Source organism: Hordeum vulgare, chromosome 2H (genome assembly GCF_904849725.1).
Source record: "Hordeum vulgare subsp. vulgare chromosome 2H, MorexV3_pseudomolecules_assembly, whole genome shotgun sequence".
NCBI lineage: Eukaryota > Viridiplantae > Streptophyta > Magnoliopsida > Poales > Poaceae > Hordeum > Hordeum vulgare.
This window is the reverse complement of record NC_058519.1, coordinates 115,478,342-115,550,430: the sequence shown is the minus strand read 5'-3', so window position 1 is coordinate 115,550,430 and position 72,089 is coordinate 115,478,342. Positions and strand designations below refer to the sequence as shown.

At 44.0% G+C, this 72,089-nt stretch overlaps 2 protein-coding genes across 2 annotated transcripts; one reads left to right on the top strand and one right to left on the bottom strand.

The window, feature by feature from the left end:
• The first annotated feature begins 45,267 nt into the window (after positions 1–45,267).
• LOC123429743 (zinc finger protein ZAT9-like) lies at positions 45,268–47,884 on the top strand. The gene has a single exon (XM_045113746.1). The coding sequence runs from the start codon at positions 45,931–45,933 to the stop codon at positions 47,311–47,313; it is 1,383 nt and encodes a 460-aa protein (XP_044969681.1). The 5' UTR covers positions 45,268–45,930; the 3' UTR covers positions 47,314–47,884.
• A 3,522-nt stretch (positions 47,885–51,406) lies between these two features.
• Positions 51,407–54,442, bottom strand: LOC123425776. The gene is made up of 3 exons (XM_045109498.1): positions 53,300–54,442; positions 52,221–52,358; positions 51,407–51,906 (listed from the first exon to the last, which is right to left on the bottom strand). Exon 1 carries the CDS (start codon positions 54,440–54,442, stop codon positions 53,450–53,452), a length of 993 nt encoding a protein of 330 aa, XP_044965433.1. The 3' UTR covers positions 51,407–51,906; positions 52,221–52,358; positions 53,300–53,449.
• Between the last annotated feature and the right edge of the window lie 17,647 nt (positions 54,443–72,089).

Genomic DNA, 72,089 nt, shown 5'->3' with positions numbered 1-72,089 from the left:
ATCATAAGTGTGTGCGATAGCAACAATTTCATGTTTAACATAAGGAACTATAGCAAGTTCATATTCATAAGCATCATTCATATTGGCATCATGGCCACAAGCATAGCAAGCATCAAGTTCATCAAAAAGGGATATTTCAAACGAATCCAAGGGATCATAGCAATCAACATAGCATTCATCCTTTGGTAACGAAGGGAAACTAAACAATGTATGAGTTGAAGAGTTACTCTCATTAGAAGGTGGGCACGGGTAGATAGTCCGCTCTTCCTGCGTTTGTTCTTCGCTCTCCTCGTCATCTTTTTCATCTAATGAGCTCACAGTTTCAACATTTTCTTATTCCATAGTTTCCTGCAAAATATTAATCTCTTCTTGGGCAGCGTGGAATTTCTCCATAAATCGATAAATATGGGCATTATATTCATAATTAGTATAACAATAACGAAGCATAACCAAATTTTCAGACCGGTAAGCAGCATCATCATTATCATCACACCTTTTAAACACAACTTCAATTTCATAAGCACCCATAAAAGCAACAAACTCTTCTATTTGTTCCACATCATAGTAATCATATATACCATTAGCATAAGAAGCCAAGGTTTCATTAGCATTAAATTTACAAGAAAAGGGAAGGTATTGAGCCTTCATCCTAGAGCAACAAGTAATATCATATCTCGAGCATAGCTCCCAAGCATACCATTTCAACAAATGAATTTGATCCCATAATAGTTTCCCTTTTTGAGTCAAGCGATAATCCCTAAAGTATTCACGTTGATCCAATGTGTATCCCATTATATAATTGAATGGGGTTTTCTCAGGATTATTAAATAAGTGCATAATATTTTCCACATAACGAGCATCGAGGGTTTTAGGAGGTTCCCCATCTCCATGAGTAGCAAGTACACCTAATTTTTTTGGTATTTCGTGTTCCATATCCATAACTAATGATAGAGAACAACTTACAACAGCCAATAAATCTACTTAGTGATAAAGCAAACAAGCACACACGAGAATATTAACCCCACGCTATTGCTCCCCCGCAACGGCACCAGAAAAAGGTCTCGATAACCCACAAGTATAGGGGATCAATTGTAGCCTTTCTCGATAAGTAAGAGTGTCGAACCCAACGAGGAGCTAAAGGTAGGACAAATATTCCCTCAAGTTCTATCGACCACCGATACAACTCTCCGCACACTTTAAGTTCGCTTTACCTAGAACAAGTATGAAACTAGAAGTACTTTGTAGGAGTGATAGGATAGGTTTTCAAAAACACGTAAATAAAAACTAGGGGCTGGTTAGATAAAGAAGCAGTTAGTTTAACGAGTGTGGAAAAGTGGTGGTAGGAGTTGCAAAATTGTCCCTAAGCAATTGACTACGTTACTAGACTGATAGCAAGTTTTATATGAGAGAGACCGCTGCTAGCATGTCATCCCTTACTTGGAATTCAATGCACTTATGATTGGAACTATTAGCAAGCATGCGCAACTACTAACGTTCATTAAGGTAAAACCCAACCATAGCAATAAGATATATTGGTCCCCCTTCAATCCCATATGCATCAATTTCTATGCTAGGCTGAAGCTTCTGTCACCCTTGCCCTCCAACACATAGTCCTATCAACATACTACTAACCCTATGGTGTGATCCACGCGCGCGCTCATATGATGGGCACCAAAGGACAGCAACATAACCACAAGCAAATTAAACCAATCATAGCAATTCATTAATCACCGATAGGACAATGAAAATCTACTCAGACATCATAGGATGGCAACACATCATTGGATAATAATATGAAGCATAAAGCACCATGTTCAAGTAGAGGGTACAGCTGGTTGCGGGAGAGTGGACCACTGAATATAGATGGGGGAAGGTGATGGAGGTGTTGGTGAAGATGACGGAGGTGTTGGTGTAGATCGTCGTCACACGATGATGTCCCGGGCGGCGTTCCGGCGCCGCCGGGAGAGAGCCCCCCTTCTTCTTCTTCTTCCTTGACCTCGTCCCTAGATGGGAGAAGGGTTTCGCCTCTGGTCCATGGTCTCCATGGCGGCGGAGGGGCGAGAGCCCCTCCGAGATTGGATCTCTCTCTCTCTCTGTCCTTCTGTTTCTGCGCTCCCAGATTCTGCCTTTCACCGTTTCTTAAATTCCCAGAGATCCGTAACTCCGATTGGGCTGAAATTTTAACACGATTTTCTTCCGGATATGATATTTCTTGCGGCAAAAGAAGGGTCCGAACCGCCTTAGGGATTGATCAGAAGCCTGAGAGGCGCGACCCCACCCCCAGGTCGCGGCTAGGGGTTTGTGACCCCTCGGGCATCGTTTCGCGATGATTCTTCTTCCCAAAAATCATAAATATTACAAAAAAATCCGTGTAGGTTTTATATTGCGTTTGGAATTCATTTGGTATGGATAGTCCGCTAAACAAAAAACATGTAACAAACAGGAACTGGCACTGGGCAGTGGATCAATATGTTAGTCCCAAAAATAGTATAAAAAGTTGTCAAAAGTATATGAAAGTTGTAGAATATTGGCATGAAACAATCAAAAATTATAGATACGACGGAGACGTATCAGAGGCACATAGATATAGCAATGAACCGACCATTGTTCGATAAACCTTTTGATAAACCGGTTTGTCCTCCTTAGTGAGGTCAACACGTCCACTAGTAGGCATGGGGGTTCTCATACCTTTTCACTCTTGCATGTTGAACTTTCTGATTAAGTCCTTGGTGTACTTGCTTTGAGAGATAGACATACCTTCTCTCGATTGTTTGATTTGCAAACCAAGGAAGAATGTCAACTCACACATCATAGACATCTCATACTTCTATGACATCAACCTTCCAATTTCTCACTAAAATGTGGGTTAGTAGAACCAAAGATAATGTCATCCACATATATTTGGCACACAAATAGTTCACCATTAACTCTTTTAGTGAAGAAGGTTGCGTAAATTTTACCAATCTCAAAACCCTTTTCAATGAGAAAATTTGTTAGGCATTTGTACCAAGCTCTAGGGGCTTGTTTAAGACCATATAAAGAATTACGAAGTTGTAAACATGATTAGGTTTCTTAGGGTTCACAAAGCCGGGAGGTTGTTTGACATAAACTTCCTCCTCAATTTCACCATTTAGAAAAGCACTTTTTATATCCATTTGGTAAATAGTGATATCATGGTGATTGGCATAAGCGAAAAGAATGTGAATGGCTTCAAGTCTAGCAACGGGGAATAAGTCTCATCATAGTCCATACCTTCTACTTGTGTGTATCCTTGGGCTACAAGATGTGCCTTGTTGCATATAACTTGACCATCTTCATCTTTCTTGTTCCAAAACACCCATTTTGTACCAATGATGGTGTGCTCATCCTTGGGCTTTTCAACAAGTGTCCACACTTGATTCCTCTCGAAGTTGCGTAGCTCTTCGTGCATGGCATTCACCCAATCATGGTCTTGAAGGACTTCTTCAACCTTCATAGACTCAATGCTAGATATAAATGAATAATTCTCACAAAAGTTAGCTAAACGAGATTTAGAGTGAGTCATTATCCCGGTTTGAATGTCACCAAAGATTTGATTCAGTGGATGATCCTTGTCCACTCTTGCTCGAACTTGTGACAACTTCTTATTGTTGGATGGTGGATCTTCCTCATCATCATCTTCAAGTTTGTTGTCATTGCTCATGTCATCTCCTTGAGGTGGTGGTGAGGAAGGTTCAGGTGGATCTTCACGATGTACTTCTTCCTCTTCTTCATCATGTCGTGTACCGCTTGTGGATGCCTCCATGTCATTTTGTGGTTCGCCTTGACGCGAAGTAGGAGCTTCCACTTGGGTTGATGAAGTACTTTCCTTTACCTCCATGGTACAAATCTTGTCGATAGATTCATTTGGCAATTGTTCAACTTGCGAACCGTTAGATTCATCAAACTTCACATATACCGTCTCTTCAGCTTTTTGAGTGAAGTTGTTGTAGACACGGTAAGTGTGAGAATTTGAGCTATAACCAAGTAGGAAACCTTCATAAAATTCAGGAGCAAATTTAGAGCGACGATGCTTGTCAAGAATGTAGAACTTAGAGCCGAATACTCAAAAGTATTCAACTTGAGGTTTGTTACCGGTGAGTAGTTCGTATGTCGTTTTACCAAGAAGCTTGTGCAAGTAGAGTCGGTTAATGGCGTGACAAGCTATTTCCACGGATTCTGCCCAAAAGTGTCTTGGCGTATTGTATTTGTCAAGCATCGTTCTAGCCATCTCTTTGAGAGTTCAGTTCTTCCTCTCAACGACTCCATTTTTTGAGGTGTCTACGTTGCTGAGAATTCATATGATATATATTCTTCGTGAAGAAAAATATCCAGATTTGTGTTCTTGAACTCCGTCCCATTGTCGCTCTGAACTTACTTGATCTTCACTTCAAATTGATTTTGGGCTTTCCAAGCAAAGTTCACGAAGATCTTTTGTACCTGCGACTTATAATCAAGAAAGAATACCCACGAAAATCTAGAAAAATCATCAGCAATGACTAAACCATAAGAATTTCCATCAAGGCTCTTGTAGGCATTGGGACCAAAGAGATCCATGTAAAGCAGCTCGAGTGGCCATCTTGTAGTCATGATGTTCTTCATGGGATGACTTCCACCGACTTGCTTTCCTCCTTGACAAGCACTACAAAGTCTATCTTTGTCAAATATAACATATTTAACACCACGAATATGATCACCTATGATAAGCCTGCCAAGGTTATGCATACCAACATGTCGTAGCCTTCTATGCCAAACCAACCTTTAGAAGATTTTGCAATAAGACATGTACGGGGTTTGGATTTTTTAGTGAAATTGACAATGTATAGGTCACCTCTATGAAAACAAATAAAGACCATGTTGTGATTGTCGCTATGGAACACTTGGCAGCCTTTCATAAATAGAACATTGAAACCAAAGTCTGCTAGTCTAGATACAGAAAGAAGATTGTAGCCAAGGGATTCAACAAGCATGACATTTTTAATGGAATTGTCATGAGATATGGCCACCTTACCAAGACCAAGTACTTTACCCTTGGAGTTGTCTCCAAAAGTCACATACTTTCGAGGTCCACACTTTAGCATGATCTCACAGAACATGTCCTTATCTCCGGTCATGTGATCGGTACATCCACTGTCAAGTATCCATTCTTTTCCTTCGGCCATTTAGTCTCTAAGGTTCGCCATAAGACTAAGGTTCCTCATGGTCTTCTCGCACTCGATGTCAAACTCCTCACCTTCATTATAGTAGCCATGCTCCACATATTCATCGTCAGACGAAATATCCTCGTCGTAAGAATCAAGAATTTCATCATAATTTTGACTATGACAATGTTCATATTTATGCATGTGAATGGCTTCAACAATGATATTGCTAATGGTAATGACATCTCCTTTAGCATGCATGAGGTCACGAAGCTCAAATGGACATTTATCAAAATTAGTATCACTTGGCTTCATTTTGTGAAAGTCAATGAATTTATGGAAAATGATATCAAGATTTTTCACGGAATAGTTTGGATATCTTTCCTCTAAGTTTTCCCACAAAGTATGAGCACACTCAAGAATTTTCATTTGATTAAGCCCATTTCTTGGCAGTCCTCTATGATTAGATCTAAAGCTTTAAGATTGCCAAGCATATCAAGTTCTTCATCATGAGAAGGGTGTAAGAGATCAATGGGAGGCGCATAGGGATATTCAACATACTTGAGCAAATGGAATTCATCAAATATATCAAGGATTTCATCTGTCCATTGTCTATGATACTCTCCATTGAGAATAGGCACTCTACAACTAATATTCCCCAAAATAGGCACATCCATGTTCCTCCAATGGTGTATAAACCAAGGCTATGGAAACCTAGCCCTGATACCAATTGTTGGATTGATAGAAGGGGTGTTTAGAGGGGCGTGAATAGACTACTTGCATAAATTAAAATCCTAGCCTTTTCCCAATGTTAATGGTTGGCAAATTTTAGCAATTCTAACAAGTCTAGTGCACCCTACACATGCTAGTCAATAAATATGGCAGTGGAAAGTAAAGACATTGCATATGTAAGTAAGGAGTTGAGTTTAGGAAGATCAAACGCAAAGATGAACACAACGCATTTTGGCGTGGTTCCGATAGGTGGTGCTATCGTACGTCCACGTTAGTGGAGACTTCAACCCACGGAGGGTAACGACTGCGAGAGTCCACGGAGGGCTCCACCCACAAGGGGTCCACGAAGAAGCGGCCTTATCTATTGGCGACATCCCCGGATTATGCTACATTAATCATTGTAATCAAGCTACAGTAACATGAGCATTAAGCTAATCCAAGTATGATCACTCTTGGAATCAAACCCTAATTCAATTTCTTTCTTTGATCCAGTTCTTCGCATTCTGTTTGAAGCTAGACTACTGCCATTTTGCATGGACATGTGCGACTGGAATGAGGAAATCATTCTTCAATTCTATGCTACCTTGCATATCTCAGGTGAAGCATTAGATGTCCACACTTGGGGTCTGAACTGGATGAATAAAGACACTCATTACAAAGCTCCTGCCACAGAATTACTTCTTGTAGTCCCAGTTCCAATTCCCTCACAAGGAGCGAGATGCATCTATGATTAAACTGAACTACCCAATCACATGATGCATGTGCTGATGAAGCCTTTGGCTCCTGGCAAACCACCAAGGACCACATTCCTCATCAAGGAACTGCTCTATGTGCGCAGGATAGTTTATTGCATTTTGACCAAAACCCTCAGTCCAATCAAGGGTCATAACTCCGAAGAAGAAGATGTTGTGGGAATCATGAAGAATTTGCTATTCAACATCATTCATGGGATTCTAATAAATCTTCACGATTTCTTTCATGAGGACTTTGGCCAACAATGCTCTTTCATCTTTTAATCTCAAGCCTTATGCACCGTGGATTATGAAATTCATCAGGGAGAGATCTTTAATTCCTTACAAGGCAGATTTTCAAAACCACCTATCAAGAAATCCTTCGAGCTAATTGAAACCAAAGGCAAGTCTGTGATTTATGAAGGATCTCGGCCCCTTGATGGCCAATTTTGCAAAGGTGCGTCCTATTCCACAAATGATGACAGTGCATCTCAAGACTCAGTTGCAAGAGGTAAATCCCCTCGCGAGTCTGCATCATGTGTGATGACTGACCATGAGCTCTTGCTTAGTCTTCATCAAAAGGTTGATCACAACCACGAGAGGGTAAAGCGTCAGTTTGGAGTCATTGTGCATGACCCAAATGCAACACAGAATGTTGTGAAGAAAAACCACTATTATTTTCATGAGATCTTTGACCGGACATGGGCCATTCTGTATCACCTCAAGATATAAGAGGAACTCACTGAAGTGGAGTTCCTGCAAGATTTTGATTGGTCCTGGCCGCCTAAGAATAAATTCAAGAAATTCCAGTTCCTCATCTCGTGGCTAGTTCATATTATTCATCACGCACAACTGATGAAGCTGAAGATCTTGACGACATAGCTGCAACGAATGACCCCAACAAAGTTGGCGCTCCTCCTCCACCAACAAGTTGATACTCTTCAGGGGCTTTAGTACAGTTTCATCCCTTTTCGTCACTTGATGACAAAGGGGAGAAATCTGAGTTAGTCTTCAAGCAGCTCTACTTTTATGGGTTTTTGAACTATATTTGTTTAAGTTGAAACTCCCGTTCTTCTAAAGTGTTTCGTTGTACGAGTTGTAAATTTATGCCTGGTGGTGGTCTGACACTTTTGAGCCATTTTTTATTGCATGCTTATTCCTCACGTTGATTAATGCATGCATGTTGAAGTTTGTCAGACACCACTTTCCATCATGCATTTCAATTTCCTCATGATATATGTCAAATGCTTGCATGGATTACAAGATATAGGGGGGTATCTCCATGGTATAAATCCTTGATGTGCGTTTGCAGTCCAAAGCAAATTCCTAAAATGTGCGCATCTTCAGAGGGAGTTTCTCTATATCTTGATGTCAAATTCCTAAAACTCTGTACTTAAACTTCATATTATTACCCTTGTTAAAAACTTAACCTTTTTGTCATAAATCACCAAAAAGGGGGAGATTGTAAGTGCATCTAGTGCCCCTTAGTGATTGTGGTGTATTGAAGACTTATAGGTTAAGAGACTAATGTGTTTCTGAGTGTACACAAGCTCTATAAGTTGGTGAGGAGTTTGTGTTATTCGAAAAATATGGACCCCCTAAAAATGCATGTCTTTGGCTGAAGACTTTGGTATTTCCTCGAAGACTTTGAAAGTGAGGAAATTGGTGTGTGATACGTCTCCAACGTATCTATAATTTTTGATGGCTTCATGCTATTATCTTGTCAAACTTTGGATGTTTTGAATGTCTTTTATATCTTTTTTGGGACTAACTTATTAACTCAGTGCCAAGTGACAGTTCCTGTTTTTTCGTGTTTTTGACCCTTTTTAGAGGAGGATTTTAAATGGAGTCCAAATGGAATAAAACTTCCGAAAAGATTTTTTCTGGAACAGAAGATACGCGTCAAACTTGAGAACCAAGGCAGGGGACAGCAGGGGACCCCACAAGCCCCCTAGGCACGGCCAGGGGGCCCACGCCTCCCAGGCTTGTGGGCTCCCTGGGCCTCCCCTGCCCTAGCTTCTTCGCCTATAAATTCCCTAAAATCCCAGAAAAAATCAGGAGATCAACGCAAACACTTTTCCGCCGGCGCAAGCTTCTGTCTTTGCAAGATCCCATCTGGGGCACGTTCTCGTGCCTTGCCGGAGGGGGATTCAGATACGGAGGGCTTCTTCATCAACACCATGACCTCTCCGATGATGGGTGAGTAGTTCACCATAGACCTACGGGTCCATAGCGAGTATCTAGATGGCTTCTTCTCTCTCTTGGATCTTCAATACAAAGTTCTCCATGATCTTCATGGAGATCTATCCGATGTAATCTTCTTTGCGGTGTGTTTGTCGAGATCCGATGAATTGTGGATTTATGATCAGATTATCTATGAATCTTATTTGAGTTTCTTCTGATCTCTCTTATGCATGATTTCATATCCTTGTAATTCCCTTCGAGTTGTGGGTTTTGTTTGGACAACTTGATCTATGATTCTTGCAATGGGAGAAGTGCTTGGTTTTGGGTTCATACCGTGCGGTGACCTCACCCAGTGACAGAAGGGGTAGCGAGGCATGTATCGTGTTGTTGCCATCAAGGGTAAAAAGATGGGGTTTTCATCATTGGTTTGAGTTTATCCCTCTACATCATGTCATCTTGCTTAAGGCGTTACTCTCTTCGTCATGAACTCAATACACTAGATGCATGCTGGATAGAGGTCGATGTGTGGAGTAATAGTAGTAGATGCAGAAAGTATCGGTCTACTTGTCTCGGACGTGATGCCTATATGTCTGATCATTGCCTTAGATATCGTCATGACTTTGCGCGGTTCTATCAATTGCTCGACAGTAATTTGTTCACCCACCGTAATATTTGCTATTTTGAGAGAAGCCTCTAGTGAACACTATGCCCCCGGGGTCTACTTCACACCATATTTTCAGCCTTACTCTTTTACTTCATTGCACTTTCCGCCTTTAGATCTCACTTTGCAATCAATCTTGAAGGGATTGACAACCCCTTTATAGCGTTGGGTTCAAGCTCTTTTGTGTTTGCGCAGGTACTCTGGACTTGACGAGATTCTCCTACTGGATTGATACCTTGGTTCTCAAACTGAGGGAAATACCTACTGCTCCTTTGCTGCATCACCCTTTCCTCTTCAAGGGAAAAACGAACGCAAGCCAAGTCTCCGTCAACGTGTCAATTTTGGGCGCTGTTGTTTGAGAAGTAGCAGAAGGATTTCTGGCGCCGTTGCCGGGGAGGATCAAGTCAAGAACTCATCCAAGTAAGGGTCGCAAACTCATCTCTTGCATTTACTTTTTTGCCTCTCGTTTTCCTCTCCCCCACTTCTGAAAAACAAAAATTTACAAAAATATTTGCCTTTTTCGTTTGCCGTTTTCTCTCGCTTGCTTTCTGTTCGCTTGTGTGCTTGTTTGCTTACTGAAGTCACCATGACTGAAAACACCAAACTTTGTGACTTCTCGAATACTAATAATAATGATTTTATTAGTACTCCGATTGCTCCCGCCACTAGTGCGGAATCATACGAAAGCAATGTTGCTTTGCTGAATCTTGTTATGAAAGAGCAATTCTCCGGCCTTCCTAGTGAAGATACCGCATCCCATCTTAATACCTTCATTGAGCTTTGCGATATGCAAAAGAAGAAATATGTGGATAATGATGTGATTAAATTGAAGCTTTTTCCTTTCTCGTTGCAAGATCGAGCAAAAACTTGGTTTTCGTCTTTGCCCAAAAATACTATTGATTCTTGGAATAAGTGCAAAGATGCTTACATATCCAAGTATTTTCCGCCGGCTAAGATCATCTCTCTCCGTAATGACATCATGAATTTTAAGCAACTTGATCATGAACATGTTGCACAATCTTGGGAGAGAATGAAATTGATGATTAGAAATTGTCCCGATCATGGCTTGAGTCTTTGGATGATTAGAAATCTTTTACGTTGGCTTGAATTTTGCTTCTAGAAATATCTTGGACTCCACCTCAGGTGGAACGTTCATGCAAATCACGTTAGGAGAAGCTACAAAACTCCTAGACAATATCATGACGAACTACTCTCAGTGGCACACTGAAAGATCACCTACTAGTAAGAAGGTACATGCTATAGAAGAAATTAACTCGTTGAGTGCTAAGATGGATGAGTTAATGAATTTGGTTGCTAGTAGAAGTGCTCCTTTAGATCCTAATGATATGCCCTTGTCTTCCTTGATTGAGAGTAGCAACGCTAGCTTGGACGTTAATTTTGTTGGTTGGAATAACTTTGGCAACAACAATGCTTTTAGAGGAAACTATGTTCCTAGGCCTTTTCCCAGTAACCCCTCTAATAACTTTGGCAACTCCTACAACAATACTCATGGAAATTACAATAGATTACCCTCTGATCTAGAGAGTAATATCAAAGATTTATCAACTCACCGAAAAAAAACCAATGCGTCCATAGAGGAAAAACTACTCAAAATTGACGATTTGGCTAGGAGCGTTGATAGAATGTCTAGTGATATTGATGCTTTGAAAGTTAGATGTTCTCCTCCCAAGATTAATATGGATTAAACTTTGAAAGATATGCGTGTTTACATGAGTAGGAGCAAAGAAAGAACCGCCCAAATTCGTGTTAGACATGAATGGCCTAAAAAGGCGTGTTCTCGTGATAAGAATCACGAAGATCTTAAAGTGCTTGGTGTGACTCCCATTGAATCTTTGTTTTATTGTGTCAAACCTAATGATGATGGGGCTGGATATAAATCCACTTTGGTTGAAAAACGCCCCAATGATTCGGAGTCCATCTATCTTGATGCCAAAAGCATTGAAAGTGGAGTAGAAGATATTAAAACTTTGAGTAGTAATGAAATTACTACTTTGGATTTCAAGGAATTCAATTATGATAGTTGCCCCTTGATTGAATGCATTTCCTTGATGCAATCCATGATAAACTCTCCACACGCTTATAGCCAAAACAAGGCCTTTACCGATCATATCGTCGAAGCTATGATAAAATCTCTTGAAGAGAAACTTGAATTGGAAGTTTCTATCCCTAGAAAGCTTCATGATGAGTGGGAACATACTATCAAAATCAAAATCAAAAACTATGAATGCAATGCTTTGTGTGATTTGGGTGCTAGTGTTTCCGCGATTCCAAAGTCTTTATGTGATGTTCTGGGTTTTAATGAGATTGAGGAGTGTTCTCTTAATTTGCATCTTGTGGATTCTACTGTCAAGAAACCCATGGGGAGGATCAATGATGTTCTTATTATTGCAAGTAGGAACTATGTACCCGTGGATTTCATTGTACTTGACATTGATTGCAATCCTACATGCCCTATCATTCTTGGTAGACCTTTCCTAAGGACTATCGGTGCTATCATCGATATGAAGGAAGGTAATATTAGATTTCAATTTCCTTTAAAGAAGGGCATGGAGCACTTTCCTAGAAAGAAAATAAGATTGCCTTATGAATCTGTGATGAGGGCTACTTATGGTTTGAGCACCAAAGACGACGATACGTGATTCTATCGCTTTATGCCTAGCTAAGGGCGTTAAACAATAGCGCTTGTTGGGAGGCAACCCAATGAACTTATCTTTTTCTTTTTGTTTTGTTGCGTCCACACCATCTTAATTCTGTTATGATAGTGTCTTTTGTGTTTCTCTTTGTGTTTGAGCCAACCAAACCTTTATGACTAGTCTTGGTGATGGTTGTTTGATCCTGCTGGAAAAAGACAGAAATTTTTTGCTCACGAGATTATTTTTAATTTTTATTCAGAAAGAGATTTTGAGTTGATTTTGTGGTACTGGTTGATATGCCTTTTTTCCAGGCATTCGTAATTTTTCATAATTTTTGAGGTACCAGAAGTATACGAAGTATACAGATTGCTACAGACTAGTCTGTTTTTGACAGATTCTGTTTTTGTTGAGTTGGTTGCTTGTTTTCATGAAACTATGGATAGTATCGGGGGGTACTAGCCATGGAAAATTGAGAATACCATAATCTAACACCAATATAAATAGAAATCAAGATTGCTATAGTACCTAAAGAGGTGGTAGTTTGTTTTCTTGTGCTAATGATATCACGAGTTTCTGTTTAAGTTTTGTGTTGTGAAGTTTTCAAGTTGTAGGTGATGTTCTCATGGACAAAGGGATAAAGAGTGGAAAGATCTCAATCTTGGGGATGCCCAAGGAACCCCAAGCCAAATTCAAGGACACCAAAAATCCTAAGCTTGGGGATGCCCCGGGAAGGCATCCCCTCTTTCGTCTTCAATCCATCGGTAACATTACTTGGAACTATATTTTTATTCACCACATGATATGTGTTTTGCTTGTAGCGTGTTGTATCGTAGGAGTCTTTTCTTTTTGTTGTGTCACAATCATCCTTGATGCACACCTTTTGAGAGAGACATGCACTCATCGTGAATTTGCTAGAATGCTCATTGTGCTTCACTTATATCTTTTGAGCCTAGATAATTTTGCTCTATGTGCTTCACTTAGATCTTTTAGAGCACGGCGGTGCGTGACTTGGTAGTTGGTTTGTGCTATGAAAGTAGTCCCAAAGTTGATAGGTACCCAAAGAGGATACAAAAACTTCCATCTTCATGTGCATTGAGTAGAAAGAAAAGTTTGATTCCTCTCAATTAGTTTTGAGACGTCGATTTGGTAATATTAAGAGTTATGTTAGTAGGGTGTTGTGAATCTAGAAATACTTGTGTTGAAGTTAGTGATTCCCGTAACATGCATGTATGGTGAACCGCTATGTTAGGAAGTCGGAGCATAATTGATCTATTGATTGTCGTCCTTTGTGTTGAGGTCGGGATCGCGCGATGGTTAACACCTACCAACCCTTCCCCTAGGAGTATGCATTTAGCACTTTGTTTCGATTACTAATAAAAAGATTCGCAACAAGTATGTGAGTTCTTCATGACTAATGTTATTCCATGGTATAGATGCACTTTCACCTTCCACCATTGCTAGCCTCTCTAGTGCCGCACAATTTTCGCCGGTGCACAAACCCACCATATGCCTTCCTCAAAACAGCCACCATACCTACCTACTATGGCATTTTCATAGCCATTCCGATATATATTGCCATGCAACTCCCATCTTCCGTCTCATGTCTTGTGCCGTCACTCTCATATTGCCATTGCATGATCGTAAGATAGCTAGCAAGATATTTCGACGTCATACACCAAGCTAGATCGTTGCACATCCCGGTACACTGCCGGAGGCATTTCCTATATAGTCATCATCGTTCTAAGCTTTGAGCTATGAGTAAATAAAAGTGTGATGATCATCATTATTAGAGCATTGTCCCATGTGAGTAAATAAATAAATAAAAAGAGGCCAAAGAGCCCAAATAAAAAAAAAGAGAAAAAGAGAGAAGGGACAATGCTACTATCTTTTTCCACACTTGTGCTTCATAATAGCACCATGTTCTTCATGATTGAGAGCTCCTTGCTTTGTCACCACCATATACTAGTGGGAATCTTTATTATATAAATTGGCTTGTATATTTCAATGATGGGCTTCCTCAAATTGCCCTAGGTCTTCGTGAGCAAGCAAGTTGGAGGCACACCCACTAGTTCTCCTTTTGAGCTTTCACATACTTATAGCTCTAGTGCATCCTTTGTATGGCAATCCCTACTCATTCACGTTCATATCTATTAATGGACATCTTCATAGCTCTTTAATACGCCGAGTCAATGTGACCATATCCTCGTTTTTGTCTCACAACCACCACCACACTCTATTCCACCTATAGTGTTATATCCATGGCTCACGCTCATGTATTGTGTGATAGTTGAAAAAGGTTTGAGAAAGTAAGAGTGCTAAAACAATTACTTGGCCAATGCTGGGGTTGTGCATGATTTACATTAGTTGTGTGAGGATGATGGAGCATAGCCAGACTATATGATTTTATAGGGATAACTTTCTTTGGCCTTGTTATTTCGAAAATTCATGATTACCTTGCTAGTTTGCTTGAAGTATTATTGTTTTCATGTCAATCGCAAACTATTGTTTTGAATCTTACGGATCTGAACATTCATGTCACATGAAATAAGTTACAAAGGACAACTATGCTAGGTAGCATTCCACATCAAAAATTCAGTCTTTATCACTTCCCTACTCGAGGACGAGCAGGAGTTAAGCTTGGGGATGCTTGATAAGTCTCCAACGTATCTAAATTTTTTGATGGTTTCATGCTATTATCTTGTCAAACTTTGGATGTTTTGTATGCCTTTTATATATTTTTTGGGACTAACTTATTAACTCAGTGCCAAGTGATAGTTCCTGTTTTTTCCGTGTTTTTTACCCTTTTCAGAGGAGGATTTTAAACGGAGTCCAAACAGGATAAAACTTCCGAAAAGATTTTTTCCGGAACAGAAGATACGCGTCAAACTTGAGACCCAAGGCAGGGGCCAGCAGGGGACCCCACAAGCCCCCTAGGCGTGGCCAGGGGGGCCGCGCCTCCCAGGCTTGTGGGCTCCCTGGGACTCTCTTGCCCTAGCTCCTTCGTCTATAAATTCCCTAAAATTCCTGAAAAAATCAGGAGATCAACGAAAATACTTTTCCGCCGCCGCAAGCTTCTGTCTCCGCAAGATCCCATCTAGGGCACGTTCTGGTGCCCTGTCGGAGGGGGATTCAGATACGGAGGGCTTCGTCATCAACACCATGGCCTCTCCGATGATGCGTGAGTAGTTCACCATAGACCTATGGGTCCATAGCTAGTATCTAGATGGCTTCTTCTCTCTCTTGGATCTTCAATACAAAGTTCTCCATGATCTTCATAGAGATCTATCCGATGTAATCTTCTTTGCAGTGTGTTTGTCGAGATCCGATGAATTGTGGATTTATGATCAGATTATCTATGAATCTTATTTGAGTTTCTTCTGATCTCTCTTATGCATGATTTCATATCCTTGTAATTCTCTTCGAGTTGTGGGTTTTGTTTGGCCAACTTGATCTATGATTCTTGCAATGGGAGAAGTGCTTGGTTTTGGGTTCATACCGTGCGGTGACCTCACCCAGTGACCTAAGGGGTAGCGAGGCACGTATCGTGTTGTTGCCATGAAGGGTAAAAATATGGGGTTTTCATCATTGGTTTGAGTTTATCCCTCTACATTATGTCATCTTGCTTAAGGCGTTACTCTGTTCGTCATGAACTCAATACACTAGATGCATGCTGGATAGCGGTCGATGTGTGGAGTAATAGTAGTAGATGCAGAAAGTATCGGTCTACTTGTCTCGGACGTGATGCCTATATGTATGATCATTGCCTTAGATATCGTCATGACTTTGCGCGGTTCTATCGATTGCTCGACGGTAATTTGTTCACCCACCGTAATATTTGCTATTTTGAGAGAAGCCTCTAGTGAACACTATGCCCCCCGGGTCTACTTCACACCATATTTTCAGCCTTACTCTTTTACTTCGTTGCACTTTCCGCCTTCAGATCTCACTTTGCAATCAATCTTGAAGGGATTGACAACCCCTTTATAGCGTTGGGTGCAAGCTCTTTTGTGTTTGCAAGGGTACTCTGGACTTGACGAGATTATCCTACTGGATTGATACCTTGGTTCTCAAACTGAGGGAAATACTTACTGCTCCTGTGCTGCATCACCCTTTCCTCTTGTAGGGTAAAACCAACGCAAGCCAAGTCTCCGTCAACATGTCAATTTATGGCGCTGTTGTTTGAGAAGTAGCAGTGTGTCCATGAAGAAATTGATGCGAGGACTTTGAAGCATGAAGACTTTGTTTTTGTAGTTTTATTTCCAGTATTTTGAGTCATAGGACCACCATACTGTTAAAGGGGGTCGAGGTAAACTACGGAAAAGTTTCCAAGTGATGCTCATTTCAAAGCCTACACATACAAATCCTTCAAGTGAAGCCTTTGGAAATCTTTCACGGTTTAGTCAAATTCTTCAGTGGCAGAGATGAAGATCTTCTCGTCTCTGAGGAATTTGCACTAACTAAGGAGTTAGGTTTTCGTGAGTGTGAATTACCTACCGGTGAGGGGCATGAGCGACATGAGGATTTTCACACTTGAAACATTCGGATCATTGCTATGCCGCGCGCCAGCTGTCCCTAACCTTATCCACATAACATTCATATCATTGGGGCATTCATGTCAAATCATGTCGGGATTGCTCCCTGACTACAAATAGCCACCCCCATAACCACTAGCTGCTTGGCTGCTCCACGAGAGAAACTGACACTTGACATTTGAGAGCAACCCATTCCTCGAAGACTTTGAGAGAAAATCATCAGTGAGGAAAAACCCCAAACACCCAAACCAAAACCCAAAAACCCTAAAAGTGATTGAGCATCACTGAAGAAATTGTTCCTATGTGGAAGCGACGCTTGTTACCTTTGAGGATTGTGTATCCTCCAAACGGTTAGGCGTCTTGGTCTAAAGCATCCAGCAGTAAATTGTGGATTGCCGGGTGACCTAGTTTGTGAGGGTTTGGAAGTTTACCTTGAAGACTTAGCATGAGTGCTGGGCGAGGACTGTGTGCCCTTAGATCAATGATAATACGGTGTGATAGCCCGAGACCGACATTCCAGAAGATTCCCCTTTTATTTCGTTTTCGTCGTGTGTTTATTTTTATTTGTCGCATCATCATTGCATCATGCACATCATCTGCATTGCATCGGCATTCCGTTGCCGCCAGTTTTCAAAACTGCATCCGTTATTAGTTGTCAGTTCTCTCCATTTTGACGTTGACCAACCACACACGCACGCGCCTGCGACATCGTTAAACTCTGTCGTCGGGTTGCCGTTTCCCTCTCATCCCCGCCTAGCCCCTCTCCATAGTGCACTGACCTGTCCGCAACCTAGTCCGAAAAATCTCCTGGAACCTAAACTCGGCGGTCATTACAATTGGATCCGGATCAACCCCGTTTTACCGGAAACCGTCATCGGTTTGTCCATTGGTCTCCCCTAACCTATTTAATCCCGACCGTTCGATATAGATCGGAGGGTCTAAACCCAACCAACCATGTTATTTATATGCGGAAAACCCTAGACCTGATCTGTCCCATCCAACCCAATCCCCTCGCAGCCGCCACCCGACCAACCTCCTCCTTTCTCGGGATCTCATCCTCCCCAACCAATGCGCTAGCTCCCTCCTCCTCGTTTCGCATCGCATCCAACCAGGAGCAATCAGCTCCGAAGTCAACCTCCGGCCTCCCTAGACTAGTCCAGTGACCGGAGCCTTCCCAAGCCGCGCCCAAGCCCCTGTCACCCAGGCCAGTGCCCTGCCGCGTCGTTCTCCTCCTTCCTCTCTCTTTCTCTCATCTCTCCCTCTCTCATTTTTCCCCTTCTCTGTCAGGGAACGAGCAGAGATCACAGTTGCAGGAGCCTTGCCATGGCAGACCACCTCCAGCACCTTGGATCTGAAGCACCGACCCTCGCTCGGAGCCGTTCTTCGCCGGATCTGAACCCCGATGCCATCCACTTTCCGTTCCCGGCCATCCCCGCCTCCTCGTAGCTGCTCGCCGGAGTCCGCCCTCAGCGGAGCCGTCGTCGCCCGGCCCCGAGGCCTCCTGCGCGCCAGCTGCCGTCGTTGGCCTCCCTCGCCCGCTGGAGCCGCGTGCCTCTGCGCGTCATGTGGCCCCAAGCTGCTGCGCGTCGCCGTGGTCGGTGCCCCGGCCTCAACCTATCGCAGCAGCAGCAGCAACTTACAACGTGGGGAAGGAGCTCCCCTTCCCGAGCTGCAGCTTCGCCATGGCGGCCTTCATGGCCCGAGTGGAGCTCAGCCTCCCCCGAGTTGTTGCCGCACCACCGCGCCGGCGAGTGCAGCACAGGAGCACATCAGGTCCTAGTAGCGCCTCCCCCTTGCCCTTTCTTCTCCACTCTCCATTTTCTATCTCCCTCGCTAACCTGTGTTGCTCTCTCTCCTTTCGTAAGAGACCATGAATGAACATAGCAGGGGCTCGTTTCATGGACGCCTCGAACCGGAGATGCTGCCACAAGGAATGGGACCGGCGCCCCATCCCCGACCTCCAGCCTCGACCCATGCCCGGATCCATCCAGCAACCCCGTCCAATCCCAGCTTCTCCTCGCCATGGCCTCCGGCCTCTCTGCTTCCGCAAAGTGAGCAAGCTCCTGTGCAACTGAAATTCAGAGTTTTGGCTAGATCCGTTTTGCAGTAGATGTTATGAGCCATCGTCGCTGATATCTGCCACTAGTAGCTATTAGCGAGATGGTTAGCGCAACAGTGCTACCTATTGGAGATCCAGGGATCAAATCCCCATTGATGCATAATAATTTTTTTAGGAATGGTGCCTCTCCAACGCACCAGCTTCTGTATGTTTATTTTATGTGCTGTTTAGTCTATTTTGCCACAACTACTTAATTAGTCTGGTGATAGGGCTACTAGTGTCCATCTCAGGGATCTGGGGTTCAAATCCCAGCTAAGCCTTATATTATTTATCCCTGTCATTTTTTGTTGTTGTTGTTGGTTGCGCTAGGGATTATAGATGGTTGATTTTAAAATGCTTATAACTTTTTAACGGCGCCTCATATGCAAAAACCGTAGATATGTAGAATGTGTGGATTTTTGCGTAGAACAACAATTTCCAACTCTCATGCATTTTAAATCTATTTGCCTTGCTGTTTGCATTGGTTTGCGTGTCATCGTGTTAAAAACGGTTTAGGTCGTAAATAATTATCCGTAGCTCCGTTGGAAATGTTCCATATATGTAAATGGGCCAGAACGACGTGTAGTTTCACGTGAACCACTTTGTTTTGTTGTTTAACAAACATTTAAACGTGTTAGTTCAGATCTGGGCAGAATTGTAAATTAACATGTGAGGTCGTTTCGGAGGTGCTATATGTCATTTCCGACCTCATTTAAAATGTCTACATAGGTAGCTTAATTACGCTTCACCTCTTGCCATGTTTAACCACATTTAATATTGCCGTGTACCTAATCGGGATAGAACTCAATAATTCATATGTGGAGTTTCGCCAATATGCAACTCATTGCGTATTGAACTTCACTTAATATGTAGTGTTTCATTGGAGTGAATTGCGTGTCATACCGTGCATAAATGTAACCGCTCATGCATCATTTGTGTTGTGCATCTCGTGGTGAATATCTGTGTTGATGATTGTTTCCGGTTTCCTTCGTCTCGATAGAGTTCCGCAAGCGTGTCGGATTGTGAGGACCCGTTCGACTACGTTGGTTCGTTTGCTTCACGGAGTCGTTCTTCTTCCAAGCAGGATCTCAGGCAAGATGACCATTTCCCGAGATACCATTACTATCATTGCCATGCTAGTTTTACCGTTTCTATCGTTATGTCTCGTTGCCTACCACCTGTTAAACATCAGCCTGCCAACAATGCCATGAAACCTTCAACCTGTTCACAACCTAGCAAACCACTTATTGGCTATGTTACCGCTTGCTTTACCATCGGTTAGCGTTGCTAGATGTAGGTGCAATTGTTCCATGTGATAACATGGGTTCCTTGTTATATCACCATATTAATTGCTATTTAATTTAATGCACCTATATACCTGGTAAAAGGTGGAAGGCTTGGCCTTTCTAGCCTGGTGTTTTGTTCCACCTTTGCCCCCTTAGTTTCGGCTACCGGTGTTATGTTCCATAATTGAGCGCTCCTAACACGATCGGGGTTGTTATGGGGACCCCCTTGATAATTCGTTTTAGATTAAAGCTGGTCTGGCAAGGCCCAACATTGGTACTACATTTTCGCAACATAATAGTTTTGTTAATACTGAAAGCATAGGGCGTCATGAACCCGAGGAGTAATTTTACATAATACAGGGGGGCCGATGCTGATGGTGCTGGTCCAAAATAGAGTCGTTTGCGGGGCCAACCCGGGGCAACTCGGGAGATGTCTATCAGGCCACTGTACGCTGTGCTTATCCGTCGTGTCATGAGAACGAGATACGCGGCTCCTATCAGGATCGTCGACACGCCGGGTGTCCTTGCTGGATTAGTTTTACCTTTGACAAATGTCTTATGCATCGGGATTCCGGTGATGATTTGGGTAATCTCAGAGTTGAGGTTTTCCACTAAGGAGTCCGTCGAGATCGCGAGCTTCGTGATCAAGGATTTCTATGCGGTTGTGGTAATTTGTGATGGATTAGTCGGAGCACCCCTGTAGGGTTAAATCTTTCGGAAAGTTGTGCTATGTGGCAACATGGAAACTTTGTTTGACACTGGTTCAAGATAACTTGAAGTTAACTTAATTAAAATATGCCAACTGAGTGTGTAACCGTGACTATCTCTTTCGTGAGTTCCTTCTCCGATCGAGGACACGGTGGGGTTATGTCTGACGTAGGTAGGTGTTCAGGATCATTCATTTGATCATCAGTAGTTCGCGTCCGTTATGCGTAGATCTTCCCCCCTCTTTATTCTTGTACTCGTAAGTTAGCCACTAAATATATGCTTAGTCGCTTGCTGCAGCCTCACCACTTAACCTTACCTCACCTATTAAGCTTTGCTAGTCTTGATACCTTTGGAAATGAGATTGCTGAGTCCCCTATTTCCGCAACCCTTTCATTTCCTCAGTTGGGTGTTGATGACTTTGATCGTTACTGTTTGAAGAATTTGATTGAAGACTTTCACAATTTCCTCACCCCAAATTCTTCACTTCATCTGTTCTTCACCTACATATCCTAAACACGCTACGTGTGCAATCCGAATGTTTCATTTCACTCTGATGACTATGCTATCGCCGTTTTGCATGCTTGCCTTAGTACTTATTCCGATGTACGCAGTTCGTGACTAAGGACTTTCCTCACAAGGAATCTCCCCAGTGGCGAATTCATAAAAATGGCCTATTCACCCCCCTCTAGTCGATAAAACGCACTTTCAAAGACACCGAAGATGCTAGTCTTCGATAGGACTAGTCCCTTCTCTCTATTTTCTTATTGCTGCAGTTAGTCCTGATAGAACCCCATTCCTTTGATATTGATGCATACTTAGCATAGTTCTGATGTCAGTCTTGCGAGTACTTTGGATGAGTACTCATCGTTGCTTTGCTCCCCCTTTACCCCTGGATACAATTGCCACGACCACATGATGGATCCCAGGAGATGGCGTCTCTCGGCGACGATGACTACTACCCCCGACGGTGCCTACTATGTGGAGGCTGCTAACGACCATGAGTAGTTCAAGAGTTTCCGAGGCATGAGGCCTCGCCTCTTTCGATCTATGTATCTTTTGTTCTAGCCTTCTCTAAGGCATAAACTTGTTTTATGTATGTACTCAGATATTATTGTTTCCACTGACTCGTGTGTTTCTCGAGCTTCTGTATTAACTCTCGAGGCCCCAGGCTTGTAATATGAAGCTTGTATGCTTTTATTCGTGTTTAGAGTTGTGTTGTGATATATTCCCGTGAATCCCTAATCTTGGTTGTATGCATTGCATGTATGTTTAGCGTACAATCATAATCGGGGGCGTCACACTATTCCACCATAGCTTACGTCCACACAATACTAGCCTCACTCAAGGTAGATCCTCATGAACTAGGTGATATCCTTGCCCTTACAAACTTCTTGGTTCAACTTCACAACACGAAGTAGGAGCCTGCCAAGCGAAACCTAACCAATCTAGGAGGCACCACCCTCCAAAAGGTAATAGATGTGGTAGAACAATGAACTCCTTGCTCTTGTGCTTCAAAATATAGTCTCCTCAACACTCACTTACTCCCTCATAGATTTGGCGGGGGAGAGATTGATTTTATGGAAAGCAACTTGGGGAGGCTATAGATCAAGTTTCAAATGGTTGGATTGGAATCTCTTGATCTCAACACATGAGTAGGTGGCTCTCTCTCAGAAATATGGATCTGGCAAGTGTGTGTGTGTGTGTGTGTGTTCTCACTACTTCCTCTATGAATGAGAGGAGGTGGAGGGGTATATATAGGCATCCCCCAAAATCCAACCGTTACAACATTATTTCCCAACTCCGTGACACCGAAATGAATCTCGGTGGTACCGAGTTGCACTAAATGTGGCAATTTTTGAATTCTCGATGAGGTCGATATATAAATCTCGATGGTACCAATATTGGTGTCCTGGGCAGTTTCCAAATCTTGATGAGACCGATTCTCAAAACTCGGTGGTACCATTTCTTGAAAACGGCTAACCAAAGAGTTGGTCCAAAACTCAGTGAGACCAATTCTCAAACTCGGTGGTACCGTTCTGGAAAATGGTTAACCAGAAGGTTATTCCAAATCTCGGTGAGACCAATTCTCAAACTCGATGGTACCGATTCTTGAAAATGGCTAACCAGAAAGTTGGTCACTGATTTCGGTGGCACCGAAAGGAACGTTCGTGGTACCGATAGATTAGGGTTTCGCAAAGGATCTATCACTAGAAAAATCTTTAGGGCCGAGTGAAAAAAGTTGGTGGCACCAATTTTTCTGGTTTGACTTGGGACAGCGATATTTGTGGGAGAAATAAATGAATATTTTTGGTGGCCATCTCTAAGCACTTGAGCAACCAATTCATCATAATACCTGATACGTCCATTTTGCATCATGCTTTCATGTTGATATTTATTGCTTATGGGCTGTTTTATTACTTTGTGGTACCATATTTATGCCTTTTCTCTCTTATTTTGCAAGGTTTAATTGAAGAGGGAGAATTCAGGCAGCTGGAATTCTGGACTGGAAAAGGAGCAAATCTTAGTCCACTATTCTGCACATCTCCAAATGCCCTGAAAAGTTACGTGGAATTTTTTGGCATTATATAAAAAATACTGGGCGAAAGAAGTACCGGTGGGGGCCACCAGGGCGCCACAAGCCCTGCCACCGCTACCCCCCTGGTGGCGGAGGGCAAGCTTGTGGGCTCCCTGATGGCCCACTAGCCCCCCTCTTTTTCTATATGAAGGGTTTTCGTCCAGAAAAAATCAATCGGGAGCTTTTTCGTGGTTTCGCCGCCGCCACGAGGCAGAACTTGAGCAGATCCAATCAAGAGCTCCAGCAGGACGATCCTGCCGGGGAAAACTGGAATTTATTGGAGAGAATCAAACGCAACTCTGAAGATTGGGAGCTGGAGGAAGGTAAGGAGTCAGGTATGAATTTCCAGTTTGATTGCGTTAAATCTTTTGTTGAGACAAACACTTTTAGAGATTTTAGCGCTAAGTATGGACTTGACTCTGAGATAGTAGCTTCTCCATGTGAATCTTTTGCTGCTCATGTTGATCTTCCCAAAGAAAAGTGGTTTAAATATCATCCTCCTGTAGAAAGCAACATAGCCAAAACCAATCTAGTAGAGGAGAAAGTCATTGCTTTTAGTGATCCTGTTGTTCCTTGTGCTTACACTGAAAAACCACCATACCCTGCTAGGATAAAGGATTATTCTAAAGCTCCAACTGTGATACGTAGGGGTTACATTAGACCACTTGCACCCCCTGAGGAGATTAGAGTTGAACCTAGTGTTGCTATTATCAAAGATCTCTTAGCCGAAGACGTAGACGGGCATGTTATCAAATTCTGTGAGGATTCCACTAGAATTGCTAAACCTCACGCGAAGGACAAATACGGACCTGTAGTTGGCCTGCCCGTTGTTTCTGTCAAGATAGGAGATCACTGTTACCATGGTTTATGTGATATGGGAGCTAGTGTTAGTGCAATACCCCGTTCTCTATATGATGAAATCAAAGATGAGATTGCACCTGCTGAGTTAGAACCCATTGATGTCACTATTACGCTAGCTAATAGAGACACTATCTGCCCTGTGGGAATTGTGAGAGACGTAGAAGTCGTGTGTGGTAAGACGAAGTATCCTACTGATTTCCTCATCCTTTGTACTGCACAAGATAGCTTTTATCCCATCATATTTGGTAGACCCTTTCTCAACACTGTCAATGCTCACATTGATTGCATTAAGAAGACTGTCACAGTTAGTTTCGAGGGTGTGTCTCATGAATTTTACTTCTCTAAGTTTGGAAGACAACCCCATGAAAAAGAGTCATCTGGTAGGGATGAAATCATTGCTCTTGCCTCTATTTCCGTACCTCCTACGGATCCTTTAGAGCAATATCTGCTTGAGCATGAAAATGATATGCATATGGAGGAGAGAGATGAGATAGATAAAATTGTCTTAGAACAATATCCTATTCTCAAGAATAATCTGCATGTTGAACTGCTTGGGGATCCTCCCCCACCAAAGGGTGATCCTGTGTTCGAGCTTAACAGTTGCCTGATACTCTTAAGTATGCCTATCTTGATGAGAAGGAGATATATCCTGTTATTATTAGTGCTCTCCTCTCAGAGCACGAAGAGAAGAAGTTACTAAGAACTCTGAGGAAGCACCGTGCTGCTATTGGATATACTCTTGATGATCTTAAGGGTATTAGTCCTGCTCTATGTCAGCACAAGATTAAAACTGATCCTGACTTTGAACCAGTTGTTGATCATCAAAGGAGATTAAATCCTAAGATGAAAGAGGTCGTTAGAAAAGAAATATTAAAGCTTCTGGAAGCAGGAATCATTTATCCTGTTGCTCATAGTGATTGGGTAAGTCCAGTACATTGCGTACCTAAGAAGGGAGGTATCACCGTCCTTCCTAATGATAAGGATGAACTAATCCCACAAAGGATTATTACCGGCTATAAAATGGTGATAGACTTCCGGAAACTGAACAAGGCAACCAGGAAAGATCATTATCCTTTGCCGTTTATCGACCAAATGCTAGAAAGGCTATCAAAACACACACACTTCTGCTTTCTAGACGGTTATTCAGGTTTCTCGCAAATACCTATTGCACAATCTGATCAGAAGAAAACCACCTTCACCTGCCCCTTTGGTACCTTTGCTTATAGACGTATGCCTTTTGGCTTATGCAATGCACATGCCACCTTTCAAAGATGTATGATGGCTATATTCTCTGACTTTTGTGAAAATATTGTCGAGGTTTTCATGGATGACTTCTCCGTTTACGGGTCTTCCTTTGATGATTGCCTCAGCAACCTTGATCGAGTCTTACAGAGATGCGAAGATACCAACCTCGTCTTGAATTGGGAAAAGTGCCACTTTATGGTTAATGAAGGCATCATCTTAGGACACAAAATTTCTGAGAGAGGCATTGAAGTTGATAAGGCTAAGGTTGATGCAATTGAGAAAATGCCTTGCCCCAAAGATATCAGAGGTATACGAAGTTTCCTAGGTCATGCTGGTTTCCATAGAAGGTTCATTAAAGACTTCTCTAAGATTTCTAGGCCTCTTACCAACCTCTTGCAGAAGGATGTTCCTTTTGTTTTTGATGAGGATTGTGAGGAAGCCTTTGAAATACTTAAGAAGGCTTTGATAACCGCACATATTGTTCAACCACCTGACTGGAACTTGCCCTTTGAAATCATGTGTGACGCTAGTGATTATGCTATTGGTGCTGTTCTAGGACAAAGAGTTGACAAGAAGTTGAATGTTATTCACTACGCTAGTAAGACTCTAGACAGTGCCCAAAGAAACTACGCTACTACGGAGAAGGAATTTTTAGCAGTCGTGTTTGCATGTGAAAAGTTCAGGTCTTATACAGTTGACTCCAAAGTCACTATTCACTCTGATCATGCTGCTATTAAGTACCTTATGGAGAATAAGGACGCTAAGCCTAGGCTGATCAGATGGGTTCTCCTGCTACAGGAATTTGATTTGCACGTCGTTGACCGAAAGGGTGCTGATAACCCCGTAGCAGATAACTTGTCTAGGCTAGATAATGTCCTTGATGACCCACTACCTATTGATGACAGCTTTCTTGATGAGTAACTAAATGTCATCTGCACTTCACATAGTGCACCGTGGTATGCCGATTATAAAAATTATATCGTAGCCAAATACATACCACCCAGTTTCACCTATCAGCAAAAGAAGAAATTCTTCTTTGATTTGAGACACTACTTTTGGGATGATCCTCACCTTTATAAGGAAGGAGTAGATGGTGTTATTAGGCGTTGTGTGCCTGAACATGAACAGGGACAGATCTTGCAGAAGTGTCATTCCGAAGCCTACGGAGGACACCACGCTGGAGATAGAACTGCCCACAAGGTATTGCAATCAGGTTTCTATTGGCCCACTCTCTTCAAGGATGCCTGTAAGTTTGTCTTGTCTTGTGACGAATGCAAAGAATAGGGAACATTAGTAAGCATCAGGAAATGCCTATAAACTATTCACTTGTCATTGAACCATTTGATACCTGGGGCTTTGATTATATGGGACCCTTCCCGAGTTCCAATGGGTACACGCACATCTTAGTTGTTGTGGATTACGTTACTAGGTGGGTAGAGGCTATCCCCACTAAAAATGTTGATCACCACACCTGTATTAAGATGCTTAAAGAAGTCATTTTCCCAAGATTTGGAGTCCCTAGATATTTGATGACTGATGGCGGTTCACACTTCATTCATGGTGTTTTCCGCAAGATGCTAGCTAAGTATGATGTCAACCATAGAGTTGCATCCCCTTATCATCCTCAGTCTAGTGGCCAAGTGGAGTTGAGTAATAGGGAGATCAAGTTGATCCTACAGAAGACCGTCAATAGATCTCAAAATAATTGGTCTAGCAAACTTGATGATGCATTATGGGCCTATAGGACTGCTTATAAGAATCCCATGGGCATGTCACCGTATAAAATGATTTATGGTAAGGCATGTCATTTACCTCTTGAGCTGGAACACAAAGCTTATTGGGCAATCAAAGAGCTCAACTTCGATTTCAAACTTGCCGGTGAGAAGCGGTTGTTTGATATCAGCTCGTTAGATGAATGGAGGGCCCAGGCATATGAGAATGCCAAGTTGTTCAAGGAAAAGGTTAAGAGATGGCACAACAAACGAATACCGAAATGAGAGTTCAATGTAGGTGATTATGTCTTGCTATACAATTCTTGTTTGAGATTCTTTGCACGCAAGCTTCTCTCTAAATGGGAAGGTCCTTATGTTATCGAGGAAGTATATCGTTCCGGTGCCATCAAAATCAATAACACAGAAGGAAATTTTCCTAGAGTGGTAAATGGGCAAAGAATCAAGCATTACATCTCTGGTACTCCCATAAATGTTGAGACCAATATCATCAATGTCATAACTCCAGAGGAGTACATAAGGGATGTTTATCAGCCTGTTTCAGACCCTGAAAACGAAGAAGTATCTGTTTCGGTAAGAAATTGGACTCCGATGCTTTTCCAATAGGAAATTTCCTCTGTTTTGGAATTTTTGGAAAATTAGAAAAATAAAAAGCAGTCCGGAGAGCGCACGAGGCGGCCACAAGCCCTACCACCGCCTCCTACCCCCTGGTGGCGGAGAGCAAGCTTGTGGGCACCTCGTGTGCCTCCCGGACTCCGTTTTCTTTCGGAGCACTCCTTCTGGTCTAGAAAAAATGAATATATACTCGCTCAAAGGTTTTGATCTCCGTATCGTGCAGTCTTCCTCTGTTTTCGTTTCGAGCCTGTTTCTGTGATAGATCTAGATCATCATGACTTCCCCAAACGCTCCTAAGGACAAGATCTTCGAGAAGGTCATCAATCCCTACCTCACGGAAGTGCTGAAACACCCTCAATCTATTAAGATGAGCGAGGGGATGTTGCACATCCGTGATGTTGAAGGTCCTAAGAAGACCGGAAGCGTGGAGACGAGGCTCGAAGCAATGGAGCAACAAGTCTTCAAGTGCCAGGGGATGGTGGAGCGTGGACTGAACGCCAACCACATGATGATCACGGAGTTCACTAGCAATCACAAGATGGACGCCATTGACATTGGGAAACACCTCTCCAGTCTCTATGACAGGGTTGATCAACTTCAGGGCCAGATCTATGACCTGCAGAACCAAAACTGTGAGTATGAGTATAGATTTAAATCAATAAGGTTGGCTACAGATTTGAGGATTCCGGCGACTCGTTCATCCTGCCATGATGGAGCACCTATGCCTTGGAAGACGGAGGATCAGACTACTCCAACAACAACACCACCATCACCACCGAAGGAAGACAACTAGGCCTTGGTATGGGCAATCCCCTTGGCTTCTGCCAAGCTTGGGGGAGTTGCCCTGCTATCGTATCACCTTTATATCTTTTGCATTTACCTTTGTTTTAGTTCTTTCCTTTTCAGTTTTTATTTCTTCTCTTAGAGGAATAAGTCTTTAGTGTTTAGTTTGAGTCTTTTGCTTTTGTCTCTCCCCCGATGTATTCGAGCTTACGAGCTATATAATAAAGAGTATCTTAGTCAAGGGCTTTCCTTTGTGCCATGATCAATAGTATGAAAAGGACGATAGCATGAAAGATCATGAGACGATCTTATGGAAAGTGATAACTTCACATATGACACGTATGATGATTGAAACTTGTTGAGAATAAATCAACACAGACCCCAGTCATTGTTGCGATTAATAATAAGTAATAAGGAAAGAGAGGTTCACATATAAATATATCATCTTAGACACTTTTTACAATTGTGAGCACTCACCAAACTATTACATGCTTAGGAGTAGATGTTGGACAAGGAAGACAACATAATGAATTGTGTTTGCTTGGTTCCAAACAATGTTATATGATTAGAGATCCCTTAGCATGTGACGATTGCTTCCACCTCACTTTAGCCAAAACTCCCGCACCAAGTAGAGATACTACTTGTGCATCCATAAACCTCCAACCCAGTTTTGTCATGAGAGTCCACCATACCTACCTATGGATTGAATAAGATCCTTCAAGTAAGTTGTCATCGGTGCAAGCAATAAAAATTTCTCTCTAATATGTATGATCTATTAGTGTGTGGAAAATAAGCTTTGTACGAACCTGTGATGAGGAAGACATAAAAGCGACAGACTGCATAAAAAAGTTCTTTATCACACGAGGCAATATAAAGTGACGTTCTTCCGCACTAAGAGGACACGCATTCAAACCTCAAAAGCGCATGACAACCTCTGCTTCCCTCTGCGAAGGGCCTATCTTGTACCTTTACTTTTTGCCCTTGTAAGAGTCATGGTGATCTTCACCAATTCCCTATTTTGCCTTTGTCTTGGCCACCGTCACATGCTTGGGAAAGATCTATATTCATATATCAACTTGGAGTTGAGTACTTATGCTTTATTATTGTTGACTTTACCCTTGAGGTAAATAGTTGGGAGGCAAAACTATAAGCCTCTATCTTCCTCTGTGTTCAGCTAAAACTTTGACACCATGAGTACCACGTGAGTTGTAACAATTGTGGAAAACAAAAGAGATGATTGAGTATGTGGGTTTGCCTTACAAGCTCTTATTTGACTCTTCCTGATGTTATGATAAATTGCAATTGCTTCAATGACTTTGGACTGTTGTTGCTTACTTCTCGGTAAGGTTTTTTGCTTCATGCTTTGCTTTGTGAAGGAATTGTTACTTTCCCATAAGAGTCTTTATGATGTATTGCTGTCCTATGTGTGATCATGATGCCCTCATGTCTGTATTATGTTTTATCGACACCTTCGTCCCTCAACATGTGGACATGTTTATGGAACTTGGTTTTCGCTTGAGGACAAGCGAGGTCTAAGCTTGGGGGAGTTGATACGTCCATTTTGCATCATGCTTTCATGTTGATATTTATTGCTTTATGGGCTGTTTTATTACTTTGTGGTACCATATTTATGCCTTTTCTATCTTATTTTGCAAGGTTTATTTGAAGAGGGAGAATTCAGGCAGCTGGAATTCTGGACTGGAAAAGGAGCAAATCTTAGTCCACTATTCTGCACATCTCCAAATGCCCTGAAAAGTTACGTGGAAGTTTTTGGGATTATATAAAAAATACTGGGCGAAAGAAGTACTGGAGGGGGGCCACCAGGGCGCCACAAGCCCTGCCACCGCCACCCCCTGGTGGCGGAGGGCAAGCTTGTGGGCTCCCTGATGGCCCACTAGCCCCCCTCTTTTGCTATATGAAGGGTTTTGGTCCAGAAAAAAAAATCAATCGGGAGCTTTTTCGTGGTTTCGCCGCCGCCACGAGGCGAAACTTGAGCAGATCCAATCTAGATCTCCGGCAGGACGATCCTGCCGGGGAAACTTCTCTCCCAGAGGGGGAAATCGTCGCCATCGTCATCACCAACACTCCTCTCGTCGGAGGGGAGGCATCTTCATCAACATCTTCATCAGCACCATCTCCTCTCCAATCCCTAGTTCATCTCTTGTAATCAATCTCCGTCTCACGACTCCGATTGGTACTTGTAAGGTTGCTAGTAGTGTTGATTACTCTTTGTAGTTGATGCTAGTTGGATTACTTGGTGGAAGAGTTTATGTTCAGATCCTTTATGCTATTCATTACACCTTTGATCATGATTATGATTATGCTTTGTGAGTAGTTACTTTTGTTCCTGAGGACATGGGATAAGTCATGCTGATAATAGTCATGTGAATCTGATATTCGTTCGGTATTTTGATATGTTGTATGTTGTTTTTCCTCTAGTGGTGTTATGTGAACGTCGAGTACATAACACTTCACCATATTTGGGCCTAGAGGAAGGCATTGGGGAGTAGTAAGTAGATGATGGGTTGCTGGAGTGACAGAAGCTTAAACCCCAGTCTATGCGTTGCTTCGTAAGGGGCTGATTTGGATCCACTAGTTTAATGCTATGGTTACACATTGTCTTAATTCTTCTTTTGTAGTTGCGGATGCTTGCGAGAGAGGTTAATCATAAGTGGGATGCTTGTCCAAGTAAGGGAAGTACCCAAGCGCCGGTCCACCCACATATCAAACTATCAAAGTAACGAACGCGAATCAAATGAACATGATGAAACTAGCATGACAGAAATTCCCGTGTGTCCTCGGGAGCGTTTTCCCTCCTATAAGACTTTGTTCAGGCTTGTCTCTTGCTACAAAAGGGATTGGGACACTTGGTGCACCGTTGCTACTACTTGTTACTTGTTACTCTTTGCTTGCTACGTTTCACCTCGCTACACCATCACTTGTTACCGCTACTTTCAGTGCTTGCAGTTATTACCTTGCTGAAATCCGTTTATCAGAGCCTTCTGCTCCTCGTTGGGTTCGACACTCTTACTTATCAAAAGGACTACGATTGTTCCCCTATACTTGTGGGTCATCAATACCTCACCCCCTTTTAATAGTATTGACTTTTATATGGACTCAAAATTGATTTCTCACAAATGTAAAATGTAGAGTCCTCTTGCTTGAACTTGAGCCAATCCTATTTATTTCCTTGCATCAAGGGGCTTCTCCTCACAATCCTTTGGCCAATGCACTATGTGGCCTATACCTGAAATATACTAGGTAAAAGTGTTAGTCCAAGAGACAATGTATGTTGCCATGAATTATGAAAACCACCAAGGGAGCATATGTGCTTTCAGAGAGAGATCGGGCAAAAATGGAGCTTGGAGTGGCAATGGGGCTTAGAGTTAGAAGATGTGGTCTTCTTGGGGAAGAAGACCCCCTTTATATAGTGGGGGAACAAATCCAACTGTTATCCCCTCTCATCCCGCACACAAGCGGTACTGCAGCTCAAAAGAGTGGTACTACCGCTTGGGCGGTAGAGCGAGCACACATGGCAATGGCACGAGGACATGAGGCGATAGTGTTGCCAGAGCCGTACTACCACTCGCTCAAGCGATACTACCGCTTGGCTTGTGATGCAGCAGCTTCAAAGCGGAGAGAGGAAGTAGAAGCGGAGGTAGTTCCGCCTAAGCGGTACTACCGCTCGTGAGAGCGGTAGTATCGTAGATAAGAGGTAGTACCGCACCCTACTGTTGGAAATATGCCCTAGAGGCAATAATAAATTAGTTATTATTATATTTCTCAGTTCATGATAATCGTTTATTATCCATGCTATAATTGTATTGATTGGAAACACAATACTTGTGTGGATACATAGACAAAACACTGTCCCTAGTAAGCCTCTAGTTGACTAGCTCATTGATCAAAGATGGTCAAGGTTTCCTGGCCATAGGCAAGTGTTGTCACTTGATAACGGGATCACATCATTAGGAGAATCATGTGATGGACTAGACCCAAACTAATAGACGTAGCATGTTGATCGTGTCATTTTGTTGCTACTGTTTTCTGCGTGTCAAGTATTTGTTCCTATGACCATGAGATCATATCACTCACGGACACCGGAGGAATGCTTTGTGTGTATCAAATGTCGCAACGTAACTGGGTGACTATAAAGATGCTCTACAGGTATCTCCGAAGGTGTTAGTTGAGTTAGTATGGATCAAGACTGGGATTTGTCACTCCGTGTGACGGAGAGGTATCTCGGGGCCCACTCGGTAATACAACATCACACACAAGCCTTGCAAGCAATGTAACTTAGTGTAAGTTGCGGGATCTTGTATTACGGAACGAGTAAAGAGACTTGCCGGTGAACAAGATTGAAATAGGTATGCGGATACCGACGATCGAATCTCGGGCAAGTAACATACCGAAGGACAAAGGGAATGACATACGGAATTATACGAATCCTTGGCACTGAGGTTCAAACGATAAGATCTTCGTAGAATATGTAGGATCCAATATGGGCATCCAGGTCCCGCTATTGGATATTGACCGAGGAGTCTCTCGGGTCATGTCTACATAGTTCTCGAACCCGCAGGGTCTGCACACTTAAGGTTCGACGTTGTTTTATGCGTATTTGAGTTATATGGTTGGTTACCGAATGTTGTTCGGAGTCCCGGATGAGATCATGGACGTCACGAGGGTTTCCGGAATGGTCCGGAAACGAAGATTGATATATAGGATGACCTCATTTGATTACCGGAAGGTTTTCGGAGTTACCGGGAATGTACCGGGAATGACGAATGGGTTCCGGGAGTTCACCGGGGGGGCAACCCACCCCGGGGAAGCCCATAGGCTTTGGGGAGACACACCAGCCCTTAGTGGGCTGGTGGTACAGCCCCAAGGGGGCCTATGCGCCAAGAAAAGTAAATCAAAGGAAAAGAAAAAAAAAGAGGGAGGAAGTGGGAAGGGAGGGGGACTCCTCCCACCAAACCAAGTCCAACTCGGTTTGGGGGGGAGTCCTCCCCCCCTTGGCTCGGCCGACCCCTTGAGGGTCCCTTGGACCCCAAGGCAAGGTCCCCCTCCCTCCTCCTATATATATGGAGCTTTTAGGGCAGATTTGAGACGACTTTCTCACGGCTGCCCGACCACATACCTCCATAGTTTTTCCTCTAGATCGCGTTTCTGCGGAGCTCGGGCGGAGCCCTGCTGAGACAAGATCATCACCAACCTCCGGAGCGCCGTCACGCTACCGGAGAACTCTTCTACCTCTCCGTCTCTCTTGCTGGATCAAGAAGGCCGAGATCATCGTCAAGCTGTACGTGTGCTGAACGCGGAGGTGCCGTCCGTTCGGTACTAGATCGTGGGACTGATCGCGGGATTGTTCGCGGGGCGGATCGAGGGACGTGAGGACGTTCCACTACATCAACCGCGTTCTCTAACGCTTCTGTTGTACGATCTACAAGGGTACGTAGATCACTCATCCCCTCTCGTAGATGGACATCACCATGATAGGTCTTCGTGCGCGTAGGAAAATTTTTGTTTCCCATGCGACGTTCTCCAACAGTGGCATCATGAGCTAGGTTCATGCATAGATGTCTTCTCGAGTAGAACACAAAAGTTTTTGTGGGCGGTGATGTGCGTTTTGCTGCCCTCCTTAGTCTTTTCTTGATTCCGCGGTATTGTTGGATTGAAGCGGCTTGGACCGACATTACTCGTACGCTTACGAGAGACTGGTTTCATCGCTACGAGTAACCCCGTTGCTCAAAGATGACTGGCAAGTGTCGGTTTCTCCAACTTTAGTTGGATCGGATTTGACCGAGGAGGTCCTTGGATGAGGTTAAATAGCAACTCATATATCTCCGTTGTGGTGTTTGCGTAAGTAAGATGCGATCCTACTAGATACCCATGGTCACCACGTAAAACATTCAACAACAAAATTAGAGGACGTCTAACTTGTTTTTGCGGGGTATGCTTGTGATGTGATATGGCCAACGATGTGATGGGATATATTGGATGTATGAGATGATCATGTTGTAATAGATAATATCGACTTGCACGTCGATGGTACGGCAACCGGCAGGAGCCATAGGGTTGTCTTTATAACTAACGTTTGTGCTTGCAGATGCGTTTACTATTTTGCTAGGACGTAGCTTTAGTAGTAATAGCATGAGTAGCACGACAACCCCGATGGCGACACGTTGATGGAGATCATGATGATGGAGATCATGGTGTGACGCCGGTGACAAGAAGATCGTGCCGGTGCTTTGGTGATGGAGATCAAGAAGCACGTGATGATGGCCATATCATGTCACTTATAAATTGCATGTGATGTTAATCCTTTTATGCACCTTATTTTGCTTCGAACGACGGTAGCATTATGAGGTGATCTCTCACTAAAATTTCAAGACGAAATTGTGTTCTCCCCGACTGTGCACCGTTGCTACAGTTCGTCGTTTCGAGACACCACGTGATGATCGGGTGTGATAGACTCAACGTTCACATACAACGGGTGCAAAACAGTTGCGCACGCGGAACACTCGGGTTAAGCTTGACGAGCCTAGCATGTGCAGACATGGCCTCGGAACACATGAGACCGAAAGGTCGAGCATGAATCGTATAGTTGATATGATTAGCATAGAGATGCTTACCACTGAAACTATTCTCGACTCACGTGATGATCGGACTTGAGATAGTGGATTTGGATCATGTACCACTCAAATGACTAGAGAGATGTACTTTTTGAGTGGGAGTTCTTAAGTAATATGATTAATTGAACTAATTGTCATGAACATAGTCTAATGGTCTTTGCGAATTACGATGTAGCTTGCGCTATAGCTCTACTGTTTTATATGTTCCTAGAGAAAATTTAGTTGAAAGTTGATAGTAGCAAACTTTGCAGACTGAGTCTGTAAAACCGAGGATTGTCCTCGTTGCTGCACAGAAGGCTTATGTCCTTAATGCACCACTCGGTGTGCTGCACCTCGAGCGTCGTCTGTGGATGCTGTGAACATCCGACATACACGTTTCTGATGACTACACGATAGTTCAGTACAAAAATACTTAATGGCTTAGAAGCAAGGCGCCGAAAACGTTGTAAAACGTCACGGAACATAAGTGATGTTCTAAAGAGATGAAATTGTGATTTCATGCTTGTGCCCTTGTTAAGAGGTACGAGACCTCTAACAAGATTCTTTGTCCACAAAGCATAGGAGAAAAGGCTCAATCGTTGAGCATGTGCTCAGATTGTGTGAGTACGACAATCGCTTGAATCAAGTGGGAGTTAATCTTCCAGATGAGATAGTGATAGTTCTCCAAAGTCACTGCCACCAAGCTGTGAGAGCTTCGTGATGAACTATAACATATCAAGGATACATACAATGATCCTTGAGCGATTCGCGATGTTTGACACTGCGAAAGTAGAAATCAAGAAGGAGCATCAATAGTTGATGGTTTGTAAAACCACTAAGTTTCAAGAAAGGCAAGGGCTAGAAGGGATACTTCGTGAAACGGCAAAACAGTTGCTGCACTAATGAAGAGACCCAAGATTAAACCCAAACCCGAGACTAAGTGCTTCTGTAATGAGGGGAACAATCACTGAGGCGGAGCAACTCAAGATACTTGGTAGATAAGAAGGCTGGCAAAAGTCGAAAGAAGTGTATTTGATATACATGATGTTGATGTGTACTTTACTAGTACTCCTAGTAGCACGAGGGAATTGGATACCGGTTCGGTTGCTAAGTGATTAGTGACGCAAAATGAAAGCTACGGCATAAACGGAGACTAGCTAAAGGCGAGGTGACGATACGTGTTGGAAGTGTTTCCAAGATTGATATGATCAAACGTCGCACGCTCCCTCTACCATCGGGATTGGTGGTAAACCTAAATAATTGTTATTTGGTGCTTGCGTTAAGCATGAACATGATTGGATCGTGTTTATTGCAATACGATTATTCATTTAAAGAGAATAATGGTTACTCTATTTTCTTGAATAATCACCTTCAATGGTTTATTGAATCTCGATCGTAGTGTTACACATGTTCATGATATTGGTGCCAAAAGATACGAGTTGATGATGATAGTACCACTTACTTGTGGCACTGTCGCTTGAGTCATGTTAGTATAAATTGCATGAAGAGGCTCCATGCTGATGGATCTTTGTACTCACCTGATTTCGAATCACTAGTGACATGCGAATCATACCACATGAGCAAGGCCTTGTTTTCATTGAGATGAAATAAGATAGTAACTTGTTGGAAGTGATACATTTTGATGTATGCAGTCCAATGGGTGCTGAGGCACACAGTGGATATCATTATGTTCTTACTTCACTGACGATTTGAGTAGATACAGGAGTATTTACTTAATGAATCACAAGTCTAAAATGTTGAAAAGTTCAATTCCGTTTCAGAGTGAAGTTCGTCGTAACAAGAGGATAAACTGTCTACGATATGATCATGGAAATGAATATCTGAGTTACGAGTTTTGGTACACAGTTAAGACAATGTGGAAATTGTTTCGCAGTTCATGCCACCTGGAACATCATGGTGTGATGATGTGTCTGAACGTCATAGCCACGCACTATTTGGTATGGTGCATACTATGACGTCTCTTATCGAATTACCACTATCGTTTATGGGTTATGCATTAGAGACAACCGCACTCACTTTAAATAGGGCACCGCGTATTTCCGTTGAGATGACATAATATAGACTGAGGTTTAGAGAAATCTAAACTGTCGTTTCTTGAAAGTTTGGGGGTTCGACACTTATGTGAAAAAGTTTCAGTCTGATAAGCTCGAACCCAAAGCGGATAAATGCATCTTCATAGGATATCCAAAACAGTTGGGTACATCTCCTATCTCAGATCCGAAAGAAAAGTGTTTGTTTCTAGAAACGGATCCTTTCTCGAGGAAAGGTTTCTCTCGAAAGAATTGAGTGGGAGGGTAGTAGAACTTCATGAGGTTATTGAACCATCACTTCAACCAGTGTGTAGCAGGGCGCAGGAAGTTGTTCATGTGGTGCCTACACCAATTGAAGTGGAAGCTGATGATGATGATCATTGAGCTTCGAATCTAGTTACTACAAACCTCGTAGGTCGACAAGGTCGCGTACTGCTGCAGAGTAGTACGGTAACCCTGTCTTGGAGGTCATGTTGTTGAGCAACAGTGAACCTACGAGTTATGGAGAAAGCGATGGTGGGCCCAGATTCCGACAAATGGCTGGAAGCCATGAAATCCGAGAGAGGATCCATGTGTGAAAACAAAGTGTAGACTTTGGAAGAACTACTTGATGGTCATAGGACTATTGAGTAACGATGGATCTTTAAAAGAAGACAGACGATGATGGTGATAAGTCACTATTAAGAAACGCTCGACTTGTCGCAAAGATGTTTTCGATAAGATCAAACAGTTGACTATGATGAGACTTTCTCACTCGTAGCGATGCTAAAAGTCTGTTAGAATTATGTTAGTTGTTGATGCATTATTTATGAAATATTGCACGTAGGATGTCAAAACATTGTTTTCTCGACGGTTTCCTTGAGCAAACATTGTATGTGATACAACCAGAAGGTTTTGTCGATCCTAAAGATACTAGCAAGTATGCAAGCTCCACTAATCCTTCAATGGACTGGTGCAAGCATCTCGGAGTTGGAATATACACTTTGATGAGATGATCAAAGATTTTGGGTTTGTACAAGGTTTATGAGAAACTTGTATTTCCAAAGAAGTGAGTGGGAGCACTATAGAATTTCTGATAGGTATATGTGGTTGACATATTGTGGATCAGAAGTAATGGAGAATTTATGTAAAGCATACAAGGTTGTTTGAAAGAAGTTTTCAAAGGAGTACCTGGATTACGCTACTTGAACGTTGAGCATCAAAGATCTATGGAGATAGATCGAAAGCGCTTAATAGAAGTTTCAACAAGATGCATGCCTTGACAAGTTTTTGAAAGAGTTCAAAATAGACCAGCAAAGAAGGAGTTCTTGGTTGCGTTGTGGGGTGTGAATTTGAGTAAGACTCAAAACCCGACCACGGCAGAATAAAGAGAATAGACGAAGGTCGTCTTCTATGCCTTAGCCGTAGAATCTAAAGTATGCCATGCTGTGTACCGCACCTGAAGTGTGCCTTGACTCAAAGTATGTTGAGAGGTACAGAGAGTGATCCATGATTGAATCACTAGCAGCGGTCGAAATTTATCCTTAGTAACTAATGGACTAAGGAATTTTTCTCGATTATGGAGGTGGTTAAAGAGTTTGTCGTAAAGGGTTACGTCAATGCAAGCTTTGACACTAATCCGGATAACTATGAGTAGTGAAACGGATTCGTATAGTAGAGTAGATATTTGGAGCATTTCCGAATAGCACGTAGTAGCAGCATCTATAAGATGACATAAAGATTTGTAAAGAACGCACGAATCTGAAAGTTTCAGAATCGTTGACTAAAACCTCTCTCAACAAGCAAGACGTGATCAGACCCCATAACTATATGGGTGTTGGATTCGTTGGAATCACATGGTGATGTGAACTAGATTATTGACTCTAGTGCAAGTGGGAGACTGTTGGAAATATGCCCTAGAGGCAATAATAAATTAGTTATTATTATATTTCTCAGTTCATGATAATCGTTTATTATCCATGCTATAATTTTATTGATTGGAAACACAATACTTGTGTGGATACATAGACAAAACACTGTCCCTAGTAAGCCTCTAGTTGACTAGCTCATTGATCAAAGATGGTCAAGGTTTCCTGGCCATAGGCAAGTGTTGTCACTTGATAACGGGATCACATCATTAGGAGAATCATGTGATGGACTAGACCCAAACTAATAGACGTAGCATGTTGATCGTGTCATTTTGTTGCTACTGTTTTCTGCGTGTCAAGTATTTGTTCCTATGACCATGAGATCATATCACTCACGGACACCGGAGGAATGCTTTGTGTGTATCAAACGTCGCAACGTAACTGGGTGACTATAAAGATGATCTACAGGTATCTCCGAAGGTGTTAGTTGAGTTAGTATGGATCAAGACTGGGATTTGTCACTCCGTGTGACGGAGAGGTATCTCGGGGCCCACTCGGTAATACAACATCACACACAAGCCTTGCAAGCAATGTAACTTAGTGTAAGTTGCGGGATCTTGTATTACGGAACGAGTAAAGAGACTTGCCGGTGAACGAGATTGAAATAGGTATGCGGATACCGACGATCGAATCTCGGGCAAGTAACATACCAAAGGACAAAGGGAATGACATACGGGATTATACGAATCCTTGGCACTGAGGTTCAAACGATAAGATCTTCGTAGAATATGTAGGATCCAATATGGGCATCCAGGTCCCGCTATTGGATATTGACCGAGGAGTCTCTCGGGTCATGTCTACATAGTTCTCGAACCCGCAGGGTCTGCACACTTAAGGTTCGACGTTGTTTTATGCGTATTTGAGTTATATGGTTGGTTACCGAATGTTGTTCGGAGTCCCGGATGAGATCACGGACGTCACGAGGGTTTCCGGAATGGTCCGGAAACGAAGATTGATATATAGGACGACCTCATTTGATTACCGGAAGGTTTTCGGAGTTACCGTGAATGTACCGGGAATGACGAATGGGTTCCGGGAGTTCACCGGGGGGGCAACCCACCCCGGGGAAGCCCATAGGCTTTGGGGAGACACGCCAGCCCTTAGTGGGCTGGTGGGACAGCCCCAAGGGGGCCTATGCGCCAAGAAAAGAAAATCAAAGGAAAAGAAAAAAAAAGAGGGAGGAAGTGGGAAGGGAGGGGGACTCCTCCCACCAAACCAAGTCCAACTCGGTTTGGGGGGGGAGTCCTCCCCCCTTGGCTCGGCCGACCCCTTGAGGGTCCCTTGGACCCCAAGGCAAGGTCCCCCTCCCTCCTCCTATATATATGGAGCTTTTAGGGCAGATTTGAGACGACTTTCTCACGGCTGCCCGACCACATACCTCCATAGTTTTTCCTCTAGATCGCGTTTCTGCGGAGCTCGGGCGGAGCCCTGCTGAGACAAGATCATCACCAACCTCCGGAGCGCCGTCACGCTGCCGGAGAACTCTTCTACCTCTCCGTCTCTCTTGCTGGATCAAGAAGGCCGAGATCATCGTCGAGTTGTACGTGTGCTGAACGCGGAGGTGCCGTCCGTTCGGTACTAGATCGTGGGACTGATCGCGGGATTGTTCGCGGGGCGGATCGAGGGACGTGAGGACGTTCCACTACATCAACCGCGTTCTCTAACGCTTCTGATGTACGATCTACAAGGGTACGTAGATCACTCATCCCCTCTCGTAGATGGACATCACCATGATAGGTCTTCGTGCGCGTAGGAAAACTTTTGTTTCCCATGCGACGTTCTCCAACAGTACCGCTGGTAGTTTGTTGAGGGTTCCAGGACGAGAAATAAGGGCGGTAGTGGCACAATAGTAACAGGCAATACTACCGCTTGAGAGCAATACTACCACGCCATACTATCAAGCAGAAACTGCTCAGTCCAACACAAAAAGTCGAGACACAAAAGCGAGCGGTACTTGAGCAAGGGTACTACCGCTCATGAGCAATACTACCGTTGTCCACAGCACTACTACTGCGGATAAGAGGTAGTACCGCTGCCTTGTGTGGTACTACCATTTGGTTTCTTCTGGACTAGAACAAAGGCAACTTCGGAACTCCAATGATGCGAGAAAGGACAAGGGGTGCAAATGAAGGTGCGTGTGTTGATTCCACCTAGACCTTTTCGATGCGAACCCCCTCTCAATTGTATGGTTCTCCTACGACTCAAATCCACTGAAAATGAAACGCAAGGAAGATACCATCTTCACTCTAATCAACCGAGGGGCAAGAATTCTCTTATGACAAATGATGAATTATCTGAAAGGCTTAATGCACACGATTAGTTCACAAATGCATTGTCATCAATCAGCAAAACCACCAGGGTAGAAATATGGCCTTATAATCTCCCCCTTTTGGTGGATTGATGATAACGCGGGATTTGTGAGGGAGTCCGTGACTAAGGGGTCCTTGGGCCGTCTATCTATTCTCATGGGACGGATCCCCTATCCCGTTCGATCATCATTAGAAGTATCGGGCTCAAAATGAACTCTTACGAAGACTTGGCGTACGATCCAAGGCGACGTATTGATCGGCATATTCCTTCCCTATTGTAACCGACTCTCATGATATTTATATAACCAGGGGCCTTAGTTCGTAGGATGGGTTAAGCTCATTATGATTAGGGTTTAGACCATAACATTTGATCTGGAGGTAGATCAACATTGTAGTCTGTATTACTCCATCAATACTAACAAGAGCACGACGTAGGGTCTTACCTCCATCAAGAGGGCCCGAACCTAGATAAAACATCGTCTCCTTCGTCTCTTGTTACCCATCGACCCAAGATCCACAGTTCGGACCACCTACTCGAGATCAGTCGGTTTTGACACCGACATTGGTGCTTTCAATGAGACCTCTGCTTTGAGATTGCAAAAAGGATCGATGGCTCGCTTGGTCACTAGTGAAAATGTCAAGGCTGGAGGTATCTTCATCTCCGACCAATCCCATGCTTTCAGCAGTACCACCCCGCATATCAAGGTGGTTCATCACCAGATCAATGGGCTCACCCCGAGCCAGGAATTCAAGTTCGGTGATTTGGAATTTGTTACCGACACCCGGGGCAACCTGATCCTCTCCGAGGTCTCGGATTTGGCTAAGGAGCTCGAAAATTCCGAAGCCTTAACTTCGGGTCTTCTTCCTGAGATTGAGTCCAGAATATATTCTAACCTTGATTCGGCCTCGAGCCAGGATCTGACCATGGTGTTCGGAGGATCGAGGGTAATCCCGCCCGAGCACACTTCCTACGCTGAAGCACCGGAGTTCAACTACGCCGGGGCTCTGGGGGTTAGTCCAGCAAATCTCTCATGGTCAAATGAGATGATGACCTAAACCCAAACTGCTGACGGTTCGGACAGACTGATCCCGACCCAGGACCTTTCAGGCCCTCGGACTAGGTGCAGGGAACTTTATTCCCCACCACCACCCACTTCATCGCCACTATCGAAGATCTAACCATCTGTTAGACTTCTCCTTCAAAGAAGCCGAAGACATGGACACATTTACTCAATCACCCAGTCCTCCCATAACGAGACGATGGACTGACACCTCCACGTACGACGTCTACATGGTGGACACCCCTAGGGACGAGGGTGCCATGGGGAAAAGCGATGATGACAGCCCAACAAAAAACAGTGGCGAGGAGCCCGTCAAGTGTCGTCACCAGCACAAAATCCTAAAGCTCGTAAGGGCAAGGAAAGCAATGCACGCATCAGGGATAATTTAAATCCCGAGGATACAAAAAATCCACCTGAATCCCCAAAACCTACACACCCCGAATACGACCCTCACCTACGAGGTTACATGGATGCAGACAAACCTGAAGATCTCGGCAACTCCGAAGACAACAACTACGTCCCTCCGATCGAGGAGGAGGACAACCTCGGAGACGAGGATTTCATCATCCCTGAAGACCCACTGGATCAAGAAGTATTCAGGCGGCAGCTCATAGCCACTGCTCAGAGTCTTAAGCTAAAGTAGAGGTAGCTCAAAGCTGAACAGGACTCCATCAGTGAGAGATGGAAAAAAGTCTTGGCCGCTGAAGAAGGGTACGGACAGGAACGACGGGGACAAACTAAAAGCTACCCACGTCGCCGCTTGTTGCCAGAATTCGAAGATGAGGCCTTGGAGCCCGCACCATCCAGATTCGCACAAGACAATCAACTAGACTGTCCTCCTCAACGACGGGACAGGAGAAAGAAACCAGTTCAACCCGGAGACCCATTGGATCTGTGGCAGAACATTAAGTCTAAAGCATGAAAAACTAGATCTATTTACGGATCCAGAAGTCACACTCCAGTGAGACAAGACAAACATCAAGCTCGGCCCAATCAGAACGATGGAGTTCGGGATCAGCAGCGTGGTAGGATATCGTACGATCTCCAGCATGACACACCTCGGATAAGGGGCGCCGCTCACCCAATGTGCTTCAGAGATGAGGTGATGCGACATCAGTTCCCCAAAGGGTTTAAACCTGTAAGTATCGAGCAGTACGACGGGACAATACACTCGACCGTATGGATCGAAGATTTCCTCCTCAACATTCACATGGCTCGCAGAGATGATCTCCACGCCATTAAATACTCATCACTAAATCTCAAAGGGGCAGCTAGGCACTGGTTGAAGAGCCTCCCGAAAAACTCCATCAGAAGTTGGGAGGATCTCGAAGATGCCTTTTGAGACAACTTTTATGACATCTATGTTCGGCCACCTGGGTCCGATGACTTAAGCCACATCATCCAGTAGTCCGATGAGTCATCTCGGCAATTCTAAAAAATAATATAAAATAGCCTATAAAACATACAAGATTAATAGGTTAATATAAAATAACTAAAACTTATATATATGCTAAAGGCGTATCATATCGCAATTGCTAACTTTTATTGAGATAATAGTAGAGATAAAGATGTGTATGATTCCCTCGGGAAAAAGTGTGTAAGATTCCCTATGAAAACAAATTGTGTAGGATCATTTACGTATCAAAAAGTAACTTAGTATTGTATGTCGTATCTTCAAAGAGTCGCAATGACAAAACTTAATTGTCAGCGCTACTATTTTTTATGAAAAATCTTTGTAACCAATGTTCATTTTGTTGTGCCAGGTTGTCTAATCGTCGCTTATAGCAACTATTACTCACAAATAGAAGAAGAAACCTCACGACCATTACCTGTTCGCACTCAGTAAATTAGCATCATTTGTATTTTCCACAAACGATGATTTGAACTTGATACGATAGAAGTCAAATCACCATGCGACGATGGTTGTAGATATAACACTGCATTATACAGTACGTACTAAAACAAAACATTTACAAGTGATACGCATCGCTAAGACAAATTTCATCCTTGCAAGCCCACGTTAAATGCAAGCAATATCATCGACGCTTTGCAATGTCAACTTGCTCCATTCCTCCTCCATATGATGGGAAAACAGAACCGACCGTATGGATAAAATATTTTCTCCTCCATATTCACATGGCTCATGGAGATGATCTCCATGCCATCAAATACTTACCACTAAAGCTCAAAGGGACAGCTACACACTGGTTGAACAGTCTTCCGGAAAACTCCATCAGAAGTTGGGAGGATCTGGAAGATGCCTTTCAAGACAACTTTCAGGGCACCTATGTTCGGCCACGTGGATCCGATGACTTAAGCCACATCATCCAGCAGTCCGATGAGTCATCTCGGCAATTCTAAAAAATAATATAAAATAGCCTATAAAACATACAAGATTAATAGGTTAATATCAAACAATTAAAAATTATATATACGTTAAAGACGTATCATATCGCAATTGCTAACTTTCGTTGAGATAATAGTAGAGATAAAGATGTGTATGATTCCCTGGGGAAAAAGTGTGTAAGATTCCTCATGAAAAATAATGTGTAGAATCATTTACGTACCAAAAAATAACTTAGTATGTTGCATCTCCAAAGAGTTGCAATGACAAAACTTTTTTGTCGGCGCTACTATTTCTTATGAAAAATCTTTGTGACTAATGTTCATTTTGTTGTGCCAGGATGTCTAATCGTAGCTTATAGCAATTATTACTTCACAAAAAAGAAGAAGAAACCTCAAGACCATTACCTGTTCCCACTCAGTAAATTAGCACAATTTGTATTTTCCACAAACGATGATTTGAACTTGATACGATAGAAGTCAAATCACCATGCGACGATGGCTGTAGATATAACACTGCATTATAAGTACGTACTACAACAAAACATTTACAAGCGATCCGCATCGCTACGACAGATTTCATCCTTGCAACCCCACTTTAAATGCAAGCAAGACCATCCACCCTTCGCCAATGTCAACTTGCTCCATTCCTTCCACCCCTGAAAAAAATCAAAATGTTTGACCGTCACATTTAGACTCGACAGGTCATCAAGTCCACGTGGCAGCCTCCACGACGACTCTCTCTCTCTGGGTGGGTGTGGGTGTCGACTTGTTTTGTTTAAGATTTAAGAAGAAGAAGAAGAAAAAAAAAAGAACTTTGGTTGCATGCATGGATTTCTCCTCCTCCCCCTCAACCGCACCCATCGCTCCAACAAAACCTCCGATCGATCACGACCTCCGCTAGCTTCGCCTTCCGCTTAACCACACCACCCTACCTTTCCTCCCCTCTACTCCTTCAGCTCTCCCAAGCTTCATCTCCCCCCAGATCCCCAATGCTCGCGCCCGCCGCCTCAGATCCTCCCCCAGGCGGCCCCTCCCCCTCCCCACTCTCTTCTTGATCCATCGCATCGCTGCTTCTTGCTCATCGATCCATCATGGACGCCGTGGGCGTGGGGGAGCTTGCTGCTGCGGGGATGCACCACCACCACCACCACCACCACCACCACCACCACAGGTGCAAGGTGTGCGGCAAGGGCTTCTCCTGCGGCCGCTCGCTCGGCGGCCACATGCGCTCCCACATCTCGCTCGGCGAGGCGCTGCCGGAGGCCGACGACGACCTCATCAGGCGCTCCTCCGCCAACGGCGGCCGGACCACCGCCAATGGCGCCGTCGGCTACGGGCTCAGGGAGAACCCCAAGAAGACGCGTCGCCTGTCCGACTTCGCCGACGAGGAGGAGGATCAGGGCGGTGACGCCGGCGACCAGAGGGCCTGCCGGGAGTGCGGCAAGCTCTTCTCCTCGTGGCGATCGCTGTTCGGCCACATGAGGAGCCATGCGCCCGGCGCCGCGAGGGACCACGATGAGTACGACGACGACGTGGACCTGCTGGGAGAGGAGGAGTACTCCTTCGCCGCCGAGGCGGAGGCCGAGGCGGAGAAGGAGGAGGACGAAGAGGAGGTGGAACCGCTGGTGCCGGCGCCGGTGGCTGTCATGGCCGCGCCGCCCAGGCGGAGGCGCAGGTCCATGCGCGTGGCGGCGCCGGCCCCCGCGCCGCCGCCGCCGGTGCTGAGCGCGTTCGAGAAGGAGCAGGAGGACGTCGCGCTCTGCCTCCTCATGCTCTCGCGCGACACCACCGGCGGCATGCGGGGCTCGCCGGCTGCGCCCAAGCAGGTGCACGTCCCGAGGAACGGCTACGGCTACAATTCCGACGACGACTCGGCTCTGTTTCAGTACGGCGAGGCCAACAAGACCAAGAACGTCGCCAAGAGCAAGAAGCGAAGGACCAGCCATTACGCGCTCAACTCCTCCGTCTCGACCAAGCAACGGAGCGAGGCCGCGCCGCCACCGCCGAAGCGCACCCGCTACGAGTGCCCGGGGTGCGGCAGGGTGTTCAGCTCCTACCAGGCGCTGGGCGGCCACCGCGCGAGCCACAAGCGGATCAACACCAGCTGCAGCGCCCCCAAGGCCGCCGCCGCCGCCGCCGCGCCGGAGCCGAGCGTCGACACCTACACCTCGTTCGGCACCCTGTCCCCGTCGGCCTCGCCGGACTCGGTGGCCATCGGCATTGGTGCCGCCAACAAGAAGCCAGCCGCCGAGGCGGAGAAGTTCGAGTGCCCGGTCTGCTTCAGGGTGTTCGGATCGGGGCAGGCGCTGGGCGGGCACAAGCGGTCGCACGTGATGGCCGACACGGCCTTCTCTTCCGACGGCGAGCTCTACGGCAGCACCAGCGTGACCGAGGAGCAGGAGCAGGGGTACCCGGTGGCGGCCGCGGGGTCGCTGGACCTCAACTTCCCGCCGGCTCCATCGGAGGAGGCCTGAACCCGGACTCGGCCGACGACGCGCCGTTTGAGCTCGATCCGCCTTCCAGAACCAGAAGCACAAGCTCGATCCGCAAGCAAACCGAGGCCATCAATGGGGGATGTGTACAGATTGATTCCATTCGTTTCCGTCATTCTTTCCAAGCGACGCTAGCTCCACTCCAAGCTCCAAAATAGAAAGAGAGAGAATCTTCCCAAGAAACCCAAGAAGAAGAAGAAGAAGAAGAAGAAGAAGAGTTCAGCTGATCAGCAAGCATTCAGGTTCTTGATTAGGAAAAAGAAAGAAAGAAAGAAAGAATACATTTTTCTTTTCGTTTTGCTGCATTCCTTTTTTTGATTTCATCTCCGGATGGACAGGATTAATAAGCCGGCCTGCGAGTTAGTGGCCAACAAAGATTAGTAACTCGAATGCTATTCCTTTTTATTTTACCCGGTCGTCATAGTTTATTCCCTTCTATTTCTTCTCCGCCTCCGGATATTTGGTGTTATTTTTAGCCTTGCTGTTAGCCATGCAAATTGCTACCCATGTGGTGGTAACTCAAGTACTGAACCCCCGTGAATTCCTGGGTCAATGCTAACCTTTGCCCAGCTCCTACTTTTGCTGCACCGATCTGACCGACTGAGATCTCTCCGGCAAGCAAGCAACCAACCAACTGCTTTGCTTCAGCCGCTGCATGCTTAGTACAGCAGCAGCAGCACTCGGCCATTCCACTGGCTGGTGCCTGCGACTGACTGACTGACAGAGTGACAATCAGCCAGCCAGGAGAAGCTAAGCCATCAAAGTTTTCCCAACAAGAGCATTGCAATGGACCCCAGCCTCAGCAACGCAGGGTGCATCAAAGGATGCATGGAAGCTCATAAGCTGAAACATACTACTGGGCTGGTGAAATGATTGGCTAGCACAGTGGAGCAACAAATCTTTATCACCATCACGAGCAAGCAAGCAGGAGTAGTACATACTACTACCACAGAGGAAAAAAAATTAAGGTGTATGCAAGCAAGCAAGCAAGCATGCAGGACGAGGCTTGCTTCTCACTCTCCCTCCGTTGTGGCTAGCTTAGACGCTGTCCTCTTGTTGCTTTTGCGAGCCAAAATAGTTAAAAGATTAGCGCTAATCATGCCATCTTCGCCCTCGCTTTCTCTCTCTGGAGAGAGAGGGCACCGGCAGCAGGCGCGCAGACAGCTCACGCGAACCTTGTGTTGTTCGTGTCCCTTTCTCGCCTGCCTTTGCTGAACTGGTTTTGTTTACCGGCTAGAGGTTAGTCTCCTTGTGAGGCAAACCTGATGTGCCCATCGCCTCTCCTGCAACAAAAATAAAAAAGTTAGTGAGCTGAGATCGAACTGGCAGGCTAGCTGCAGGCCGTCGTCTCAGGCTGGGGTTCTTTGATTCTTCTCTTGTTTGAGCCCTGCTTGGACACATACTTATTCAGGTCACATCGGTTGTCTAGCTAGGCAAATGCAGCGGCATATCCCTTGCTTCACCTGAGTAATCTACTAACGCTACTAGTACTCAAGTAGCTTGGAAAAACAATGCTTTTGTAGGTCCGGTAAGGGTGGCGTTCGAATAACACACGAAACATTTCTCGTCTTCACTTCCGGGATCAACTTGTAGCGGTTGTCGGTGTGCGCGATGTCTGCTATCCCCTCCCAGCTTGTTCGGAGAAATGGTGGTCGATCGAACGTTGGTTGCTCTAACCAAAAAGGCGAGCGAAAACATTGTGATCGATGCATGCTAGCTTGATGGCCAAGGAGAATGTTGCTCGATGCGTGTGATTGCCGATGGCCATCGATCTCCAACTCCAGGCACACCTCTTTTTATCAAGAGAAATGCCAATCAGACAGGGACCACAATCTTCCATCCATCCTACTTCCTCGTCCTAAAATAAGTGTCTCAATTTTATACTAGCTCTACTACAAAATTGTACTAAGCTTGAGACAGTTATTTTAAAACGGACGGAATACTACTCTACTTGGTGGAGCTCTCGATGCAGCGTTCCTTTGTTTGCTGGGGGGTTGGATCACGTCCTGGACTGACCACGATTAGATATCCATCAGGTTCAGGGCCAATCAACTTGTGAACTGAGAAATTAACAAGTGAGCTCCCAAGATATACTACTACTACTACTCCAGTTGATGTGGTTCAAGCGGATATAGTTTATGCCACTGTCTGTCAACAGTTCTTCGGTCCGTAGCGGGTTTTCTGATGAGATGAGGACCCAACTCCTTCTCTCGACTTCGTATTCCCGCTCCCTGTTTAGAACAGATTATATAATTCAATTTATATAATCTATTATGTCTCTAAACAGGACATATTATATTGCAGTTTATAAAAACTAGATGACCAGATTATTAAAAACTCATAATCTACTCTACCCCAGCTAAAATCAGATTATGGATTACTAATGATCCATTACCCTTGAAAACTTGGGGATAATTACCTATTGCCACCGTCACCGTCCTCCAAACATGACTACCTAAATTATTACCTTTGCAACTAAAAAACAGAGGACAGATATGTCATTGTACAATATAAAACCTGGATTACAGTTTATATAATTTGTTCTCCAAACATGTTCACCTAGATTATTTTTATAAACAAGATTATATAATCTATCTTTGTAATCCAGATTATTATAATCTATTGTGGTTCCAAACAGGATCTTAAGTAACGGAAAAAATAGCCGAATAGAGATAGCTTGGTGGGTCCCATGATGCAGATGCAGAGCTCTCCTACCGTCAGCCATAAGCAAACTTTTCGGGTGCAAGCTTTCCAATTAGTAGAGGAATCTTTAGTTAGATATGCATAGAGTTACAGACAGAAAATAAATAAATGAACCGCCAACCCCTTAGCCTACATTTTTTGCTTGGTTTGCACCAGCAGAAAATAAATAGATGAAGATCACATAATTGGCAGCTCCAAATTGACTTGAAGCCAAACGGCACAGCCCTTGATGAGGTCCTCAACTTCGGAACCAGCAGTGCAATGCATCCTTGGAATAGCAGGCAAGGCCAAGGCACCACAGGGCAAAGGTCTAGGAAGGAATGAGCCAACGGATGAGCTGTCGCAGGCGCTTGCACTGCATCTAGCCAAAGGATCAGGTGACACTCCAACTTGTGAAAAAGATAACGGACTATATCAATGTAGCGCTACAAAGATGAGTGTCATGGCGGCGACTTCCTTACGGTCATTACGGAGTGCGATCAAGAATATATACTCCATGAAAGAAAAGAAAAAAAAGGGAATGGTGTGCAGCCAACGTCTCTCTAATTGTGGCTCCTTTGATGTGTGAGCCATAACCTAAACTCTTCAGCAGAGGCCGTTGCTTCTTCTGCCGCATGCAGCCTCAACCAACATTTGTTTAGCAGTCAGCATACACGGATCCAGATCTGGATGCCTGCTGGAGGAACCGGTGCAGTGTTGCTAAGATTAGCAGTGAGAGGGTTGTGAAAGATAGGGGCTCCAGATGGGTGGTTTTTTGACCGGGTGAGCAGAGCAGGCAACCACCAACTTAAAAACGGCCATAAAGTGTGGCTAAACTGCTTGACTTTCTAGCCCGATAGAGGTGTCGAAAGGCGCTAATGACTCGTTCAGCGCAATATGTTGTGTTGGAAGAGACGAAGGAGTAGAGGAAGCAAAGGTAGATTCCGTTCCAACGTGTGTGGATTCAAGAGTGTGATTATTGGAAAGGTTGATTGGTTAGAGGGCAATATATCACACCGGCCAGGCTTGGGGTGTACTCTTCACAGCAAGGCTCAAGCTTTTTACGTGGCCTGAAAATGTGATAATCATGGAGCGCTGTTTCCCGGAACGATCTTGGCTCTCATCAGTCGATGTGACATGATGCTTTATTTCAGTTAACCGTCATCGGGATACTTGGCTCTAACATCACAATTTTCTAATAAGGCGGACATCCTATATTGCATCCTTTTAGAGGAAGAAGAGAGGACACTCATAGTATAATAGACAGGGACCTTACTAAAAATCTACTCCCTTCGTAACATATAATATAAAAGCGTTTTTTCACACTAGTGTAGTGTCAAAAATGTTCTTATATTATGTGTCGGAGGGAGTAGTCAACATAGCAAAGAAAAAGAACAGAAAAGAGCTCGCGTCTTCATGAGGAACAAGGGTCAAAAGGACTCAGCACACTTCATGAGGCAGTGCTCAACTAGCCCTACACCCAACTTACAATAGCATGGATCATCAGTTTCATAGTCGCAAGCCGTTTGTTCTAACATGATACAAAGTAGTTAGCCTTCCCATATCCTCAGGAAGTTCACCTTCCCCATACCTATGGAAGATCTTCATCACTGGCATCCAGATCTGCACCGTCTATTTCATTGCCTGTAGGAGCAACGAACCGGGTACCTAGCTGCTGTGTTAGCTTCAAGGCACTACGGAAGTGTGGGCAGTCTGCTTTGTTTCCAGGAACACCATTGCTCCGAAACCATTTTGCCCAGGCTTTGCTAAGTTTTGATCTTGTCTCTGCCACCTTCTTGAATATCACGTCAATTTGAGTTTGTTTTAGTACCCGGCTAGGCACCGGATCCGCATCCTTTCCTTGATCTCCGTGCTTTGATTTGCCAAACGCTCCTGCAGGCGAGAAGAGAATGAAAGAGTCAAGCCCCAAGTCAGACCAAACCAGAATATCCCTCCATACCAAATCCCCGCTTGGAACCTTGGTAAGGAAATTGGCACAGGCAAACCTGTTTGTTTATTTACTATAAAAAATTGACAGGAATGAGGTAATAACAAATCACTAACTAGCAGGGTAGCAGGTGAAATTATATTTCAAATTAAGGACATTGCTAACAGCGACCCACAATTCAGCTACTGATCGACCTCCCAAAGTCCAAATCTCCGATGTATAATACAGACCCATAAATTCCAAGATACATGTATGTTACCTCCTTCCGGTAAGGTTCCACTCGAGGTAGCTGCTTCGTTACCTCCTACTGCTCCCACACCCCATGAAGCAAAGTTGTAATCATTCACAAGAGGTGCAAAGAGGCCATCAGTCCTCCCACGTACAGCCAAATCACTCACTAGCACAGAGAAGTGATGTCAGATTGGGAAAATGGAAAAAATGGGCAAGAGGGAAGACCAAGAGACTGAGAACAAGCTAAGAAGATGAACTCAGACCTCATAATGTGAGTAGGTGACAGATGAGTTTGTTACACAGACAAATGATAAATGGTCGTTGATGTGATATTGTGGGAAAAACTACTGCTTTTAACAGAATATCGATAAGGACTAAAAACAGCAAAGGGAATTGAACATCCAAGAGTGAAAGTGTCGCAAGAACATTGTTTCATCGCCTAGTATCACATTTTTACATTTTCTTGGCACACACTAACTAACTACTCCCTCCGTCCCAAATTACTTGTAGCAGGAATGGATGTATCTAAACGTATTTTTAGTTCTAGATATTACAGTATATGTGGATTGCACTAGCCCTTTCCATCAGTTCGGACTTTTGGTTGCGTTGGCTAGTGCATGAAGCTTAACACTAGATACATCCATTTCTGCGTCAAGTAATTTGGGATGGAGGGAGTAGTCAATAACCAAGCGCCTAATGCCCCAAGATAGGAAAGATGCAGAAAATGACAGAAAACCCAAACACAAACACACTGCTTTGAACAGTTGATATACAGAAATCCCTCAAAGAATAGGTGAATCTCTTCCTGATTGCATAGGGTATGAAATGATTGGAGAATAATAGAAAGCACAATGAATAAACAGTTTAAGTTTTTCCAATTACCATCATGGTTTTACATCCAGTAGTTGAATAAAATTAGTTAAAACTGTCTGCATTCTCTGAACATGACAATGGTCCAGACTTCATTGATAATATTAAAGAGAATATGATAACTATCAGTAGAGTTAAGAAGTTAAACAACACGTTCGTAGCACACTATTCCAGCAAAGAAGAACTAAAAGTAATTCGATCTTTTTATTTGCCTCCAATGTAAAGACATAGAACTACCTGTGGTATAGAAACTTCTGTAGGGAAGATAGCAAGTATTGCTGAAATTGTCTTTGCCGAGATTCTTGAACTGCATTGACTCAAGTTGAACCATGCAAAAACCGATGTCCGTCCTTATATAAATCACACGATCAACTTCATCATACCCCATTAGTAAATTGTCCATTCCCCCATAGGCCCCAATCCAAGGATCGTGTTCAGTTGAACGGTCGTCTGCAACACCCATCCAGCAACACCATCATCACAACTGACCTTCCTCTCCCACATTTCGAATCTATAGCACGACAGAATGGCGAGGCCAACACAGCCATCGTCCACTACCATGACCTGAAGGCTGCGATGCTTATAGTACATCAGATATTGCAGCATCTCGATATTGGCTAGGCTCTGCTTACCCAAATCAAACTCCAGTATGCCTTCTTCATGATCTCCAGGAAATAACCAGTAAAGGGCATTTCCGATAAGTGTACTGGGTTGCTCCAAATCATACATCTCACGATTCGCTATTGAGATGATACCGCCCCATATGCCAGACTCCGATGAGTAGACACAGGCGAAAGCTTGATTATAGTCGTCACTGATGCCCATCAAGACCACCTGAAATGGGCTAGTGTGGCAATCGCCGTGCACGTGGCCTTCGTCGCCGGCAACGCAAACCACGGCGGCGTTGAAGACGCCAATCTCCTTCTCGTTAAACACTGGTGGAACGACCACATGACGGCGGTCTCCGGTGGCGGGGTCAAAGATCATGACCTCGCGCAGCCGGTGGTCGAAGAAGACGACGCGTCCATGGCGACAGTCGAACAAATCCATGTGCATGCAGAGGATGTCTGGAGGGAAGAAGCGCTCGTGTGGGATGCGGTCTGGAGGGTCGAGATCGGACCTGAAGTAGGGCGACCCGGTGTGACCCATGACCAGGCCGAGAAGGGGAGGATTCCGGTGTTGGTCGCGGAAGACGCGGAGGAATTGGGGGTCGGTGACGACATCGCGCCAATGCTTGCAGACGACGGAGAGGCGGGGAATAGAGGAGGGCTGAGGCGGGAGGAGGAGGAAAATCTTCCTTAGGAGGTCGTCGTCTTCCAGCGCCGCCGGTGGCGAGGGGCGGCGAGCGCTGCGGCGGCGGCGGCAGCGGCGGCGGGTCATGGTGTCGTCGACCGGATGTGGTGTGGCTGTGTGGAGTAGTGGACTGTCGACTGTGTGGTCAGGGCCGAAGACCCAAGCCCATTAGGGCTAAATTTCGAGTTTTGACCCTTTTGAAGAAGTTTTTTAAGATCTGACCCCGGTTTGAAAAAGAAATCGAAATCTGGCCCTTTTGCTTCCGCGAGCAGACTTGGCGGTAGGATTACATAGGCTACCGTCATATACGCCGGTGGTAGGCTAACGACATCACCCGTCTAATTAACGGCCCTGGTGCTGACCTGACACATACCCTACCGCCAGGGGCAGCGGCGGTAGGATGTGATAACCTATCGACAGGGCCTTCGATGGTAGGTATGTGCATTTCGCAGTTCAGCGCACTAACTCCTGGAATCACCTAACTTAACTTTATCGGTAGGGTTGCGTAGCCTACCGCCAGGCCCTGCGGTAGTAGGCTATGATATCCTACCGCCAGGGACTTCGGCGGTAGGATATGATCATAGTGCATTTTTGCACAAAACTTGTTGTTTGTGTTTATTTATTTTTCCACGATAATAATATAGACTAAACATAAAAATATGTACAGCAACACAATACAACATGTATCATATCTCGATACGAATAATAGTTCAACTAAGAAACATAGCATGTATCCAAATAGTAGCAAATAGTTCAACAAATACCAAATAGTTTCACGAAGCCAACATACAAAGTTTAACTAGCTCAACGACAGCAACTTCACTTGCTCCTTTCCCTCTTGGAGGTACGGTCATCATTGTTCTTTGAACGGGTCTCATCCACCTTGTTCTTGCGGAGACAAGGGCGCGGTTTGTGAAATGGGGTTGAACTTTCCCAATCCTTCTTAGGCTGCTTCCCACTCTTCTTATCATGGGTGGTCTCAGTTGGTGGAGGCCCGTAATCGTTGTCGTACTCCTCCTGCTCATCGCTTTGTTTATGTTCTTCCTCATGTTCTTCTTCTGCTCGCTCCTCGTCGTCTTCTTCATCTTCACCTTCTTCCTCTCCACCTTCTTCCTCATTGTCCTCCTCCTTGTATTCCTCCTCATCCTCTCCAACCACCCTAGACGACGAGGCAGCATGGCTCGATGAAGCGAGATGCATCGGGGCTGCAGGAGCATAAGCATCAGTAGAGGTAGCGCATCCAAGGAGGCCCACGAGCTTGCGACATTTGTTGACGAAATTCTGCAATTAGAATGAAACAAGAACATAATATGGACCAAATCAAGTTTATTATTACAAACGAAAATGAACACAAGAAAAAATGTAATTGTAGGAGTCTCGATGTTACCTTCACTATTCCCCTCAACCTCTTCTCACTTTCTCGAGTCTGGGGGACACAACTTAGCGCATCCGAGACTTCAAAAATGCTCTTGTTGAGCTCCGAAGACTGCAAGAGAATAAATGAGTCACAATCACTAAAGTAGATATCATCCAAACGTCAGTTAAAAACACATGAACACAACTTACTATTATGTTCATGAGGGGTGCATACTCCCTAAATCCACCTCGTAGCTCGCGGATGTTGTCATGGTAGGCTTCATTCTCGGAGCCGTCATCGTATAGTTCTTCGGCATCTGTTGTCGTCCACTGGGGCCTTAGGCGCAGACGATTCTTGATGCCATCGCCGTAACACCGCATGTGATCCTCATAGTCTTTCCGGTCGAGAACTTTCATCTCTGCATCTTTGCGAGTTTTCCACTTGTTCCATTCCCGCACGTATTGGGCATGTGTCTCTTCCCAATCTATGATCGACTAATTCTTCTGTGTGCTCATCCTACAAGGCAAAAGAAAGAATGTAAAACATCAAAACAAAAACACAAAAATAGAGAACATTGCACTCACAAGTGTAGGTCAAAGCCACCAGTGTCGGTGCGGTGGCCCGGTGGGGTACGTTGCGCCCTACCAAATTGCATGAAAACGCGATGTGGCAAGTGGTACTCGATGGCATAGACAAAAATCATGGGCACGATGCACTGACAGAGAAGCATGTCATGCCCGCACATCACGTTCAGCTCAAACCCCCACTCTAGTTCATCATACGGCCGCCAATTAACCTAGTACAAAAAGTTGGTAAGATCACGTGAAAATATCGTCGAAAATATTCAAAATCTAGTTTGTATACTTGGAAAGACGTAAGAACATCAAGCTCGTTGGTGAGGACCTTGTACAAAACCTTTGATGTGCCCGTGTAGACACCCACCACGTCCCAAGCATACGCGACGGTCGATGTCGTGGTTCTGTCACGGCAGATGTCCTCGTGAGAGAACTTAGGCGTGAGGCCATCGCAACTAGGTGGCGGCTTGAACGGGGTTGATCGGAATCGAGAGACGCGAGTTTACCCAGGTTCGGCCCCTCCGATGGAGGTAAAAGCCTACGTCCTGCTTGTGTGTTGTTGATGATGATGATGATCTCGATTAAAAAGGTGCTATTTTTGTACCTCTAGTCTCGAGGGTTTCTAATCTATCTATTTTTAGTGACTTGTCCCTCTTGGGGTAGGACTAGGACTAGTCTCTCTTAAATCTTAATCCAGGTCTTCCTTCTCTTGTGAGGGAATTCTTCCTCTTCTTGGGCCTTCTATGCGAGCCGGCCCTCCACGCCTCTCCCTGAGTCGTCTTCCACCAGGGTGCACACTAGGACTTAGGCTTTATCGTACAGGTCGGCCCGGTAAACAAGGTGACCTTACGAGATGCCAAATAGTGGGTCGGGTCGCACCTCGTGGCCGGATCAAACCATGGGGAATATCCCCAACATTAGCCCCTAGGTTAGCTTGGATTTATTCATGGTAAGCTCCTGAAATAAGAATAATATACATGCTAAGAGACCGGCTTGCTCCATTGGCACTCTTATTTCAATGAAGTGGCTCCTCAAAACTTTTGGTTTCTTCTTCATATCAATGAGTCATCTTCACAATCATCTTGTTGTTGAGTGTCCTTTGCAATAAAATATTGGGAATAAAACACCCATATGTCGTTGAGTCGACCTCCAATGCTTTGGCTTGATGAAAATATTGGAGATAAGAAAATCATATGATGTTGAGTCAGCTTCCATTGCTTCGGTTTTGATGAAAATATGGGCAATAGAAATATGTCTGTTGTTAAACTACTTCCTGGGACGCGGGGATCTTGTCAGGTCATCGGACATAGTGGATACCAAATTAGTATTAAAAGTATTGCTGATTTATGGATGTAGAAATTTCCAACTTGTGAAGTCGGGTTGCTTATATAGACTCTGTCGGGTCATGATCATTGATGATGTCGGGTCATGATCGATGGTGTTGCAAAGAACTGGACTCCAGTCGACTTTGATAAAATTGTCGAGAATAAAGAAATCTATGTGATGTTGAGCCGACTTTCAATGCTTCGGCTCCACCAAGAAATGAGATCTGGATCACTCAAAATGATCGCTTGAAGATGTTCTTTCATGTATCGAGCTTCGTCGTCATCTTCGCCATAGTCAGTCCATGGATGTCGTTCCAGCTTCTCCGGACGCCCCACTAGGATTCGCTTTTTCTTCCATCCTCTCGGGTGCATCGTCAGGCACATCCACACGTACCAGATTTTTCTTCCATCCTCTGGGATGCGTTGTCAATCTACAAAACACGAATTAATGATCATATGACATAATTTAAAGCAACATGCATCAATAAAAAGGAGTGAGATATTCTCTTACCGGACGATATAGGTAGGTGAGGCTGGCGGACCCCTGGTTATACCCTACACCCAGTCCTTTAGGAAGTCGAGATACAACCATAGGGCACTGTTTGTTGAAAATATGTCCTAGAGGCAATAATAAATTAGTTATCATCATATTTCCTTGTTCATGATAATCATTTATTATCCATGCTATAATTGTATTGATTGGAAACTCACATACATGTGTGGATACATAGACAACAAAGTGTCCCTAGTAAGCCTCTACTAGACTAGTTCGTTGATCATAGGTGGTTAAGGTTTCCTAGCCATAGACATGAGTTTTCATTTGATAATGAGATCAGATCATTAGGAGAATGATGTGATGGACAAGACCCAACCGTAAGCATAACATTTGATTGTATCATTAAGTTTATTGCTATTGCTTTCTACATGTCAACTATTTGTTCCTAAGATCATGAAATCATGCAACTCCGTGACATCGGCGAATACCTTGTGTATATCAAACTTCACAATGTAACTGGTGATTATAAATATGCTTTATAGGTATCTCTGAGGGTGTGTGTTGGGTTGGCATGGATCGAGACTGGGATTTGTCACTCCATATGACAGAGAGGTATCTCTGGGCTCACTCGGTAATATAGCATCACAATAAGCATGCAAGCAATGTGACTAAGGAGTTAGTCATGAAGTCTTGTATTATAGAACTAGTAAAGAGACTTGCGGTAACGATATTGAACTAGGTATGGAGATACCGATGATGGAATCTCGGGCAAGTAACATACCGTTGAACAAAGGGAATTGCATACGAGATTGATTGAATCCTTGGCATCGTGGTTCGACTGATAAATATCTTCGTGGAATATGTAGGAACCAATATGGGCATCCAGGTCCTGCTGTCGGTTATTGATCGTAGAGGTGTCTCAGTCATGTCTGCATAGTTCTCGAACCCGTAGGGTCCGCACGCTTAACGTTCGATGACGATATAGTATTGTTGACTTATATATGTTGGTGACCGAATGTTGTTTGGAGTCCCGGATGAGATCCCGGACGTCACAAGGAGTTCCGAAATGGTCCCGAGGTAAAGATGTATATATATAGGAAAGTGGTATTCAGGTTCCGAAAAAGTTTTGGGGTTTACTCGTATAGCACGGGAGTGCCGAAAGGGTTCCCGAGGTCCACCGAGGGGGTCCACCCACCCCGGGGGATCACATGGGATGAAGAGTAAGGCACACCAGCCTTGATGGGTTGGGCTCCTGATGACCCACAAGTATAGGGGATCTATCGTAGTCTTTTCGATAAGTAAGAGTGTCGAACCCAACGAGGAGCAGAAGGATCTGACAAGTGGTTTTCAGCAAGGTAATATCTGCAAGCACTGAAATTATCGGTAACAAGTAGTTGTGTGGTGAGATGATTCGTAGCAAGTAGCAAGAAACAAAAGTAACAACGGTGCAGCAAAGTGGACCAATCCCTTTTGTAGCACGGGACAAGCCTGGACAAAGTCTTATAGGAGGTAAAACGCTCCCGAGGACACATGGGAATTTCTGTCAAGCTAGTTTTCATCATGTTCATATGATTCGCGTTCGCTACTTTGATAGTTTGATATGTGGGTGGACCGGCACTTGGGTACTGCCCTTACTTGGACAATCATCCCACTTATGATTAACCCCTCTCGCAAGCATCCGCAACTACGAAAGAAGAATTAAGACAAAGTCTAACCACAACATTAAACTAGTGGATCCAAATGAGCCCCTTACGAAGCAACGCATAAACTAGGGTTTAAGCTTCTGTCACTCTAGCAACCCATCATCTACTTACTACTTCCCAATGCCTTCCTCTAGGCCCAAATAATGGTGAAGTGTTTTGTAGTCGACGTTCACATAACACCACTAGAGGAAAAACAACATACAACACATCAAATTATCGAACGAATACCAAATTCACATGACTACTTATAGCAAGACTTATCCCATGTCCTCAGGAACAAAAGTAACTACTCACAAAGAATAATCATATTCATGACCAGAGAGGTAATGAGTAGCATCAAAGATCTGAACATAAACTCTTCCACCAAGTAATCCAACTAGCATCAACTACAAAGAGTAATTAACACTACTAGCAACCTTACAAGTACCAATTGGAGTCGTGAGACAGAGATTGGTTACAAGAGATGAACTAGGGTTTGGAGATGAGATGGTGCTGATGAAGATGTTGATGGTGACGAGTCCCCTCTGATGAAAGGAGTGTTGGTGATGACGATGGCGATGATTTCCCCCTCCGGGAGGGAAGTTTCCCCGGCAGGATCGTCCCGCCGGAGCTCTAGATTGGTTTTGCTCAAGTTCCGCCTCATGGCGGCGGCGAATCATCCGAAAAGCCTCCTCCTGATTTTTTTCTAGACCGAAACCCTTCTTGTAGAAAAAGGGGGGAGCGAGTGGGCCAGCAGGGAGCTCACAAGCCCCCTAGGCGCGGCCAGGGGGGTAGGCCGCGCCTAGAAGGCTTGTGGCCTCCTGGTGGCGCCCCTCCGGCACTTCTTCGGCCCAGTATTTTTTATAAATCCCAAAAAATCCACGTTGATTTTCACGGCTTTTGGAGTTGCGCAGAATAGGCATCTCAAACTTGCTCCTTTTTCAGGCCAGAATTCCAGCTGTCGGCATTCTACCTCTTCATGTAAACCTTGCAAAATAAGAGAGAAAAGGCATAAGTATTGTACCGTGAAGTGTAATAACAGCCCAAAAAGCGATATATATCAACATGAAAGCATGATGCAAAATGGACGTATCAACTCCCCCAAGCTTAGACCTCGCTTGTCCTCAAGCGAAAGTCGAGATCAATAAACATGCCCACATGTTTAGGGAGAGAGGTGTCGACAAAACAAGATACGAACATGCATGCATCATGATCATGATCAAAACACCAATACCATCATATCATCTCTTATGCTAAAGTGACAATTCCTTCACAAAGTAAAGCATGGATCAAGAACCTTACCGAGAATTAACAACCGATAGCCTTTAGTCATTGAAGCAATTGCAATTTATCACAACATCAGAAAGAGTCAAATAGGACCTTGTAAAGAAAATCCACATACTCAATCATCTTTTCGTTCTCTACAATTGCTACAACTCACGTGGTACTCATGAGATCAAAGTTTCAGGTGGACACAGAGAAAGATAGGGGCTTATAGTTTTGCCTCCCAACTATTTACCTCAAGGGTAATGTCAACAATAATAGTTCATGAATACTTTCTTCCAAGTTGACATATGAATATGGATCTTTCCCAAGCATATGACGTTAGCCAAGATAAAGGTGAAACAAGGAATTGGTGAAGATCACCATGACTCTTTCAAGGGCAAAAAGTAAAGGTACAAGAAAGGCCCTTCGCAGAGGGAAGCACAGGTTGTCATGCGCTTTTGAGGTTTGGATGTGTGTCCTCTTAGTGTGGAGGAACGTCACTTTATATTGCCTCCTGTGATAAAGAACTTTATTATGCAGTCTGTCGCTTTTATGTCTTCCTCACCACAGGTTCATACAAAGCTTATTTTCCACACACTAATAGATCATACATATTAGGGAGCAATTTTTATTGGTTGCACCGATGACAACTTACTTGAAGGATCTTATTCAATCCATAGGTATGTATGGTGGACTCTCATGGCAAAAACTGGGTTGAAGGTTTATGGATGCAGAAGTAGTATCTCTACTTGGTGCGGGAGTTTTGGCTAATATGGGGTGGAAGCAATCGTCACATGCTAAGGGATCTCTAGTCATATAACATTGTTCGGAACCAAGCAAACACAATTCATTATGTTGTCTTCCTTGTCCAACCTCTACTTCTAAGCATGCAATAGTTTAGTGAGTGTTCACAATCATAGATGGTGTCAAAGATGATATATTTATATGTGAACCTCTCTTTCTTTATCACTTCCTATTAATTGCAACAATGACCAAGGTCTACATTTGTCTACCCTCAACAATTTTCAATCATCATTCTTTTTATATGTGAAGCCATCACTTCCCATAAGATCATTACATGATCTTTCATGCTTTTGTTCTTTTCTCATTCTTTTGATCATGGCATGGGACAAGGCCCTTAACTAAGACACTCTTTATTATATGGCTCATGAGCTCGAATACATCGGGGGTGACACAAAGCAAAACTCAAGCCCAAAACACTAAGACCTTTATTCTACTAGAGAAAGAGAAAACTGAAAAGGAACAAACTAAAACAAAGGTAAAGGCAAAAGATGTGATGGTGATACGATACCGAGGCAACTCCCCCAAGCTTGGCACAAGCCAAGGGGATTGCCCATACCCATGCTTAGTTGTCTTCCTTTGGAGGTGATTGTGGTGGAGTTGTTTTGTCCTTTGATTCCAAGAGGGCCATCAATCTTTGATTTATACCTTGGAGATCTGTGATATGTTTCTCCAGCAAAACAACTTCACGAGTGAGATAAGTATTGCGAGCACGAGTTGTTTCACAAAACCTCAAGAGTTCAATCAAGGATGGAGTCAGTAGGTGGAGGTAGGGTTGGAGGAAATCCACTTCTCCAACTTCTTCCTTGTTGAACGCAGATTGTGCTTCATCCCACGTCTGATTCTTCTCCTTAGTTTTGCCCTTGGTTTCTTTAGGTAGCTTTTCCCTGGCCTCCATGACCTCCATTCTTCTCAGATCAGCATTTACTTCTCCATAGACTTAAGGGAGATTGTTCTCCCCCACAGATTCCCGAGACGACATCTTGCTCTAAATCTGCGGCAGAAAACAAGCTCGAAACGAAAACAGAGGAAATTTGCGTGATACGAGGGTCAGACCTTACATGAGAATATATAATGATTTTTTCCGACTAGAAGGAGTACTCCACAAGAAAACGGAGTCCGGGAGGCACATGAGGTGGCCAAGGCACGCTTTCCGGACTACTTAAATTTTTTCTATTTTTTCAAATATTCCAAAACGGAGAAAAATTCCTACTGGAAAAGTTTTGGAGTCTGTTTACTTACCGAATCACATACCTCTTCGTTTTCTGAGTCTGAAACAGGCTGATAAATATCCCTTAGGTATTCCTTCGGAGTTATGGTATTGATAATATTGCTTTCAACATTTATGGGAGTACCTGAGATATAATGCTTGATTCTCTGCCCATTTACCACTCTCAGACAATTACCTTTCGTGTTGTTGATCTTGATAGCACCGGAACGATATACTTCCTCAACAATGTAAGGACCTTCCCATTTAGAGAGAAGCTTGCCTGCAAAAAATCTTAAACGAGAATTATATAGCAAGACATAATCACCTACATTTAACTCACGCTTTTGTGTCCTTTTATCATGCCACCTCTTAACCTTTTCTCTGAACAACTTGGCATTCTCATATGCCTAAGTCCTCCACTCATCAAGCGAGCTAATATCAAATAACCTCTTCTCACCAGCAAGTTTGAAATCAAAGTTGAGCTCTTTGATTGCCCAATAAGCTTTATGCTCTAGCTCGAGAGGTAAATGACATGCTTTACTGTACACCATTTTGTACGGAGACATGCCCATGGGATTCTTATAGGCAGTTCTATAAGCCCACAGTGCATCATCGAGCTTCTTAGACCAATTCTTTCTAGACCTATTGACAGTCTTTTGCAGAATCAGTTTAATCTCTCTATTGCTTAGCTCTACTTGACCACTAGACTGAGGGTGATAGGGAGACGCAATTCTATGGTTGACATCGTACTTCGCAAGCGTTTTACGAAAAGCACCATGAATGAAATGTGAACCACCGTCGGTCATTAGATATCTAGGGACTCCAAATCTAGGGAAAATAACTTCTTTAAGCATCCTGATAGAGGTGTTGTGATCAACACAACTAGTGGGGATAACTTCTACCCACTTAGTGACGTAATCAACAGCAACTAGGATGTGAATATACCCGTTGGATTTTGGAAAAGGTCCCATATAATCAAAGCCCCAAACATCAAATGGTTCAATGACAAGTGAATAATTCATAGGCATTTCCTAACGTTTACCGTTATTACCTATTCTTTGACATTCGTCACAAGACAAGACAAACTTACGGGCATCCTTGAATAGAGTGGGCCAATAGAAACCTGATTGCAATACCTTGTGTGCAGTTCTATCTCCCGCATGGTGTCCTCCGTAGGCCTCGGAGTGACACTTCTGTAGGATCTGTCCCTGTTCATGTTCAGGTACACAACGTCTAATAACACCATCTACTCCTTCCTTATAAAGGTGAGGATCATCCCAAAAGTATTGTCTCAAGTCAAAGAAGAATTTCTTCTTTTGCTGGTATGTGAAACTAGGTGGTATATATTTGGCAACGATATAGTTTGCATAATCAGCATACCACGATGCACTACGTGAAGTATTGATGACATTCAATTGCTCATCGGGAAGCTATCATCAATAGGTTGTGGGTCATCAAGAACGTTCTCCAACCTAAACAAGTTATCTGCTACGGGGTTATCAGCACCCTTCCTGTCGACAACATGCAAATCAAACTCTTGTAGCAAGAGAACCCATCTGATAAGTCTAGGTTTAGCGTCTTTCTTCTCCATGAGGTACTTAATAGCAGCGTGATGAGTGTGAATAGTGACTTTGGAATCAACTATGTAAGACCTGAACTTTTCACATGCAAACACGACTGCTAAAAATTCATTTTCCGTAGTAGCATAGTTTCTTTGGGCACTGTCTAGAGTTTTACTAGCATATTGAATAACATTCAACTTCTTATTGACTCTTTGCCCCTAGGACAACACCAACAGCATAATCACTAGCATCACACATGATTTCAAAAGGTAAGTTCCAATCAGGTGGTTCAACAATAGGTGCAGTTATCAAGGCCTTCTTAAGTATTTCGAAGGCTTCCTCACAATCATCGTCAAAAACAAAAGGAATATCATTTTGCAAGAGATTGGTAAGAGGCCTAGAAATCTTAGAGAAGTCTTTAATGAACCTCCTATAGAAACTAGCATGACCAAGGAAACTTCTTATACCTTTGATATTTGTGGGGTATAGCATTTTCTCGATTGCATCAACCTTAGCCTTATCGACTTCAATACCTCTTTCAGAAATTTTATGTCCTAAGACGATGCCTTCATTAACCATAAAGTGGCACTTCTCCCAATTCAAGACAAGATTGGGGTCTTTACATCTCTTCAAGTTTTGATCAAGGTTACTGAGGCAATCATCAAAGGAGGACCCGTAAACGGACAAGTCATCCATGAAAACCTCAACAATCTTTTCACAAAAGTCAGAGAATATAGCCATCATACATCTTTGAAAGGTAGCAGGTGCACTGCATAAGCCAAAAGGTATACGTCTGTAAGCAAAGGTACCGAAAGGGTAGGTGAAAGTGGTTTTCTCTTGATCAGATTGTGCAACAGGTATTTGGAAGAAACCCGAATAACCGTCTAGAAAGCAGAAGTGTGTGTGGTTAGACAGTCTTTCTAGCATTTTGTCAATAAAAGGCAAAGGTTAATGATCTTTCCTAGTGGCCTTATTCAATTTCCTAAAATCGATCACCATCCTATAGCCAGTAATAATCCTCCGAGGGATCAATTCATCCTTATCATTAGGGACAACGGTAATACCTCCCTTCTTAGGGACGCAATGCACCGGACTCACCCAATCACTATGAGCAACATGATAGATAATACCCGCTTCCAGGAGCTTTAGTATTTCTTTTCTTACTACCTCTTTCATCTTAGGATTTAATATCCTTTGATGATCAGCAACTGGTTTGGAATCAGGATCAGTTTTAATCTTGTGCTGCCATAGAGTGGGACTAATGCCCTTGAGATCATCAAGAGTATATCCAATAGCAGCACGGTGCTTCCTCAGAGTTTTTAGTAACTTCTTTTCTTCATGCTCTGAGAGGCTAGCACTAATTATAACAGGATATATCTCTTTTTCATCAAGATAAGCATACTTAAGAGTATCAGGCAACTGTTTAAGATCGAACACGGGATCACCTTTTGGTGGGGGTGGATCCCCAAGCAGTTCAACAAGCAGATTATTCTTAAGGATAGGATATTGTTCTAAGACAACTCTATCTATCTTATCCCTTTCATCCATATGCATATCATTTTCATGCTCAAGCAAGTATTGATCTAAGGGATCAGTAGGAGGCACAGCAATAGAAGCTAAGGAAATAGTTTCATGCTTACTGAGCAACTCTTTTTCATGAGGTTGTCTACCAAACTTGGAGAAATTGAACTCATGTGACACGCCTTCAAAGCCAACAGTGACAATTTGCTTCTCACGGTCAATATGAGCATTGACGGTATTAAGGAAGGGTCTGCCAAATATGATGGGACAAAAGCTATCTTGGGTGGTAGCAAGAACGAGGAAATCAGCAGGATACTTCGTTTTACCACACAAGACTTCAACATCCCTAACAATTCCCACAGGGCAGATAGTATCTCTATTTGCATGCTGAATAGTGACATCAATAGGCTCTATCTCAACAGGTGCAATCTCGTCTTTGATTTCATCATATAAGGATTGAGGTATTGCACTAACACTAGCACCCAAGTCACATAAACCATGATAACAATGATCTCCTATCTTAACAGAAACAACAGGCGTGCCAACAACAGGACTATGTTTGTCTCTAGCGTGTGGTTTAGCAATTCTAGCAGCATCTTCACAGAAGTGAATATCATGGCCATCAACATTGTCGGACAGGAGATCTTTGATAATAGCAATGCTAGGTTCGACTCTAATTTGCTCAGGGGGTGTAGGTGTTCTAATGTAGCCTCTACGTATCACAGTTGAAGCTTTAGAATGATCCTTTATCCTAACAGGGAAAGGTGGTTTCTCAATGTAAGCACTAGGAACAATAGGATCATTATAGGCAATGACTCTCTCTTCAACTGGATTGGGTTTAACTACATTGAATTCTAAGGGAGGATGATATTTAAACCACTTCTCTTTGGGGAGATCAATATGAGTAGCAAATGATTCACACAATGAAGCTACTATCTCAGAGTCAAGTCCATACTTAGCGCTAAAATCACAAAAGGTATTTGTTTCAACAAAGGATTTAATGCAATCAAACTTGAAATTCATACCTGACTCCTTACCTTCATCCAGCTCCCAATCTTCAGAGTTGCGTTTAATTCTTTCTAATAAATTCCATTTGAAGTCAATATCTCTCTTCATAAAAGAACCGGTACAAGAAGTGTCAAGCATGGTGCGATCATCATGAGAAAGCCGAGCATAGAAGTTCTGAATGATAATTTATCTCGAGAGCTCATGGTTGGGGCATGAATATAACATTGGTTTAAGCCTCCCCCAAGCTTGAGCGATGCTTTCTCTGTCACGAGGCCAAAAAATACAAATATAATTCCGACCATGATGTACTAAATGCATAGGATAAAACTTTTGATGAAATTCCAATTTCAACCGATTGTAGTTCCATGATCCAGTATCATCACATAGCCTATACCATGTCAACGCCTTATCCCTCAAAGATGAGGGAAAGACCTTCTTCTTGACCTCATCCTCGGGCAAACCTGCAAGCTTAAATAAACCACAAAATTCATCTACATAGATTAGATGCAAGTCTGGATGTGATGTTCCATCTCGTGTAAAAGGATTAGCCAGCAGTTTCTCAAGCATACCCGAAGGAAATTCATAGAAAATATTTTCAGTAGGTGCAGCAGGTTGAGGAGCAACTCTTTGTGCTTCCGTTCGAGGTGAAGATACCCCGAACAAGCCCCTCAAAGGATTAGTTTCCATAGTGACAAGTGACAATAAATTTCAGCACACTATATAAATGTTTCCTTACCAAGTTCCACTTACCAAAGGCGCTTCACTCCCCGGCAACGGTGCCAGAAAAGAGTCTTGATGACCCACAAGTATAGGGGATCTATCGTAGTCCTTTCGATAAGTAAGAGTGTCGAACCCAACGAGGAGCAGAAGGATCTGACAAGTGGTTTTCAGCAAGGTAATATCTGCAAGCACTGAAATTATCGGTAACAAGTAGTTGTGTGGTGAGATGATTCATAGCAAGTAGCAATAAACAAAAGTAACAACGGTGCAGAAAAGTGGCCCAATCCCTTTTGTAGCAAGGGACAAGCCTGGACAAAGTCTTACAGGAAGTAAAACGCTCCCGAGGACACATGGGAATTTCTGTCAAGCTAGTTTTCATCATGGTCATATGATTTGCGTTCGCTACTTTGATAGTTTGATATGTGGGTGGACCGGCGCTTGGGTACTGCCCTTACTTGGACAAGCATCCTGATACGTCTCCAACGTATCTATAATTTTTTATGGTTTCATGCTATTATCTTGTCAAACTTTGGATGTTATGCATGCCTTTTATATATTTTTTGGGACTAACTTATTAACACAGTGCCAAGTGCCAGTTCTTGTTTTTTCCATGTTTTTGACCCTTTTCACAGGAGATTTTGAAACGGAGTCCAAACGGAAGAAAATCCCCGAAAATATTTTTTCCGGAACGGAAGAAGATCGGGAAGCTTGAGATCCAAGGCAGGGGAGCCTCAGGGCCACTACAAGCCCCCACCCCACAGCCAGGGGGGAGGCCGCGACCCACAGGCTTGTGGGCCCCCTGGGCGCCCTCTGCCCTAGGGGTTGCGCCTATAAATTCCCTAAAAATCCCAAAAAAAATCAGGAGATCATCGAAAGTACTTTTTCGCCGACGCAAGCTTTTGTTTCTGCAAGATCCCATCTCGGGCACGTTCTGGTGCCTTGCCGGAGGGGAGATTCTGATACGGAGGGCTTCTTCATCAATACACTACAAGAAATATTTCAACTAATGACCTTTTGTCAGTGACGCTGGAAGGAATGGTCATAAATCTATGACCATTTGACACCAATTGGTCGTAAGCTGTCCGGAGGGGTCCTAACCCCAAAACTAGCGACCTTTTTCATCAGAATCGTCATAACTTGCGTACTGGAAAAGGTCATAAAGCGGACAGCACCTGGCACTGCCTTATTTCTAGGTGATAATGACCAATATGAATGGTCCTTACTAAATAGTTCGAATGCACTAGGCTGGTTACGCAGCCACCTCAGCAGCCTCGCTGACGTGTCACTGAGGTAGTACCCATTTGACAGGCAGGTGAGCACACAATGACACGAGGGGCCGAGCGCTTAATTCCCGAAAAAAGCTACGCGAGCGGGGACTCGAACCCACACCCACGACCGAGCGGGGACTCTAAGTGTGTGCTACCGCTGGGCTAGAGAGGGACTGTTGCTCAGGTATCGGTATTCGGGTGTATATTATATTCAATCGCGGGTCTCTCGTATCATTGACAAGTGGGGCCGACGGGGACGGCCAACACTTAGCCAATTTCCGACAAGGGCCAACACTTAGCCAGTTTCCGACAGGGGCCAACACTTAGCCAGTTTCCAACACTTAGCAAATCTAGATCTCGGGGGCGACGACGACCGACGGGGACGGAGCGGCGGCGATCGACGGGGATGGGGGCGGCGGCGACCGATGGGGATGGGGGCGGCGACCGACGGGGGCGGTGACCAGCGGTGGTGGTGATGACGCCACGACCACCTCACCCATCCACAGTTGTTGCTGTTGTTGTTGTTGTTGCTAACTACATCAGAGAGCTGTTGATGTTGCTATCTACATCGGAGAGCTGAATTGAGATGTTGCTTGTTGCTGTTGTTTTCAGAACTGTTGTTTCCTGAAGTTTTCAGATAGCTATTGTTTTCTGACAAAAAATAATGCGCGAGCAGGGGCTCGAACCCACGACCTGGCGCTCATTTCACTGGATATCTACCACTCGTCTAGGAACAGGTTGTTGGTTTTCTACTCTATGCCCACTCTTTTCAATACATCAAACCAATCGACCTTCTCTTTATGATCAGTGAAGCAAAATAGAAGCAGCTACCGTGATCGTTGCAACACATAAACTCATAATACATTCCAACATCAAAAGTGGAACATTCCAATAGTTCACAACAACCTGCCATAACATTCCAACAATTCACAACAACCTGCCATTTGCACAAAAGTAAAACAGTTCACAACGACATCTTGATCATGGAGGGTGACTAAATGGGACCTAGAGCCTTCAGAAGGGCTGCATGCTCTGCCCTGGTCTTGATGTCTGCAGCACTCATCGATAAACCGCGTGCATGCGACATAAGGTGTTCATAAATCCCATCCTTGGGCTTTGGCTTTGTGGTGCAGTATGGGCATCTGAACATTCCCCTCTTGAAGTACGCCGCCTTCCCCTTCTCCCTGATCTTCTGGGCTTCCTTCTCAATGAAGGACTCTTTGCTGCCGTCCTCCACGTCATCTCCAGAGTTATACTGCACACACAAATTAATTGCAGGAACACATTACACATCCATATAGGCATTATGGAGCCAGAACACACACTTCTGATTTAGAATGATGCAATGAACAAACATCAGATAATTCCCATTTACCAAATCTTAATGAACAAACAAAGAAAAAAGTCATGTACAGTAATCTAATTAGACAAACAACATTAAAACACTCTCTACATCAATTTCATTAAAAAGCCCACCAACATGCATTCATATAGTGCTTACGCTGAACTAAAATAGTTGGGATTACCTCAAACGGGTCGTCGTCGTCGTCGTAGTCAGAGTCATACGGGCTTTTGAACCCAGTCTTGGCGAGCTTCCTCTTCATGCGCGCAGCTTCCTTTTCCTACAATATAGGTAATTCGATTAGTACAAACTATGTAACACAGTATTCAAAAGGTCAAGCATTCAACAATGTGCTTCTAATTACATTCATAGTGCTGCTGCATCAGCCACCCTATTCAGGAACATACATACCCTGATTTATACAAAATAAAAATTAATGTTGCACAATTGGGTTGCTCAGCCCCTGCCGTGCCCCGGTGAGGGGATAACCACAACAAATCTATCAACATATCCTGCACATAATAAAATCTAAGCACATGCAGCAATCAAGATCCCAATCCAAAACCTAACTCTTATTAAATCCTTACTAATAATCCCAATAAAATGCAAGAGAGGGGGCAGACCTAGGCGAAATTTAGGAATGGGTGTCCATATATATCAAGCACATGACCTAGGTGAAATCTTTACTAATAAGAGAAAAATTCCGTTGATTCAAGCCAACAAAATGCAAAAGTTCGCCAACACATGCAAAAGCAGAGTGTGTTATGCTCTGTGAATATATGCTAAATCTCCTGCTTATCAACGATAACTATGAAAGCAGGGGAACGGGAAGTATTACCACATCCACATGCACAAATCAAGATTGAAATTAAAGAAATCCAAGTCTCAATAAATCTATGTAGCATTCAAGCACAAATCAACTATAAAAAACCAGAAAACCTCATCTAAAAAACCCACCTCATCCTCGTGAGCCTGCGCAGCACCGCTCGAGGTCGTGTCCTCCTGCTTTGGCACCTCCTTCTCAAGATCCGCATCGGTGACAGCGGTTGCGGTCGTGTCCTCCTGCTTCGGCACCTCCTTCTCAAGATCCGCAGCGGCGACAGCGGTTGCGGTCGTGTCCTCCTGCTTCGGCACCTCCTTCTCAAGATCCGCAACGGCGACGACGCGACGAGCGCCCTCCATTGGGTGTGGGAGACGAGAGCAACGAGGAGATGGTGCGACGGGAGAGAGCGAGAAGACGAAGTGGGAGGAGTGGGAGACGAGGCGACGAGGGAGACGATGCGCCCGGAGGCAGTTCCCTCTTTATATGATGTGACAGTTCCTGCAACGTCCCGTCCGCCACGTGCCATCCGGGACATCTTACAAAAAAATGGCATAGACACCTTAAAAAAACAAATAGCCCGCATGTAAGTGTCGGCACGAACCGGTTCGGACGGTCTTTGTGTCTCGCTCGAACCTGGTCGACCGAGCCAGTCTACTCCTTCCCGCATCAGCTCTTCTTCTCTGCTCGCGCTCTGCCCCCCTCGTCGCCGAAGCTCGTCGGCCGCCACCACCTCCGCCGCGCCATGGTTTACGAGGATGAGAGTAGCAACGACCTATCG

Bases quoted from the DNA above. Each gene is read 5' to 3' on its own strand.
- LOC123425776 (XM_045109498.1), bottom strand. From the start codon at position 54,442: ATGACCCGCCGCCGCTGCCGCCGCCGCCGCAGCGCTCGCCGCCCCTCG.
- LOC123429743 (XM_045113746.1), top strand. From the start codon at position 45,931: ATGGACGCCGTGGGCGTGGGGGAGCTTGCTGCTGCGGGGATGCACCAC.